The sequence below is a fragment of the Coptis chinensis genome, chromosome 1, assembly GCF_015680905.1.
Source record: "Coptis chinensis isolate HL-2020 chromosome 1, ASM1568090v1, whole genome shotgun sequence".
Lineage (NCBI taxonomy): Eukaryota > Viridiplantae > Streptophyta > Magnoliopsida > Ranunculales > Ranunculaceae > Coptis > Coptis chinensis.
This window is the reverse complement of record NC_141456.1, coordinates 75958984-76031072: the sequence shown is the minus strand read 5'-3', so window position 1 is coordinate 76031072 and position 72089 is coordinate 75958984. Positions and strand designations below refer to the sequence as shown.

The 72089-nt window shown below is 37.1% G+C and overlaps 2 protein-coding genes across 4 annotated transcripts; one reads left to right on the top strand and one right to left on the bottom strand.

Annotated features, from left to right (window-relative positions):
- The first annotated feature begins 17310 nt into the window (after positions 1-17310).
- On the top strand, positions 17311-24924 carry LOC147525214 (uncharacterized). Of its 3 annotated transcripts, XM_086564685.1 has the most exons (10): positions 17311-17441; positions 17577-17798; positions 19884-20054; positions 22400-22529; positions 22903-23018; positions 23456-23533; positions 23605-23655; positions 24122-24185; positions 24262-24360; positions 24455-24924. In XM_086564685.1, exons 6-10 carry the CDS (start codon positions 23487-23489, stop codon positions 24578-24580), a joined length of 387 nt encoding a protein of 128 aa, XP_086420811.1. In that variant the 5' UTR covers positions 17311-17441; positions 17577-17798; positions 19884-20054; positions 22400-22529; positions 22903-23018; positions 23456-23486; the 3' UTR covers positions 24581-24924. The 3 variants fall into 3 exon arrangements, with proteins under 3 accessions (XP_086420811.1, XP_086420825.1, XP_086420820.1); XM_086564694.1 differs by lacking the exons at positions 17311-17441; positions 17577-17798 and adding an exon at positions 19173-19236; XM_086564699.1 differs by lacking the exons at positions 17311-17441; positions 17577-17798; positions 19884-20054 and adding an exon at positions 19114-19236.
- Positions 24925-31190: 6266 nt separating this feature from the next.
- On the bottom strand, positions 31191-32969 carry LOC147525213 (uncharacterized). Its single transcript, XM_086578659.1, has 2 exons — positions 32291-32969; positions 31191-31759 (listed from the first exon to the last, which is right to left on the bottom strand). Exons 1-2 carry the CDS (start codon positions 32967-32969, stop codon positions 31191-31193), a joined length of 1248 nt encoding a protein of 415 aa, XP_086434785.1.
- Between the last annotated feature and the right edge of the window lie 39120 nt (positions 32970-72089).

Sequence of the window (72089 nt, the reverse complement as noted above, 5' to 3'; positions counted from 1 at the left end):
TACCTTCGTAGTTGGTGATGTTTCAGTGGTACAAGGTTCTTTTCTTTTCTTTTGATGAAGTACAGTATCGACATGTTTTTCTTTAGAAGAGGTGGGAGCTTGGGAGGAAATACCACCTGTTGATTTTTTCATGTTTAGAAACTTGTTCATGGATTTGGTTGATTTGTCTTGACCACGAGGAATGCGAGATGCCATATCTGTGTACAATAAGCAGTGGTGATCAAACACATCTTGCAAAAGTGGATAATTATAGAAGTCTGGAACTTCTTGTTTGATTTTGGGAAAGAGATCTTCAGTCATTTTAAAACCATTTACCATATAATCAAAATAACATCGAGGAGTGTTAACAGGCAATTCTGAAGAATCAAAAGTTTTTCTAAATCCTTGTTCATACGAACAAGGTCGTAATGAACATGGAGCAATTTTGGAAGGTATAACCAGTTGGGGAGGTGAAGGATCTTGACCTCTAAGCACATTACTCTTTAAGGTATATAAAGGAGCAACATAGTTGTCAACATCTTGTAAATCAACATTCAAGGCTGGATTGCCATATTGATCAGCACCATTTCTAACAGATATTTCTTCATCAGTGCCTTTTAGAAGCTCCATTACTATAGTAGATTCTCCAAGACTTCTCGATGTTGCAGGTTTTAGTACTAAAACAAGGTCACAATTGTAGACCAATCAGATAAAAGGTCTGAAATGGATGGTCGAAAGATTGGTTCAAGAGATGGTCATATATAACATACCTCTAAGATTAAAAGCAGGGTATACCAAGGAGAGAACAGTGATCGAAGCAGCTGACTCCCATTGACCAGATACAATGATAGGATAGAGTGGCCATCTAAAGTCACTATCTCGGTTTATGATAAATGTAAAAACTATAGTTTACTCCTACTTAACTAATTAAACTTAAACAGAAGTAAAGCAATAATAATTTACTCTAAACTATCAAAGTTATCTACTCTCTTGAATCATGCAATAAATGGAGTAGAGAATTCGTTCCACTCCTAGCCTTTAAACGTAAGTTTCCGCTAGTTTAATCGATACTAACAAAATAGTTGAGAGTAATTAATTGAATTATAATAATTTGGCAATTGAACTTAAATAAGATGTTTGACTTATATTATGATAATAAAATATTGAAATGTGAATATGGAGAAGGGATTAGGGAGATTTGAATCAACTTGATGTACTCCTAATATGCTAGTATAGGTTATTGTTATCCTAATCAACTAAGATTAAGTGTTGATCCCTAATTATTCATGGCAATCTCTACCAACTAATAATCAACATGTGAGGAAGTCTAACCCATTCTCATGGTGAATCAACTATCCTACTAGAGTGAAACTCTTAAATGCAATAATCCTAACTAACACATCAAGTCTTCATCAAGCTTCATCAAACCCCTCTAAAAGAGGTTTAGCTAGAAGTCATTAGATTATCATAAACATATAAATAAGAATGAAACATAATGAAGAATAAACTTTCTTTAATTAATCAAATGAATACTGAAGAACAATAACTTAACTTAAATTTAATCTAATAACTAAGTCTAAATCTTACTATCTATATCTAATTAATTATATCTATCTAAGTCTAACTATATCAAGAGTTATGCCTTAGAGCATCTCTAGGAGAGCTACAAAAAAAACACCAAAATTTTGAACAAAAAAAACACCAAACCAAAAAACACCAAGCAACTTTAGGAGCAACATCAAAATTTCACCAAGCAACTACGCGATTTTGCCAAAACCGCGCCATATAGCCCACGCGGTTTTGTCCAAAACCGCGCCACTAAAGCCCAACTGACAGGCCCAAGCCTACGCGGTTTTCAGAAAACCGCGCAGTGTTCAGAACATCGCGTGCTACTTCTATATAAACAGCTCCAAAGCCATGTGGTTCAGTCACTTTCACCTCTTCTCACAATTATAAAACCCTCTCCTTTGGTAAAAAAAAAACAAAAACCTACCTAAACTCTTGAAATTTTATATGGATCCTTTTGAACCTTTCGACGGTGATGATTGGCAGTACACACATGACATTGGCGATGGGGGAGAAACACCCGAGGAAGTACAATACGGTGGGGGAGAAGATAGTGGGGGAGAAGAACCCGAGGATGTCGCGCCGACTGATAGACATCCGTATGTACTGGAGTATCAGATGAACGACTTCGATTGGCAATTTGCACCTGGAGAAGCACTTGATATGGAAGTTGTGTCTTCTACACGTGATACAAAACATGTGTCGAGTGCAGTGGCTAATACTCAGGTAATTAATTTGTTTTGATTAAATATTTTGAATATTAATTAGTTGAGTTAGACCAATTAATTATTTATCTTATACACATTTTTTTTTTATAATATCAACATGTTATTGACTACCGAGTTAGATCGGCTTTACATGGTGTTAGAGAGTGGTGGAAGGTTATTAAGAGTTTGGATGAGTTTGTACATATTAGAGATAGTATTTTGTATACACCTTTGGGTCTTTTGGTTAATGTAGATTATGAGAAGGCTGATTGGGCAATGGTCATAGCTTTAGTAGAAAGATGGTGGAGTAGAACTCATACATTTCATTTCCTTTGTGCGGAGTTAGGGTTCACACCACTAGACTTCACTATGATTTTTGGGTTGAGTATCGGTATAGGCCAACCGATACATTTTCATACAAATTATGAGAATATGGATAGTATGCTTATGATTTTTCCTCGTTTGGGTGCGGATGCTTATGATTCTTTTGGTATTAAGCTATCTCATATTAAGACTGCATATATGGACCCCCTCTTAGATCCTGATACATGAGCGGAGTTAGCTTTGACTGTTCTACCTGGTAATGAGGGTGTTGATGTATATGTTAGGGCTTTTTTTATGTTTTTTATTGGGCATGTTCTGTTTTCCAATGGTCATTCTACAGTATGACTGGGATATTATGCTTATGTATCTGATTTGCATGCTAAGAGAGATTATGACCTGGGTAGCTCAGTATATGCCACATTGATAGCGGCGTTAAATAAAGCTTCACAGACATTCAGAAGTAGAAGTCCTCATATTGCAGGATTCACAGGACTTTTAGAGATTTGGTTTTATGAGTACTTTCGAACTCTTTGGCCTAACATAGACATGATTGCTAATACTCGCCCTCGATTTGGTAGTTGGTTAGGGCCTCACTTGACTCGTAATAGGGGGCAAATTAGAAATAATGTCTGTATGGCTCGTGCTCATATTGATATTAGATCAATGTCATCTATTGAGTGGAGACCTTGGCGTTTGACTACTGCCTTTAACGATCTAGTTGTGCAGCATGCTTGTGTGTTGTCACGTCACAGAGTTGTGTTTGCCGCACGTGACTGTATGGTTTGGTACTGTGGTGATAGATGATTGGACATTATGGAGTTCCATGTGCTCCCATGCCAGATGTTAGTGATGTGAAGTCGTGGGGTAGAATTCAAGTTCATGAAGTTCATGCCAGTGGTGGTCCTGGGCCAGATGCGTCTTCTTTTGTTGCTGAGTAGACTGCTGACCGTATTATAGATGGTGGAACCGTGTCTCTATGGGTCCGTTGTTGCCCCATTTTGGTCGGGCTAGTAACTTCGAGTTTGTGGGCCTGGAAGGGATGAGACGTGAGCTACGTATTCCTCATCCACCACAGCCTGTTTACAACCCATAACCTCTGAATGCATATCACCCAGCTCCTGTGTCTGCCAGTAATCCTCAGATGTTTACCGTGTGTGGACATGATGGGGAGGCTACTTACATTTCCATTCCTGAGGTGCCTCGTGCTCGTTGCCATGAGTTAGAGCCGCAGATTGATCAGTATACCACGGTGAGTTTAGTTATTTTATTTTTCTTATTAATTATATATATAATATGTACTCATAATGTATTTTCTTGGATTTTCAGGCTAAGATTCGGGAAAGATATGAGAACCAGATTTGTATGTTTGATGGGATGAGGACTGTCGTGTATCATTATAGCCAAGAAAGGGAGGAGGCATATTCTCAGACATATCAGCAATCAACGTGCGTATGACAAGACTCAAAAAGCGTACGAGGATATTCAACAGGTATACACACAACAACATCAAGGATAAGAGGAACTTCAGGCTGAGGTAGTTAACGCTTCATGCAGATAGAGAAGATCTTGATTCTCAGGTTAGGAACTTAGAGGAGCAGCTTAGGAATATCCAAATAGAGAGAGGAGAGGGATCGAGTGGTAAGGGGCTTAAGAAGAGAGCTAAATAAATTTGATGTAATATGATAGGTTTTGGATCAATTTGGATATTATATGATTATATCATAATCGTAGATTTTGGATTGCATAATCATAATCATAATCATAGGTTTTTAATTTCTTTAATTTTTTCAATTTTGAATCACAATTCTTAATTTCTTCAATTACACAATTATTAATTTATTAACATCTATGCAAAACTCATAATTTTTCAAGTTCTATGCACCACAATTCTAATTTTCATAAAAAGCGCGCGGTTTTGCCAACACCGCGCCCAAAGAAGCCCAAGCCCAGGCGGTGTTGGGAAAACCGCGCTGTTTTGGGAAAACTGCGTGAGTGATTTGATACAGCATCAAACCTGGAACCAAATATTGGCCGATTTGGTGTTTGGTTTGGTGTTTTCATCAACATGTAGCTCTCTTGAAGTTGAAAAAACACCAAATTGTTGGAAATTTGGTGTTTGGTGCTAGGTTGATATCACTCCTAAAGATGCTCTTAGTCCTCTTTATATAAGAGAGGCTAGGTCTACATTTTTGTGCATGGGCTTTGGAGCCATGTTTTGGGCCCTTAAATCAAGCCCAAAACCTAATTACATAAGCCCAAAAAAAGTTTCTCTACTGAAAATTACTGCAACAGACTTCTTGTCTATTTATACTCCTCTGATTCGGTCAAGTTCTAGACTGTAAGAAATCGCTTTCGAGCCGGTTGTTTTGACATATAATAGGCCCAATTCTGAGGTCTGAGTCTAAAGATACGGCTTGCGGAAGTTCTGCTGACTTTTCTACTCTATTTCAGCCCGTTAACTTTGACTTTCCAGCTTTGACCGGGCTTTAAAAAGGCTTTTTCTCCTTGAATCTTGGCCTTTAATCATAGAACTTCTTAGCAACAAACCTTTGCTCCTTTATCTCACAAAAGTGATATGTTTCTTTATATATTTGACTCTAATGCCTGAAATACATAAATGCACGTAAATAGTACTAACTCATATTTATTATACACATAATTGGTCTAAATGTAATGATATTAAGGGGTTAAAACTACAGTTTTGGGCTCTTATCAAGCCACCCCCAAACATCATTTTGCTTGTCCTCAAGCAAATATGAGAAATTAATATAAGTGACCAAAAATAAAGTTCTAACTAATCTCTTTTCGCCGAGTGCATTGCATTGACCATATGCAACAAGGCCTTAAACCACTAGGAATTCCCTAGTGGACGAGTTATAGCCTCATAAGAGTTTTCCAGATAAGGTACTCACAAACTTCATCTATACTACAACGACTAAGAAATAAAATTATTGTTTCCTACTTTATTCTCAGATATATATACATTTCACTAGCAATGAATATAGAATAATCAAGTCGAAATCTAAGCTAATACGTGCATAATAATCAATCATCTATGAATAAACATATATATAATGAACTATGCTATGAAATGCAATAACAGGTCCGTTTCTAAAACTTTGGAATAGCGTCCTTAAGTAGGTCCTCACATATATGTCAAGACAAAAACCACTTTGATTTTTCTACTCAAGTTTCGCTCACTCCAGTGCATAGTGGGCACATTTTACCTTACAATCTCAATGACACACAAGGAAGCTGAAGTCGATCAAACACATCTGCCACTTACTATCACACTAACCTATTCCTAATGGAGCTAGAGGTCTTTATTAGGTGTTGCAGAGATTAGGTGATGGTTTAAGAATAAAGAAAATGGATATTCAAAAAGAACCAGTCTGAGATAATAGAGTCTTCATATTATGTAACTAGAGAAAAACTTGTTTTTACTTTGCTTCTACACTTTGTTTCCATCGTTAGCCATTTTTTTCTTTTTCTTTTATTTTCTTTTGTTTTCTTTTCTTTGGATGAAACTTTCTTTTCTTATTTGAAGCAACTAACAATTCTTGGTTTCACAGGTCTTTCTCTTTCCTCTTCTTCCTTTCATCTCTATTTTCATACTCATTCAAAGATGGGTAGGCTGATTTTTATTTTTATTTTGTTTTATAAAAGGGTAAAAGATTTGTAGTTTATGAAAGGCTAAAGAAAGGCTCAGAGGGGTGACTAGTGGAAAATAATTTCATAAGATTTGAATTTCTAGCTATATCGATCCAAAAGGGCTTAAATTCTCGCTTAGGATATGGTATAGTGATCAAGCAAGTGGACATGTGATTTCTCTATTCGGAATTTACTTCTCCTTTGTGTCATTTCTCAACTATTTCACTCATATAAGGCTTCAAGGCTAAATTCTCATAGGATTTGTATAATAAGTACTCTAGCCTAGATTTCATAAACTTACTGCCAATACAAACGTAGATACTCATGCAATATATTTATGAAAAGATGTAATAACTATTACTTACATATTAACCTAAATTTCTAAAGATTATTCTAATTTAAGAGCTAACGTGAAATATCTAGACTATTATCATCATAGAGAAATAAACAATACCAATATTCCTAAGTGTATATCATAAACTTTTATTTATATTTTTGAATTTTTGAATTTTTTACTATAAACAAGTGCATATTATACATGTATTATCCTAATATGTGCCTTAATTTACACGTGTTTCTATGCCACCCCCAAACAAGAACATGCTTTGTCCTCAAAGTATTAAAATAAGAAGGCTAGAAAATACCATGGAAACTCGTGAAAATTGAAGAACACCTGCAAAACAAATTTAAAACATACTAATATAGATAAATAAAAACAGATGCAACTCTATATGAGTTCCACCCGTTATTTGGTTAACAAAAATTAAATTGCTTGGGACATAAGCAGACACAAACAAAAATAAAAACTTACCTCATATCCCGCATTTACTCGTCATCCTCCTCCTCAATAAAGAATTGAGGTTCCTTGGCATCCTGCCATGCCATGATAATTTGTCAGGCCTCACGCCATTTATCATCTACAATCGCTAACCGGTCAAGCACCACTTGGTCGGATGGGGTGTAAGGGGCAACCCAATTAGGTTGTAGCCTCCACCCCGGCTAAATCATTGCATGGAAGGAGCGTATAATATAGTTGGTGGGTCGCAAAATGTCAACCCCAACCCAATCCGCGAAATGAGCACAAAAATCTGGAAAAAAACATAGCATCATTCGACAAACTAAGACAGGCATAAGAAGATACTTATGCCTCATACTGTGAGCTCGGACTAAACTAGAAACTAAGGTCCGGGGAAGGTCATAGAGCATACGTCCCGTGGCTAAAGCAAGGAAGACGTTGCAAGTGGCGTCATTCACAGAAGAAAAACGTCATTCCCTTAATATGTTTAGCATGATAAAAAACATCACCGTGCCCATGTTCAGGGACAAGCTACCAAGGGATACATTATATTGCCCTTGGTCCTCTATACGGAAAATTCCTGTCCTATAAGCCTCATGCAAAAACTCATATGTGTAGACATACATATTATCTACCCAATAGCCCCATAGGTCTTGAATTTCAGTAGGCATAGACAGTCCAAGGGCAAACGCCAATAAAAACTTGGTTATATCCATTGTCTCATCCTCAATGGTGATGGAGAACACATGTTCTCCATCCGGTCTTTCAAAGAACGTACAATGTTCATAAAAATAAGTTGTAAGTGCAAGAGAATATAGTTCATCAGGGCTTACCATTAGAGGCTGCCATCCTGCCTGTATAATCGCATTACGGAACCAAGATCTATACGTGTTACTAGCAAATAAATCTTCGAATGACATCTCGATATGATCTAAGGAGACTTCATATCACACAACCCACTCTAGAACTACTGGAAGCAACCTAGGAAGAACCTACAAAAAATCAGAACAGGAAGTGGCTGCGGAGGTGAAGGGCACGGGCACGCTCAACTTTGTCTGTGGGAGGGCGCGGGCGCGCTCTTGCCTTGCTCGAAGTCCAGTGAATTTGGGGAACGCACGGTCTAAGTATAGGCAAAACAGAGGGTGTGCACGCGCTGTGAGTATGAAGGGTGCTATGAAGTGAAAATTCAAAGGCAAAGTGAGAGATACAAAGTGAGAGGTGTCATGTGAAGTTGAGAGTGCACCAAGGATTTATAGAGAACTAGTTTATAAGTTCCACAAGCTTCCCAACTAGTTAAGGCAACATGATGGAAAAAGATATTTCTAAAACCAAAATAGAACTAAACAAGAGGCATGCTCCTAAACCAAACCAATAGCTTTTTGGTTGCAATTAAAATAACAATCATCTAGTTATGACTCCTTGAGTTTGCAATAAACAACACTTGCTAATTCTAGCGACACCAATTTAGCAACATTCTCACATAATTTAATCATTATCAAGTAGATGATAATAATTCGACAAAAAATACGTGGATATGATTATAGGCATTTCTAAATAAATAATTCCACCCCCAAACAAGTTGAAAGGGTGGGATTCACGATACAACACATAGCATATGCCGGAAACTAAATAACTTCAAATTAAATTAAAATAAACTAACAATTACAGAATTCAAATATTAACTACTTAACTAACAATTTGGAAACAAAATCTACAAAATTCAAGAAAACAAATCTTAAGACAACAAGAATACAAAATAAACTAGCCATGCGACGATAATGGGCCAGAGTCATCCGTCCTGCGCCAACGACGCTCATGCCTCACAGAGGTATCCGAAGAAGAACCCCCATCAGAGGTTTATGATAAATGTAAAAACTATAGTTTACTCCTAACTAACTAATTAAACTTAAACAGAAGTAAAGCTATAATAATTTACTCTAAACTATCAAAGTTATCTACTCTCTTTAATCATGCAATAAATAGAGTAGAGAATTCGTTCCACTCCTAGTCCTTTAAACATAAGTTTTCGCTAGTTTAATCGATACTAACAAAATAGTTGAGAGTAATTAATTGAATTATACTAATCTAGCAATTGAACTTAAATAAGATGTTTGACTTATACTATGATAATATAATATTGAAATGTGAATATGGAGAAGGGATTAGGGAGATTTGAATCCACTTGATGTACTCCTAATATGCTAGTATAGGTTATTGCTATCCTAATAAACTAAGATTAAGTGTTGATCCCTAATTATTCATGGCAATCTCTGCCAACTAATAATCAGCATGTGAGGAAGTCCAACCCATTCTCATGGCGAATCAACTATCCTACTAAAGTGAAACTCTTAAATGCAATAATCTTAACTAACACATCAAGTCTTCATCAAGCTTCATCACCCCTCTAATAGAGGTTTAGCTAGAAGTCATTAGACTATCATAAACATATAAATAAGAATGAAACATAATGAAGAATAAACTTTCTTTTATTAATCAAATGAATACTGAAGAACAATAACTTAACTTAAATTTAATCTAATAACTAAGTCTAAATCCTAACTATCTATCTCTAATTAATTATATCTATCTAAGTCTAAGTATATCAAGAGTTATACCTTAGTCCTCTTTATATAAGAGAGGCTAGGTCTACATTTTCATGCATGGTCTTTGGAGCCATGTTTTGGGCCCTTAAATCAAGCCCAAAACCTAATTACATAAGTCCAAAAAGGGTTTCTCTGCTGAAAATTATTGTAATAGCGTTTTCGTCCATTTTTGCTCCTCTGATTAGGTTAAGACCTAAACCAATAAAAAGCTCTTTCTGATCCGGTCATTTTGACTTATAATAGGCCCAATTCTAAGGTCTGAGTCCAAAGATACGGCCTGTGGAAGTTCTATTGACTTTTCTGCTCTATTTCTGCCCGCATTGATTTTGACTTTCCAGCTTTGCCCGGGATTTAAAAAGGTTTTTTCTTCTTGAATATTGGTCTTTAATCATAGAACTTCTTAGAAACCAACCTTTTCTCCTTTATCTCGCAAAAGTGACATGTTTATTCATATATTTGACTCCAATACCTGAAATACATAAACGCACGTAAACAGTACTAACTCATATTTATTATACACATAATAAGTCTAAATGTAATGATATTAAGGGGTTAAAACTACAGTTTTGGGCTCTTATCAGTTTACTCTTATGATACCCCATCGGTTGCTTCATTTTTTAGGATAAAAATAGCTACTGGGCTCAGGTATACCATTTTTGTTTTTTTTGGTGTGTTCGACAAAGGTATAGTGGTTTTGAATATCGATAAGCCGGATTTTTTGATATCTCCGCACATTAGGTTCAAGATGAGAATTATAATAGTTGCAAATATGCAGCAGTCTCCAAAAATTGCTAGTACCTTGGCTTGGAGAGATGGCGGTGGTTCACTACCTCTCGATCGAGGTCAGTTAAGGGGAGTCACAAACCAGCAGCTAGTTGCCCAACAGTGATGATGATTGTCTGGGCATCACCACTTTGGCATCTGATCCCTTTCCTACATCCAGCATAGTGTCGAAGAGTGATAGTATCTAGTATCTAGTATGCAGTTCTAATTATGTCTAAGTTGGGTCTATTTGGAAAGTGAAGATTCAAACCACCACTCCATATGCTGTTGTCTTCCATAATTTCGCGCTCTGACTCCGAGGTCACAGTCTCAACAGGATGGCATGCTAAGCCATCAACAAGATATGATGGGTGCCAGGCTGGTTCATCAGTCTCAGTCTTTTGTGATGTCGAGGCTGAGGAAGAAAAGCTGGTTCAAGTTGCATACTCGATACCTTCATTTGACATATCGGTATCACTAGAAACAATAAGTTTTTTATTATAATTATATTCTCCATCGATACTACTATTGCTATACTCAGTATAATTATATAGTATATTATTTTTTATATGCATATCGAGTTTTCGTGGTGACAATGACTGGTTTTGAGGTGAGGATGTTTGTCAAAAGCATACGTTATCGACGTCGAAGCCAGGATTGTTTTGAGATTGTTCGCCTAAAATTAAAACAAGTTTTTCTCCTAGCCATACTAAAATAGATCAAAAATTATGATTCAAAAATCTAGTTTGTATAGGAGTTGTACAGATAAAATATTTAAGTTCAAACCCAAACCCTAACCCTAACTCTCTTAATTTAAGAAGAGGAACAAATGCGATATTAAAGATAAATAGATGAAAAGAGAAGTGTTTATGATAGTGAAAAGCATATTGAAGTTTTATTTTAACTAACCAGACAAGTGTGTAGGAAAATCTGATGAAGAAGACAGCGAGTAATGACAAGATGAAGCTTTTCAGGTGTTGTTAATGGTGGTGGGGTTTGAATGTCTCAAGCTTTTTCGCGAATAAGTGAAGAAAGAGAAAGTGAAAGAAAGTTTTTATAGATTGATATTTTGATAGGAGTTTTCAGTTCCAACAGTAACTGCTTGAAATTTGAAATTTGAATTATTTCAGTTTGAGTTTTGGGTTGTTTCCCAGTTGTTTCTCGAAACATTCAAATTTTTTAGATAGAAATTTGAAAGTTTTGAGAGGGAGCGATGTCGTGGGCAAATATCGTTAACCCAATATTCCAGTCTCGAGATGGAAGGAAGTTTTGATGCCGTGGGATGCTTGGGGCTTCTTCAGTGTGAACTGACATAACTTCCACAGTATGTACTGGACTAGAGCCTCTATTTTCTAGACTAGAGGTGGCTTGTGTGATGTTTTCTGCTTCATTGGCTCTTCTCTTTAGTCGCCTTCTCTGACTCTTAGAAAGAGTAGGTTATGCGGCCTTTTCTTTACCTTTATCATTATTGGCAGGAGCATTGACTTTCCTACATTCATTGATCATATGACCAATGATTTTGCAATGGTTGCAAAATTTTGGTAACTTCCCCAGTCGCACTTCTTAGCAGAATTTGAAGCCAGTTTGAGTCACTTCAATAGAGTTCTTATTCACATGAATAGGACCTCTTGAAAAAGCACGCAACATGTAATTATTTGTGTCGTTGTTTGTGTTACGTATCTTTTGCAAATCTTACTTAGCCTATTAAATATTGATTAGTATAGTGACTAGCAAGGTATCAATCCTACTCTAAATAACTAAGTGATGATAATAGAAATTTCTAATCTAAATTACTCTAATGGATGCAAGTAAAAGACGTGGCTAAGTAATAATTAATATATGGTTGATTTGATTTGAGATTTAAACTATGCATAAACTAAACTAAATTAAATATATGAATATGAATCAAGAGAAAGAATATCTTGGGAGAGATGAATCCACCAAAATCATAGAATTAGTCTAATAGATCTATCTATCATGCTTAATATAAATCACTAATAGAAATTCACCATACCTACAAACCTTATGCTCATAACAATGATGATAATATGTGGCTTTCAACGTGCTTTCTATCTTTCCATCAAATACTTCTTCAATCTCCAATGATATCTTCTATCTAACCAAATTGTGCTTTAAGTGGCATTCAATATACAACTCTAGGTGCCATGGAAAATCCACTTGTGGAATTTACCATACAACTAATTGAGGTGCCATAAAGAATCCAATCATCACACTAGAACATTAAAAACTAGAAGAAAAGAATCTAGGGTTTGTGGTATTTGGCTCTACACAATCTTGAATTACTCTAAGACCTCCTAACCTCCATAGGAGCGTTAGATCAATGGACAAATAAGAAGAAACTCAATGAGGGATTTAAACTAAAACATGATAGAAGAAGAATTAAACTAAAACATACGAAAAAGGCTTCATCTCCCTTCCCAAGAGAAGGGAGATTAGCCCCTCATACTATGCTATGAACACAATATGAAAAGGAATAATCTTTATAGCTATTAATGGTGAAAATGTCTGAACTTTCTTCTCTCTTAATTCTAGATCTAAGATGCAAACACTAAATTTCCTAGATGATATAAACTGAGGTTTTTGTGCCTTATATATTGGCTTACATGCTTTCGTCTGGATAGAGATCCGAATCCTATGTTTATTTGGTGTCAAACTCTCTATAATATTTCTAGAAGCAATCCTGGAGAAGTTAAATTCGGTTGGACCAAAGTTGGACATGTCCCATTTTGCCCTGCAGGCTATTTCCCAAGTTGTAGCTTCTGACAGCTTTCAGTTTCCTAATTCTTGTGAAACTCTGACTTCTTTTCCATGTTGATCTCATCTTCCTATGAAGTCAAAATTAAGGCTTTGAGATCAGATTGAAGACTCTTCTAACTCAATTATTATCCTCTTTTAGAGTCCCATTAGGCTTGGCACTTATGGAGACAAATATGACGTTTTTGCCCTAGGCCTTTAGCTGTAATTCCCAGTGACTCCTTTTTGACTTGTTTGACTTCTTTTCCCTCCATATTTCACATTTAGGTTCTTTGACCTGCAAAAACTCAAATTGCATCATATTAGAATATTTAAATATAAAATGGAGACTAACATACACATAATTGGGGTTATAAATCATTACTTTTGAGCACTTACTAGCATTTTGCTAGTCTCTTAGCAAAATTGTGTTATACTAGAGAAGTGTTCAAAGCTAACAATACTAATTAAATAATAACTAACTCACTTTCATAGGCATCACGGTTGCATTTACCATATGCAACAAGGCCTTAAACCTTTAAGTTATCCTTAAAGGACGAGTTATAGCCTCGTGAGGGTTTTCAGTTGGTATACCCACAAAATCAACTTTACATATGAATTATGGTGAAATCTAGATAAAGCAACTTTTTCAGTTAAAATGCCTAAATCAAAAGTTATTACTTATCACACCCATAATCATAAAACATTAGGCTAAGGTTCTATTCATAAAGATAGAAAATACTGACTAATCATCCTAACTAGAGCTTATTCATTTTTAACCATTTTGATTCCTTTCTCTTTTCCAAGCAACGGAATTTTTACCTCATCTTTGGATTAGTATTTTGATTTAAAATCTCACCATTTCATACACTCACAAGAAAATCTCTCTCAGATAAGTTTTCTATTTTACCTACATATGCAGGGAAATGAGTAAAAAGTAGAACATCCCACATATATAGTCAGAAAGACAGAAATTTGCAAATATATAAATAAAGTCTCATGGAAAGAATGTCAATCACATTTGAAGTGTCGGGTCCTTCACTTTAGCATTCTCTCACCTATTCTACACTTCATATCATACTTTAGTGATAAGTCTGAGTATTAAAACAGGGCTTAGGACAGGTTAACAAGAAAAGGGTAAAAATGATTCAAAAATTTCTGAGAATATACTCAAGACTTTGTGCTTTTGACCTTCTTGGAAATTTTCTTCACTTGTAGACTACAACACTTGAACTCTATCACTACTTTTGCTCAATTATATATATATATATATATATATATATATATATATATATATATATATATTTTTTTTTTTTTTTACATTTTTTTTTTTTATTAATAATGATAACGAGTTTTACAAATAATTAGGACAAGCGTGCAACAAGCTGCGCCGCAAGTCCTTTCTGAATGGCAAAACCTATCCTCCTAAAAACAAACTCGTTAGAACCAACTGTCATTACGTTGCAGTCCATAACTTTCTGCAATCTCTTAAGGAGCTCAACAGACTGTTGTGCCAAGAAACCAAAGGTGTCAAAACTGAAAGGAATGAAACAATCGTTGGTTAGCTCTACAAGCCTCCTCGTGTTTCTCAATTTTCCCTAGCCGCTGCTCTATTAGCTGCTTCTCCCACCTCAAAGACTCCATTCCCAAGCCCTACTAATGGAGAGCCTCGGTTACATCAACACACGATGCCTCCCCTCGGACCAATCAGATCAATACATCCGCGGGCGAAGTGTCGATCTCCCCTCATTCGGATCAGTGAGAAAATTCACGGGAGCCTCCTTCTTCACCTGTACCCCAGCCCTCCAAAATGCATCACATAAAATATCTCGACATGATCATGTGCGTATTTGAAGCCCGGAAAATATCTACAATGTTTGCATGGTCCCCAAAAGTATCTAGTCCGCTCTTTTTTGCACAGGGCATAGACCACCATCAGAGTACAAAGGAATCATGAGACGGTACTGGAGAATAGAACGATACTCTACCGGTGACATACGCTATCCAAGTCCCTCCATCGGAATAGCAAGTAGGAAATCCTTTGCATGTTCTGACTGTAAGCATCCAATGACTGCTTTCTGACGAGCAAATAACACAAACTCCCTCTCAAGACCAGCAACAATCTTACCATAGAATGCTTCCGCCAAAACTTTTTGTGGTTTTGAGGGGACGGTAGCACTCACAGCCATAGAGGCCGAGGTCAAAATCGGTAGACAGAGACTCAATGCATCGCTAGCAACATCAAGAATCTCGCCCAAAGGTCTTGGGCCACAACTCCTAAGAATGTGGTTCAAGCTCGGAAGTCGACAAATGGGGAGGCCACAAAAGCAAATGTAGATACATCAGTGGCACAATAAATACCTAAACCGCCTAGACGTAATGGGAGTGTCGATAAACGCCACTGTAAATCACCGAAGCCAGGACCATCAGAAACCACAATACCCTGAAGAAGATTTTTTTTTTTTTTTTTTCTTTTTTCTTTTTTTTTTTTTTTTTCTTTGAGAAAAAGGAATGATTTTCTTCATTTGGCTTTGGTAAAATTTCCTTCAAAATCTTCTTCGTTCTAGTTTTCTCTTTAGTTCTTTAGAAATCCTCAAAAATATGGATAAGGGTAATAATATGGGATATACTCCTTATCTGGAGTTGGGTTTGAGATGATTGGTTTAAGAATAAAAGGTTTAATATATAAGGCTCAAAAGTGGTTAACATGATAATCCTACTAGGTGGGATAAAGGCTGATTGGTTCACAACTTGACTTATCAGTATGATATTCACTACTACAGAATGACACATATACCACAGTCAATAAGAACGTTTATACCACGGTTCTTCCAAAAACCGTGGGAAATACTTATATACCACAGCAAAAATTTCTTTGGTCATTGGTTTACTAGTATATGCCATAGTTACATGAAAACCGTGGGATAAGTTGGGCCATATACCATGGTTAGTTTTTTTTTTAGCATGAGAGTACTCCACATCCCCACTACCTTAAACATAAACAGTGGTATATAAATTTTCCACTTTCTACCGTGGTTTATGACTTTATGCCAAATAGTCAAATATGCGGAAAAAAAAATACACAGTACGAAACTCATTCAAATTGGATTCCCGTTATTCTCTCGGTCTCTCCCCACAACTTCTACAATTCTATAACTCTTAGGATTCCTGCAACAGTGAGAAAACCCACCGTCACTACACCATAACAGCTTTTTTGTGATAGGGGCTTTTTATGTTTTGTGACGCCAAATAGACGTCAGAAAATTTGTGACGCCATAATAGCGTCACTATTTGGGTTTTGCCGTCACACACTACACCATTTGGGCTAATTTGCAACCAATGAGGTTTTTCATTAGTAACACATATACATCCGTTAGGTAATTTAAAACATTTATAATCCGTTAGCAATACAAATATCCGTTGGTAATATTATATAACATTTTTTTGTATATTTTGTCATGTTTCAGTATACGTTAGAGTTGGGGAAGAATTACGTTGAAAAAGAAAAAGAAAAATCACACTACAAAGAAATAACGAAAGCTTTAGCGGGAGTCTTTTCTGCTCATCTAAACCCGATGCCCTAAAAAGGAAGAAAAACTAGTGGAGCGGTGTTGTCGGCTAAGATTTCGATTCCTCACTTCGTAAGTCGTCCTCCCTCTTGTTCTTTCCCCTTCTTGTTCTTCTTCTCTTCCTCCTCCCCCTTTAAATTATTGTTCAAAATTGATTCCGAGTTTCTAAAGTTAAAATTGATCTATGTTCTAGGGTATCAATTCATTGCTTCTTCCACCAAGTGTTCACTCTACTCAAGGTAACGAATTTACGCATCAATTTTAATTTTTTAAAATTGGTTGTTGCTCTTTGGTTTGGTCCAACTTTGGATTATCAGATAAAAGATGTATCTTTTATACAAAAGAAGCTTGCTTGATAGTTATTAGTTATTTGATTCGAAAAAAATTAGGTTTTTTGTTAGATCTATTTACTCCATGTGTTGTGATTTGATTTTCTAAGTGTTGTTATTACTGTTAGTATTGAATGTGCTTGCTTGTATAATGAGCTGCTATATTATAGAAAAAAATTAAGACAAATGCTAATAGCAGCTCATGAGTGTTTTTAGAGCTTGTATGTGGCTTATTTATTAAGATGGTTTTGTTTTGTTTTGTTGTAGAATGTGAACAAGTCGAAACTGGTCTACTTGGATAATGCATCAACTTCTCAGAAACCTATTGCTGTTTTGGACTCTTTACATAACTATTACTCAACCTATAATTCCAATGTGCATCGTGGTATTCATTTCTTGAGGTACTTATGTAATCTAGTGTGTTTATTTTCTGCTACCTCCCAGTTTTGTGACCCCTTTTAACACTGTCATTACAAGAGGTTTTACTGAAAATAATCTTCATCAAAAGTTCTTACTAATTTTTCCCTGCAATTTAGTGCAAGAGCCACTGATGAATATGAATCAGCGAGGATACTAGTAGTTTAATCCATGGATACTGTGACTAAGATTGAAAGAAGAAGAAGCAGATGAAACCATTTGCGTGAAACTGTTATGAGTTTTAGACCATAACAATGGTTCTCCTCTCTGCCCATTGCTTTCTTTGCCACCTTCAACTTCGAACTACAAGTAGGAGTTCAAAGGAAAGAAATGGAAGGAAGGTATAGTAGTACACTGGGGTTCTTTGTCTTTATTTCTTCTCTTTAAAATGTTTCTCTAATGCATGTGCTTCTCACATGAAATTGATATCTTTCATCTTTCTCTTAATGCCTCTGGTCTAGCATTTAGTAGTACTTTTATAACGGAATCAAGTTACATGCCAAATCTGGAATGACTGGGGGTTTTGACTAGGGTGAGTCAAAATTTCATGCGGGGGTACGGTTTAGTTCTCTTGTTTTCACCTCCACATGGACGGTGAGATAATTTAGATTTTTTTCTTTATTTTCTTTATAACTTTTGTTTGGTCTCTAATTTAGTAACTAAAGCACTAATTGGGAAGGAAAAGCTGGCTCAATAATTGATTTGTCAGGTCAAAAGTCCAAATAATGAAATGTGTATCTTTGGAAAATGCAATAAGTGAGTTGGTTTCTATGGAAAATTGGAAATCAAATAACAGCCAAAAAAAAAAAAATTGTGAAAAACACTCCATCAACACTTGGTGCATTGTTAATGGTAATACCTAAATTGTGTTTACTTGATTGAATACCTATTTTGTGAACAATTAATTTTAAATTTCAAAATCAAGACCAAATTTGAAAGGCTACGGCTACTAATTTACCGTTGAATAACCTCATATTACATAAGTTGTGACACGACTAACGTTTAACCATCCTGCTAAAGTTTTGCAGCAACCGGCATGATGTGACTTAAAAGTTTTTAAAGTGTAGTTTCAACAAGTTGGGGCTTTATTACTCCCCATATCTATTTTAAAGACCAATAAATGTATAGTTTTCTTCAAACATCAATATTTGAGATTTTCAGTAAGAAAAGTCTTAATTTAACGTTCGGTTACTGAATTTAGGATTTCATTTGGTCTGTTGAATTGGGAAAATTAACTTTGTGTGGAATTATAACATTGAAAGCTATAGTTTGTTGTTGTTGGTTGTTAAAAATCAGAATTGCAAAGGTATTAACTAGATTGGTGATAAGGTTCGAATTTTGGGCCGGGTTTTGTGAATAATTCATGTAGTTGAGTATTGTAATATACTAATATGTATGGTGCAGAGTATCTAGTTAAACCAATTGAGTGGCATTCAAAATAGGGCTGAAACCGACGCGTTCATTCCAAACTAACCATCTAAGTTCTTGCCAAAGAAAACAAGATAAGAAAAGTACTCTCTTAATGAGTGAGTGGAGGTCCTGAACTCCTGAAGGAAAAGTGTTTCTTTTATTTAAATGATAGTGAATATTGCTTTCACAGTTACCACTTGAACAAGTAAAGGATGGTTCAATGAAAACCTTGTGGCTAGTCAATGATGCACTACGTATCTTGACCTTTCTTTTTGACTGACACATCTCTAGCTTTAAAGTTATCTACTTTTTTGCTGCTGCTGAATACGCTGTACACCTCATTATCGACATATAATGTAAACAGACTTGGTAAGCCTCATGCTATGGTATTGTTGTTTTCTTTTTCTTTTTTTTTTGTGGAGATGAAATCTGAAATATATATTTTGCTCTGCAATTCATCTTTAGTTAACTACATTGTGATTGTTTGTGATTGCATGTTTAGTTATGCCTTTGGCCTTTAAGGTTAGATCATTTAGGATTACCTTACGTAATTGAATTATTGAACTACTTCTAAGAATGACCAAATGACCTTCTCTGGAATAGATCTAAGAATGATAAAATGTCCTTTCTATAGGGAACTAGAATGTCACTTACGAGACGTGAAAGACCATTGATTTCTCAACTAACAAAACCAGTTTTGTATGGGCAATGTTGGTATGGTGTATCACCTGCCTGCTTGGTTCCGGGAGAGGATGATATTGATAATGGCAGTTGAAATATCTCATGTAGCTTACTTTGTAGTGTATCGATCAAATAATGAGATCAATAGGTTGGTGTTCTTACAATTTTTACTCGTTCAGTTTTCTAATACGTATATTATAGGCAGTCATATGCTATGATATGCTATGCTATGATTGGTACTGTGTCTTACTCCTCATCACAGCAAATACATGTTTTGGGTGTGATTGTGTCAATGTGTTGATTAATTTTTCTGTCCACTGTTTTTATCTCCTCAGGTTATCGAGTTGCCAGTTAGAGTCTTGGGGTTTCTCCTCCAAAGATAATTTCACCTGGACTTGATGTTCTAGTTATCCTTACAAGACCCTTCTGTATTTTGTAGTAGCCGCGAATCTGACCATATTTATTACCATGACTGTGAGAAAGAGTCATTATTTATGTACCACCAGGTGCAGGGAAAGCACTTTTGTGTTACATCTTTCTGCTTTTAGTTATTTTATGATAGTCATTCTTTCTAAATATTAGGCATGCTTTGTGTCCTTAGCTACTTTAGTCCATGTATGTGTTGCTCGTGCTTGATGTGTTGTCAGGCTTGCTTTGTGTCCATGGTAGAAAGGTAGTCACTACTCTCTAGGTCTAGACTTGTGTGTGTGCGTGTCTATGATGGATTGTTGAGTCATTTTTCCATGGCATGATCCTTTGTACATGTAAGAAGGTTCATATTGCACTTGAACTTTTCTTGTGTGTGCAGTGGGATAATTGTGAGCAGTGTTAACTGGTGCAAGAGTGTGTGATGCCAATCATCCCACTGCACACACTCAATGCACTCAAACAGACCATATATATACTAACTTCTCACGACAACACTCTACGAATCAGCATACTCACTTCACAACAAAATAAGGCACACACTCACTCACACTAACAACACACACTTGGCAGTACACATGCACACACTCACTAGTCTCTCACTTTACACACAATCATAACCAATACACACTACAATTTTAGCAGACACTTATCAATCAAAATAAGCAACAGTAGGTCATTGGCAGTAACAACAAAGTGTAATGAACAAGTAGTAGTAGGTCATAGCTAGAGTTGTAGGCAATACATATAGTTGAGCTGATGGGGCATTCTTGCAATTGACATATTTATCTACTTATTCCTTCATTGGGACCAATCAATTTTGCTATAAATCAATTACACACATCTGCGTGGGATGAGCATTAATCCAAAGGTCAATGATGAGCAATGAGGCACGGAAAGCCGACATAAAAGGAAAATTTGAATACGACCGACATGGGCAGAGTTTCATTCTACTCCTCCTGCTTTTCTTATATTATATGTCCCTCAAAGCATATGTGATCATTATTTTTTTGTCACTCTCGGTTGTTAGTATAACCCTTTTTTTTTAGAGTGGATGTGTTTTAGATCTGGTTTGGTTTGTTAGGTTCACTTTATTCGTTTTTTTTCCTACATACTAAGCTCTATCACTTCATGAAAGTTTTGACATGAGCAATGAATTCGTTGAACCCATGCTGCAGCCAATTTCCAAGGACTTAGATTCAGCCTTCTAGACTTCGTGTTGCAGGCTGTGTAACTTGCAGACTTGGTGTTAATGGGGTTTTTTATTCATCTTGTTGAGGTCTAGGATGGAGAAGATGGTCGATTGACGACAAGGTGTTTTGTAGTCTTTGCATCTAGATGTCGTTTGTGAGGGCGCTTGATGTTAAAATAGCGCAAGCCTTCTTTAGTAACATAAGTACATCGAGATGCCTTCTTGGTGCCTTACTAATTATTAAGGTTACAAGCTATAGTTTAATGGGTGTTTCTTACTTTAGGCAATCGTTGTTTGATGATTGTGGTGTATAATGGGTGATGATTGTGGTCTAGTATGTATAAAATAATTAAATTTGTCTATGGTTTCTTGAATTTATTGTTGCTGTCCTTGCTAAACTGCATTCTTAGTGTCTATGGTGGTGCTGCTTTTTGGTTTATGAAGGAAGTAATATGCATACTTAGTGAACAACATGTCAGAGAAGTAAAAAAGGAATGGCCTGCAGTGGCTGGAAATGACCTGCAGTGACCTGTTAGAGCCTAGAACTAGCCTGGGGTGGCCTGCAGCAGCCCAACAGATGGCCTATAGCAGCCTAGGACTTGAATTTGTATGAAGTATGAAGCTTGGGTATTTTGTACCATTCTAGAATTATTGTTTGGAACCATAGGAACTTTAAAATCTAGTTTCTTAGTTAGTAATCATCACACAAGTTTATTAGCGGGATATGAGTTGGATTTGGATGAGTAAGTCCTCGAGATACATCTCCATGTCCTCGAGATATGAGTTGGATTTGGAGGCGTTACACTTTTCCTGCTTATTTTATTTTTGTTTGGCATGGCAATCACTGTCGTTATTTTATTTTCTTATTGTAGTCTTGGAGTTTGTGTTCTTTTAACTGTTGTTTCCACCAATGCAAGTGATAGTCATCAAGTGTGATGATGGAACAAGAGATCTTGATCTTTGCAACACATACACTTCACTATGTATTTACTGAATCAAACTCAAATAGATTGGTATTAATTTCCATAGTACTTGCTTTGTGATTAAACTCTTTCTGGTCTCTTGTTAGTTTAGTTTGATGTATATTTTTGTTTCTTGGTCATTGATTGTAAATTTATGACTTGGGATAGAAAAGTTTGATCAAATTTTGAGACTTGGTCTTGATTATATTAATTTTAGTTGTGAAGCCTAATTAAGAACATGGATTTTTTATATTTTGTATGATCTATGAAGGAAGTTTGCGAATGCGAGGAAAGACCGGGCTAGAAACGGGAATCGAAGAGCATCGAGTGAGATTAATTGGCCGGAATATAGTTGGAGTTGCAGTTTATCCTTGTGCCGTCAACAAAAGAGGATTAATAGAGTAAGTCTTCAAACTTGATCTTAATCTTCCAATATCAAGGCCTTTAATTTTTGTTTTTTTTTGTAGTGTAATATTTTGTTTTTTTATAGGAAATAGATGTGGAACTACAACATGAGTGGTGATTCTTATGTTCCAATGTATGGTTCATCTGTAATTGGTGGCTAATTAGTATGTAACCATTAAAGTTATATGTAGTTATGTTCTCATCTTGTATTTTATGAACTTCTTAAATGGAAATTGCAAATTCTTAGTTCAAATGTGTAAATTAAGATAGACAACGAAAAGTTTATTTTGTTAAATCTAGTGAGTATCAATCATCTTCATTATTTATATAATTATGTGTGTCATTGATCCTATTTGTGTCATGCTACAGGTGGAGATGGTCCACAGTAAGACTTAATATGCTGAAATTCCATCTTGGAGGCACCCCCCCTCCGCAAGGTTCTGTATCACAATGAAAGCAGGTTGTTGCTTGTGATGAGGACTGAGGTGGGTTCTTATTTTAGTTCATCTGACATTTGCTGTGTTGATCCTATAAGTGGTTCATTGCTCTCAACATATAAGTTTAATCCTGGAGAAACAGAAAAATCAAATATTTCTCATTACATTTTGTGTTTTTTATTCTTTTGAATCTATCTGCTTGTTAGAGACTATGGAATTTATTTATCTCTCAGATTACTTTTCTTTTGAAACATAAAAAAATAAAACAACATATATTCCAAAGTTGGCTACGTCATTTTCTTGCAAGGTTGTCTTACATAATACAAAAAAAAAAAATGTTGGACTTGGTAACCTCTCTCTCTCTCTCTCTACTTGAAAATGGAGAGGACACTACAAAGTAGCTTGTTCCATTCTCGTGACTTGTCAATTGTAGCTAAATTTTCTACACGATATTTAATTTATCTGAGGAATTGCAATTTTGATAGGGTGATAGCAAAGGATCTGTGAAGGGTGGTTATGGTAGAAAAGAGGCTGCTGGAGTTCAATTGGGTCAAAGTTCCCAGGTATTATTACATTTCAATGGTCTTTTGGGATTTAAAGAGTTGTTGTAAATACTGGTAATTGAATTTCACAGCTCACTCATCAGGGATTTTTTGGGCAAGGGGCAAGCTACATCAACTCTCCGGTAAGGACACCCTCTCTGATATTACTTTTTCTTATTGCAGTGCAATTTAGGAAGTAAATGATTGATATTTTTTTTCTTGGTTTTCCATTCATATTAATTTGGTTTTGAAGATACTACGAACCACCTTATTCCTTTTTGTTTCATAATGTGTCAAGTTGATGATTATCATTGATCATCCTTACCATAAAAAAATGTTAATTTATGGATGGAGTAAATCGTCTGATGAGGGACCTACTTGTTTACCCCTATTATCTGGTGGTGTTTTTCTTTAATCTTTCTAGTTTCTTCGATTCTCTTTCAATGCATCTATTCTCAAACCTCTTGGCAGCCATGTGTGAGGTGAAAACCTGTATGTACAAACTATGTGGGAGTGAATCATGTTTCGCTTAATAGAACGTAGCTTAGTTTCTATTGGTTGTCTCTAAACCTTGTGAATTAAATGTTTTACATTTATCTTATTGGGAAGTGTGGTCCTCACATTGCAAAGGGTTGATGGGAAACGAGTTCCGCTGAAATGGGACAAGATCAAGGTAAACAAATCCTACACATTATTGTCTTTTTCTTTGAAAAGTATATGTTTACATATGTTGTGAGTCTATATGTTAGGGCCCATATCAACCAGGTGGCACAGAGTGTGGGTATCATACAATGAAGTTTATGAGGGAAATAGTAGAAGCTTGTTCAACTGGATCATTTGAAAATAAGGTATTCGAAAGTTTTAACAAACACTTTATTTGGCTCAACGACTTCGCCTTATTCTTATATAGTAACTCCACATGTTGTGCTTTGACTCATCTAGATAACAAATTTAGAACTGAAGGAGACATACACGCAAGATGAACTTGACGGTGTTCGACTCGATATTATTCAGTTCATCCAGGAAAATGGGGTGTTTGTTTTCGAGGCGAATGAGGATGAATTTTAGCTATGTTCGGACCCCTCCAGTTTAATTTATGAGTCTTACATTTTTAATTTATGAAAAGGAATTTGAAGTTTGTTTTCTTAGTGCACTCAAAAAATTAATGGAAGTCTTTTTTTATTATTATTATCTTTTTTTGCAATGTTTGATAGTTTATTGTACATTTTGGAATTTGTTGGGAAGATGAAAATGTTGTATGTAGGCAGGCTGTGTAAATTAAAAATTAATGGATTTTTTTTTTTTATTATTATTATCTTTTTTTGCAATGTTTGATAGTTTATTGTACATTTTGGAATTTGTTGGGAAAATGGAAATGTTGTATGTAGGCAGGTTGTGTAAATTTTGTTATGTAGGTTCGGTTTTTAAGTGGAAGAATGTTACTAGCATTATTATTAAAATATATATACCACGGTTTGGCATAAACCGTAGTGTTTAGTATAACTATATACCACGGTATTATAACACATACACTAATATAAACCACGGTTTCAATAGCTTATATGCCATGGTTCTGTTGACAACCGTGGTATATAATGGGCATACAAACCACGGTTCTTTGAAAAACCGTGGTATCCGTTAAACATATATACCACAGTTTTGCTATTATTATATACCACACCACCTATTGTCACGGTTGTATAACAGTGGTAAATATATTTATACCACACTTAAAAACAGTGGTATAAGTGTCATTCTGTAGTAGTGATTCCACTTTGAATAGACTACAAGACCTAATGGCTATCTCCCCAGTTGATGCCACCTCGTGATTGACCAAATCAAGAATAAATGAGACTAACACAACGAATTTAAGCACAAAAAAATGGTTGAGTCAACTTGGACTCAGATTTACGTAAATACTCTCCAAGAAATTTAAAATTGAAAGGCTCAAGTCTCACAGGTCAAGTCTCTGTACTAATCCTCTAGTTTGATAGAAGTTTAAGTTGCTCTTTCATTTGAAATTCCTCTAGTTATGTATTATATGAACTTATTCTAGACTAAGACTTTTATCAGTTAGATCTATTTCTAGTAATAGAAACTTAGTCTAAAAGTCTTACTAATCCTGGTCATGACTTACAATTTCCAATTTTATTAGCCAGTTTAAACGATAAAAATATACTTTTCACCTAGAATCACCATAATTCACATATAAACTTTCCAAATATTGTAATTAAAATATTGCCAAATTTTAATTCTCACCCCTCTAACTAAATTAGGCATTGTCTTCAATGACTAAATAAAATAACTGAAAGCTTACCATAATTGAAATAATCAGAGAAGGAGGGATATTACCTTAAATGCGTGCAAAATTACATCAGCTAAAATCTGTAGAATTTATATCCATAACAAAACAAATAAGAGTGATGATTTATAAGGATTAATAATTATTACAACGACTAAATATTTGTCATGTGCTCAATCCATAGAGTTATACGTCTATAAAAAGACAGGGAAAATGTGCTAGAGTGGAATGTAAGAGTCACATGTACAAATGCCATGACTGAAAAATAAAAATAAAAATTTAAACAATGAATAATAATAATAATTTCATTGTTGCACGGAATACAAGATTTGTCTCTGCCTGCAAATAAAAGTGATAAAACCATAATAGACAATCAAGTACATGAGTGATCATATGAAGAAGTACTGGAATACATAATCCTAGATAAAGGACTCTATTTCGATTTTGGACGACCTCTCTTTTGAATTGATGTTTCAGCTTTGTTATTCTGGAGCATAAGAATATGTTCCATCAACTCCTTATGTTACAGAATACTCATCTCCTCCTTGTTTTTCTGATAATTATACAATTTGTGCATACCCCTAAATAATGTTAAACCCATGTCTCGCACATTCGGATCCATCTGAGCATCAAAGACACTATTGTTTTCAAAATAAGGAGGTAGGGAATCAGGGTCGTGATGAGCTGGTGTCATACCAAAAACTGGTTCACCCTCGTCTGTCAATAAACTAGGCTCCCAAAATCCAGGTGGACAGTGTAAATTCTTCCTGGGAATTAAATCTGTCCTTCTTTAAGTTCTATTCCTTCCGCCTCAACTATTTCGCCACTAAACAATTCTAACTCGCACAAAAGCCTAGTGATAAAAGCTGGAAGGATGAGATACCCATGATTTGCATTCTTCCTTTCCATAATATTCTTCATTAAAGTCTTTCCCAAACAAATTTTGCTATCCCTCTTCATTAACATAAATAGGATATGACCACCAGGTTCATAGATTGTAGAACAATTACTCGACCCAATCACATTATCACAAATCCAACGATATGGAAAATTTTGATTCACCTGAAGGGAGCAAAATCGGACACGGTTTGCATAATCGACTTCTACTCTTTCTCCCAGCACAGCTCGATAATCACATGATTGTTTTGCCTTTGTTTGTGGTCCATAGTGTGCTGAAATTCCCATTTTTCTACTAGAAAATCAGGGGTGATGATGGTGGGTTAAGAGTCATTATCCCAATACAGTTCCATTTTCCCATTCACCTCTTCATAATCGATTCTGCAGTCGTAGAAATGTCGAATAATACCTTCATGATATTTGTCTCCATTAGAATAAAAGAGACAGTCCCAACCCCGATTTTCGCATTCTTGTGTATAAAATTCGTTCATGGCATTGTTATCAAACAACTCTCCATAACAGAGTTCAGCGCGAATCTTTCGTTCGGTCGTCATGTTCAAATGTTTACAAACTTGCCCTCGAACTGGCGTAATGTGTATGGCCAAACAAAGGGTAAGATATCACAACAAAACCACAAGAACGATACTGGAAATACATGCTCAGTAATAAATCGTCCTATACAGAACCTTTTTTTTTTTTCTCCAAAATCTTTCAAGCCTAACAATTATTAATAAGGCACCTTTCCTTCCTCACAGCCAATACCCCCTGACAACCTTCACATTCTCCTATTCTCCTTCGACAACAGCAAGCAAACAAAAAAAAAGACAGAAACCAATCTCTATTGAATTTAACTCAACTCTCTTTTCTAATTTCTGGTTTGTTTTCCTTATCAAAAGCGAAAACGGATTCACCACGCCATCAAGAGAGTTTACACAATCGGATTTACTACTGTTTGGGAAAGTAGATTCACCACGAAATCGGAATTTGATCGATTGTGAACTAACCGGCAGGAGCTCTTGCCGATTAGCAAGTGCTGATAACGATGATTTGAGGTATAAATGGAGGTTGCAACGCCTATTAATGGGTGTGGTGAAGTTGGGGGTTGTGATGGTGCGGCTGGAAGAAGAAGAAGATCATTTTTTTTTCTTTTGTTTCTAAGACCCTAGTTGTTTGGGCCTTTTATGGTATTCAGGCCCATTTAACTAGATGGATGCTTAGAGTAGGATTTGGTTTCGAAACACAAAGGTATTCTACCTCACTTGACCGAAACAGAGAGGAATTTCACCTCACTAGTTCACGCAGTGATACATATGCATCACATAACACTCCAGGTTCATATAAATTGAATTCTTATTCATAAAAATTAATAATAATCACATTCATAAACTATTGCTAAAATAAGAAAAGAATAAAAACACAGCAGGAAATAAACTTACTACTAGTACTACTTCCTAATACTATACTATACTATAATGACTAAAGATAAATTAATTCTGCATACTCTTGATATTTCATGTTCACTCCTTAACCTTGTCATTGCTATCAATGTGCTCAAAAATTATCTTCCAAACTTCCTTGTCGCTACAATTTTTGTAAATATCTTCATCACTCCAATAACACCTCGACAACAACTTTCTTCCGTATTTGATGTCCAATTTAACCTTATAATCCCAAGCCAAGAGTCTAGAGCGCATAAGAGTGATGTGTAGTGCATTGACTGTTTGAATTGGGATCCAATCTTTGTAGTGATTCTCTAATCCTGCACACAAGTGACGTACCATCTTGCAAATAAAAATGGGGAGCACTAGCTTGTTGGTGTTCCTAATAAAGACGTATACGATTTGTGTTAGCATTCTATAGAATACGTTGTAGAATTCACCGTTCTCCAAAGCCTTTAGGAAGTGTAGGCTATATTTATCAGAGGAAAATAGATTAGGATCACCGATGATATTGGTAGAGATCCACATCAAAGCTAAGGCACAGTTTCGAGCAAAGGTGTTTATAGGGATGCGCTTGCGATCTATTACTGTCAAACCTGGTCCTAGTTGCTTCTCATAGGTGAGCGCCCCATTCTTTGGTTCTTGGTTTAGAAAGTTCCTATTGACTCCTCGACTCATATCCTCTACCAATTCTGTTAGTTCACGCCTAATCTCTTCATCTTCCACTCCAAACATCCTTGCGATCACTTCGGGGCTTATGCATAAGTGCATGGTTTTAAGAGATCCTACTAAGTATCCCATAGTACTGAAGGTTTGAAGACAAGAATAGAATTCACGAACCATCTGAGGAGAGTAAGTGTCTTCTAGTGTATAAAGCAAACCAGTCCAGTTTCTAACTTCTAGTTGATTTCCGAAGTAATGTCCTAAAGGGCTGTTAAACAAATCTTGGTAGCACTTCTCTAGTATGATCTTGGCATCTGGAGAGAGATTGATTTGGGTGAATTCAATAGTATGGAATGTACCTAAGTTCATGTAATTCATTGTAGCACATGGTCGGTTTATAATTTGAGAGGTATTTGCGGTGAAAGCGGTGAAATATGGAGAGTATGGGTCGATTTCTTCTTACATGTTTTGGCGATGAGATACAGAACGAAAAAGATGTAGAAAGTATTGAAGTAGTGAACTAAGGAGACGCTACAAAGTATAGCTTTATAGGAGAAGTTTCAGAAGTGCTCCACTTCTCTCCTAGTCAGAAATGCAAAGCTCTGACTTCGATCTTTGGGTAGATTACTCAGCAACGAATCTTTTTTTTTTTTTTTTTTTTTTTTTTTTGTTAAAGTGAACTACTATCTATTTAAACTACTTGGGTTGCCTCCCATAAAGCTTACGTTTAATGTCGCCCGGCCGACCTGAGAGGGGTACATTTACCCCCCTAACTAAATTAGGCTCATCTTCTAATGTGGTCTGATTTGCTCTATCCTTCGTTTTCTAGCTGCCGAAAATAAGAAATGAATGGAGCTTATTGCAACTGGTTCTGCTAGTACAAGGATATAATCTTGCAACACCGTGGGTAGTTTATCCCATAGATTGTTTTCCGGATCAGGTATGTCTTTGTATATTGGTTCTATAAGTAAAGTTTCCTCTATATATCTCGTGTAGGTAGCTCTAAAAATGGTTTTAAGCGGTGTGCATTTACTTTAAAACTAGTACCTCATTTTGGATCCTCTAACTCTATTGCACCATGGTGCGTAGCGTTTCTTACAAAGTAAGGACGACCATCTAGACCGCAATTTTCCCGGAAATAATTCTAATCTAGAGTCATAAAGTAAAACTTTCTGACCGACGAAAGTAGAAATCTTTCCTTAAAATTTGTTTATCATGGGCTAGCTTTGTTCTTTTCTTATAGTTCTTTGAATTTTCATAGGCGTCACTCCGTATTTCTTCTAACTTTCGTTTAGGCTGTAGCTTTCTTTGTTCTCGGCCTTATCTAATTCGAAGTTCACGGCTCTAACAACCCAATAGGCTCGGTGTTGTAGTTCGACAGGTAGGTGACAAGTCTTGCCATAGACAATACGATAAGGGGACATAGCTATAGGAATTTTGAACGCAGTACGATAAGCCCATAAAGCATCATTAAGTCTAAAGTACCAATCTTTCTTCGAAGGGTTAATTGTTTTCTCTATAATATTTTTAATCTCCCTATTCGAAACTTCGGCTTGCCCATTTGTTTGTGGATGGTATGGAAGAGCAACTTTATGTGTTATGCCGTACTTAGACATTAGATTTCCAAATACCCGATTGCAAAAATGCGAGCCATTATCACTAATTATAGCTCTAGGAGTTCCGAACCTAGGTAAAATATATGCTTTAAGAAAATCTATGACCACTTTATGATCAGCGGTCCTTGTTGCTACGGCTTCTACCCATTTGGATACATAATCAACTACCACTAGGATGTAGAGAAAACCATTAGATTGAGGAAAAGGGCCCATGAAGTCTATACCCCATACGTCAAAAATTTCACATATGAGAATGGATTGTTAGGGCCATTCATTTCGTTTGGTTATTTTTCCTAAATGTTGGCATCTAGAACAGGTTTTACAATAGATTATAGCATCTCTAAACATGGTAGGCCAATAAAATCCACACTGCAAAATCTTAGCAATGGTATCTCTTGAACCGAAATGCCAACCACAAGCTTGGTCATGGCAAAAAGATAGAATAGATTGTTGCTCAAATTCCGGGATGCATCTACGGATTATCTGATCTGGGCAATACTTAAATAGGTAGGCGTCATCCCAAAAATAATCTTTTACTTTGACGAAGAAAATATCCTCTTTTGGTTTGGTCCAATGAGATGGGATTTGATTGGTCACTAAATAATTCACGATATCAGCATACCATGGTACTTGTGAAATATTATAGAGGTGTTCGTCGGGAAAGTTTTCTCGAATAGGTGGTGATTCTACGAGAGACTCACACACTAGCCTAGATAAATGGTCAGCAACTACATTTTCCTTTCCTTGTTTATCGTGGATTTCTAAGTCAAATTCTTGTAAAGAAGGATCCAACGAATTAAACATCTCTTAGCATCTTGTTTAACTAATAAGTGGCGAAGTGCCGCATGATCAGTATAAACTATAAATTTAGATCCAATAAGGTACGAACGAAATTTGTCAAGGGAAAAGACAATGGCTAACAACTCTTTTTCAGTTGTGGAATAGTTTCTTTGAGCATCATTAAGTGTTTTACTAGCGTAGGATATTACATAAGGTACTTTGTCCACTTTTTGGCCTAGAACAGCTCCTACGGCATAATCGGATGCATCACACATAATTTCAAAAGGTAATCTCCAATCAGGAGGTTTGATAATTGGTGCGGTTGTGAGTGCATGTTTAAGTTGTTCAAATGCGGTAAGGCAGTCTTCCCCAAATTCAAAATCAGTATCCTTGACCAAAAGATTTGTTAAAGGCCGTGCAATTTTGCTAAAATCCTTAACGAACCTACGGTAGAAACCGGCGTGTCCTAAGAATGCTCGAATATCTTTTACACATTTTGGGACAGGGAGTTTAGCTATTAACTCAACTTTTGCTCTATCCACCTCAATACCTGCATCAGACACGGAATGACCTAAAACAATCCCTTGTTTTACCATAAAATGACATTTCTCCCAGTTAAGTACTAGGTTAGTGTCACAACATCTTTTTAAGACTAAAGATAGATGGTGTAGACAATCACCAAATGTAGGTCCAAAAACAGAGAAGTCATCCATAAAGATTTCTATGAATTTTTCTACCATGTCACTAAAAATACTCATCATACACCGCTGGAAGGTAGCAGGTGCATTACATAAGCCAAAAGGCATATGCCTATAAACAAATGTTCCAAAGGGACATGTAAATGTAGTATTCTCTTGATCGTTAGGATGAATAGGGATTTGGTTATATCCAGAGTATCCATCTAAGAAACAGTAAAATGCTTGGCCGGCTAATCTTTCTAGCATTTGGTCTATGAATGGTAAAGGAAAGTGATCCTTTCTAGTAACACTATTTAGCTTTCTATAGTCAATACATACTCTCCATCTGGTTTGCACTCTAGTAGGCACTAACTCATTGTGATCGTTGGCTACCACCGTTATACCTGATTTCTTTAGTACTACTTGTACTGGACTAACCCACTTACTATCTGATATTGGGTATATAATATCGGCATCTAGAAGTTTGATTATTTCTACAAGTACCACTTCTTTCATGTTAGGATTTAGACGTCGTTGTGGTTGGCGAGAAGTTTTGGCATTTTCTTCTAGGTGAATTCTATGTTGGACAACTGAAGGACTTATCCCTTTAATGTCACCAATAGACCATCCTATAGCTTCTTTGTTTTCTCTTAGAATTTCTAATAGTTTAGTTTCTTGTTCACTAGTTAAGTTTGAAGCTATCACAAAGGGTAATTCCTTTACCTCATCTAAAAACACATATTTTAAGTTTGCAGGTAAAGGTTTTAACTCACACCTAGGTGGTTTCGTTAATATAGGTGGTTCCATTATATCCTGTGTCTTTTCTTTAAATTTATTAGATGCACCTGGCATGTTCTCATCTAGCAACGCATTAACCTGACATCTAACACTATCCTTTTCATAATCAGTAACTAATCGTGATAGGCACATTAAGAGTGGATCTTCTGGATAGGTTTGTTCAAATGTTTCGGACACTAATTCCTCAATCATACGCATATCATCTACCCCTTCGGCATCATCAGGATGTTTCATAAGCTTGAAAACATTTACTTCCACTTTTAGATTCCCAAATGTTATTGTCATGCTCCCATTCTTACAATTTATTAGAGCTTCTCTTGTTGCTAAGAATGGTCTACCCAAAATGATAGGAATTTGGTTTCCATTTGTAGGTAAAGTGTCAAGAACTATAAAATCAACGGGGTAATAAAAATCAGAGACCTTGATAATCACATCCTCTATTACCCCTCGTGGAATCTTAATAGATCTATCAGCTAGTTGTAGTCTAACATTTGTTGGTTTCAAGTCTTTTAACCCTAGCTGTTTATAAACTTAGTAAGGTAACAAATTCACACTAGCACCTAAATCCAATAATGTTTGATCAGTGTAGTCCTCTCCTATTCTACACATAATTGTAAGACTACCGGGGTCCTTATGTTTTACTACGGCTTGGTTCTGTAGAAAGGATGAACAGCCTTGTGCAAGGAAAACTTCTTTTGGGATATTTGTTTTCTTTTTTACTAGGTCTTTTATGAATTTGGCATAGGAAGGCATTTGTTTAATTGCACTTAGAAAAGGAATATTGATATGTAGATTTTTAAAAATATTCATGATCTCATTATATTGTGCTTCCTTTTTGTTATCTTTTAACTTAGAGGGGAATGGTGCAGGTGGAATTTTTTCGGTTACTTGCTCTTTGGTTTTTTTAGTTTCAACTGGCTTTTCTTTATCTTTTGTTATAACAACTTCATCAAAATCAGGTATGTCGACTTTGTAATCTACTTTCTTTCCTGACCTAAGGGTAGATATCGAGTTAACTCCCTCTGTGGATGTGGATGAAGGGGTGGTTTCAACTTGATAAACATTTCTACCTTTTGGATTTTGTTCAGGTTGGCTTGGTAAGGTTCCTTTGGGTCTCTCGACTAGACTAGCTAGTATCTGATTGAATTGTTGGCTCATCTGTTGAGTCATAACATCGAATTTTTGGTCAATTCTTTTGAATTCATTCTCGGTTTTGGTGGCTAAAGCTTTCATGGTTTCATCTATGGTGTTGGGTTGGGTTTAGTGATTAGCCATAGGATCAATAGTTAATTCTCTGTTCATGTTTGTTTGTTGTTGTTGATTTTGATATTGAGGAGAAGGTACTACTGCGCCTCTATTTATGTATTGTTGCATATTATTCCCTTGATTACCTTGAAAACCATATTGGTTTTGCTGTGGAGACATATTTTGTCTCCATGAATTGTTTGAGTCATTTTTAAGATCTGGGTTATAATTGTTGTTAGTTATTATAATTATTTTGATAACCCTGTCTTTTGAATGTATTAAAAGCACAAACATCATCAATACCTTGAGCAACATACATAGAGCAAACTGAGGTGTCATGATATGTAGTAAGGCAATTTTCACAAAATTGATTGACACTCATTGCTTGTTGAGGTTGATTATTCCTTGGAGGGTTTAAAGTGAATGAATCAAATTTCTTGTTTAAGTTTTCGATTCCTATGGTTAAACTAACTAGTGTAGCTTTTAATTTTTGATCACTATCGTTTCTAACCTCATACATACCTGGTTTATTAAAACTCATCCCCCCATCTACCCGTGTCATGTCCTCATGGTCACTACTATTGGCCCAATCCTTAGAACTCTTAGAAAAGTTTTGCAAAAAAGTGTAGGCTTCATCAGGAGTAAGACTAGTAAATCTTCCTCCATTCATTGATTCAATTAACTGACGGTTCATAGGTGAAAGACCTTTTATAAAGTAATGTACGATATTAAGTATGTCAAAACCATGATGTGGACAACAGACAAGTAAATCATTAAATCTATCCCATGTTGTATGAAACTCTTCATTAGGTTTTCCTTTGAAGGTTAAAATAGCCAATTGCATGGCTTCAGTCTTACGTAAAGGGTAATATTGTTTTATAAACTTTTGTGATAGTTGCTCCCAAGTAGTTATAGAATTAAAGGGTAGGGATCTATACCAACGTAGTGCGGCATCCTCAAAAGTCAATGGGAACAACCTTAATCTAGTCTCTTCAGGGGAAAGATAAGGTGCTTTAAAAGTACTTAATATGCTCAAGAACTTACTCAGATGATTATACGGTTCTTCATTTGTTTTGCCATAATATCTTGGCAACATATTAAGAATGGTGGGCTTAATCTCATAGTTATTGTTATTGTCGGGCATCACTATGCAGTTCGGTGGTTGAACCGCGATAGGTTGAAACAAGGTGCTAAGAGTTCTTTGATCAGCCATGGCGGCTAATGGTACTCTCTCTGGTGTATCTTTTAAGTCTACTAGTGGTGTGTGTGTTTCAGATTCAGAATCAGATCCTGAGTTCGATGGTGTGGTCTCCTCCAAAACCAGAATTGGAAGATTGTTACAAGAATTAACTCTTCTGATTAAACGTTTACAAGGTGAATCATGAAACCAAGTTTTCATGCACTATATAATAAAGCTATATAAAATAATCTAATATGCACTTAATTAACTAAATTATATTATCAAACTATATGATGCTAACTATTAATGTTAATTATGAAACCGCTAACAGGGGATTCACGGTGGAAGAGAAGCACTTACTGTTACAGCAAGCAAAACAAGTCCAAAATTTTTGAAATTTTTATAGCAGCTACCTGATATGTCCAGAAAGTAGCCTGTAAAATTTCAGAGCAATCGGAGCTTGGTAAGTCCCTCTTCTGTACTGTTCAATCCTGTAGAGTCCAGTGAGAAGTTTTCTGCACACACTGTAAACAATCGATTGAATAAATTAGTAAAAGAGTACTAAAAATCACGAAAGTTTTACTGGAGTCTTCTGACGTGTCAGGGATGATTCTGTAAAAAGTTTGGATTATTTGGAGTTTTACAAATCCTTCTTCTCGACTGTTCTTCCAGAGGCCTTGGTCCTGAAAAGCTGAAGAAACACACTGAAAACAAGTAACTAGTTAAGTGGTCAAAACAGGTCAAACAATACTCAAATTTTTACTGGAAGTTCTTGACGAATCGAGGTTCCTCATGTAAAAATTTAGAATTTTTGATAATGTGCAAATAACTCTGCTCGACTGTTTTATAGATGCTTGCGTCCTAAAAACTGAAAATGGGGTACTGCAAAGATGATGTTAGTTACCCAGGTAAGACAAGTACTAAAAATTCGAAAAAATTTCAATAAATTACCGATACTATATAGATCAACTCTGTAAAATTTCAGAATTTTTTGAAATTAATAACTATGTTTTCTGTACTGTTCTTTTCTATTAAACAAACACTAAACTTTATGAAAATACTTTTTACTATGCAAATCTAATTGAATTATGCAAAATTAATCTAATTATGCTAAATATGAAATTTATACTATATGAATTCCTAAATTAAAGTAATCTAAATTAAATATTCTATCACCTAATCAATTTAGAGCAGGCAGCAACGCCATTGAAAAAGCACGCAACACGTAATTATTTGTGTCGTTGTTTGTGTTACGTATCTTTTGCAAATCTTACTTAGCCTATTAAATATTGATTAGTATAGTGGCTAGCAAGGTTTCAATCCTACTATAAATAACTAAGTGATGATAATAGATATTTCTAATCTAAATTACTCTAATGGATGCAAGTAAAAGATGTGGCTAAGTAATAATTAATATATGGTTGATTTGATTTGAGATTTAAACTATGCATAAACTAAACTAAATTAAATATATGAATATGAATCAAGAGAAAGAATATCTTGGGAGAGATGAATCCACCAAAATCATAGAATTAGTCTAATAGATCGATCTATCATGCTTAATATAAATCACCAATAGAAACTCACCATACCTATAAACCTTATGCTCATAACCGGCCATGATGATAATATGTGATTTTCAACGTGCTTTCTATCTTTCCATCAAATACTTTTTCAATCTCCAATGATATCTTCTATCTAAACAAATTGTATTTTAAGTGGCATTCAATATACAACTCTAAGTGCGATGGAAAATCCACTTGTGGCATTAACCATACAACTAATTGAGGTGTCATAAAGAATCCAATCATCACACTAGAACACTAAAAACTAGACGAAAAGAATCTAGGGTTTGTGGTATTTGGCTCTACACAATCTTAAATTACCCTAAGACCTCCTAACCACAGGAGAGTTAGATCAATGGACGAATAAGAAGAAACTCAATGAGGGATTTAAACTAAAACATGATATAAGAAGAACTAAACTAAAATATACGAAAAAGGCTTCATCTTCCCTCCCAAGAGAAGGGAGATTAGCCCATCATACTATGCTATGAACACAGTATGAAAAGGAATAATCTTTATAGCTATTAATGGTGAAAAGGTTTGAACTTTCTTCTCTTTTAATTCTAGATCTAAGATGCAAACACTAAATTTCCTAGATGATGTAAACTGAGGTTTTTGTGCCTTATATATTGGCTCACATGCTCGTCTGGATAGAGATCCGAATCCTATGTTTATTTGGTGTCAAAATCTCTATAATCTTTCTAGAAGCAATCCTGGAAAAGCTAAATTCGGTTGGACCAAAGTTGGACGTGGCCCACTTTGCTCTGCAGGCTATTTACCAAGTTGCAGCTTTTGACAGCTTTCAGTTTCCTAATTCTTGTGAAACTCTGACTTCTTTTCCATGTTGATCTCATCTTCTTATGAAGTCGAAATTAAGGCTTTGAGATCAGATTGAAGACTCTTCTAACTTAATTATTATCCTCTTTTAGAGTCCCTTTAGGCTTGGCACTTATGGAGACAAATATTACGTTTTTGCCCTAGGCCTTTAGCTGTAATTCCCAGTGACTCCTTTTTGACTTGTTTGACTTCTTTTCCCTCCATATTTCACATTTAGGTTCTTTGACCTGCAAAAACTCAAATTGCATCATATTAGAATATTTAAATATAAAATGGAGACTAACATACACATAATTGGGGTTATAAATCATTACTTTTGAGCATTTATCACCTCCCAACCCTCTGCCCATGGCCATAAGAGTTTCAACTTCCCAATACTCAAGAGGAAGTCCTGGGAATCTAACCCAGACAAGAGCAGAAGAGTGCTTGTGTGACTCAGTCCAAAAGTTCGGAGTCCATATTGTAAATTGAATAAGTTTGCCTACAATAATCCATGGACCTCCAAAGTGTACATGGTTAAAGTCATTTTCATTATCAAACTTAAACAAGATATAACATTTGCCTAAAGGTGTGAGCTTTACCTTACCTATCAGGCCCCAGTTTGAGTTTACCTCAGTTTTAATAGGTTCCAAATTGATAAGCTGCATATCCACGCGTCCTACCAACGCATACTTACAAGCTTCAATACCTTTTTCCACAAACTTCAAATGGATTTTTATGGCTGGTTTATCCCCTTTTGTTGAAGGTATGGGTATCGTAGATAAGTCCACAGTATGTCTCATCCTTTCTGAAGTGACTACTAAGAAGGAGGTAGCTTCAACTTTAGGAGTCGATGGGTCATCTGCATTTGTTCTAGCACCTTGTCTCGATGATTCACCAGTGAAGAACACTTGATTTCTTCCACATCACATTCCCAAAGGGATAGAAGACATTGATAAATGTGAATATTGAATAGCTTACCTACGAAATGAACGATGAAACTTAAAACGTAAGTAAACTAAAACTAATTAGGATCCTATATGCTTATCAAAGATTTCTACTCTCAATCCTATGAGATATAGTGGAGTAGAGTGATTCGTTCCACTCCTAGTCCTTCCGCATGTTGTGTTATCACGTGTAATTACTCTACTTAAGGTCTGATGAGAGGTTTACGAAAAGGCAACTAGACTACGATGCAACTACCCACAAGATGCCACTAGTCGGTTATCAAAATAAGTAAGGGAATGCTACGTTGATTCAATGATAAGGAGTTAGAGGGGATTGATTCCACCGCCTTCGACTTAATCCTATTAACGGCGAATCGTCGTAATCTGAATGAAGCGCTGCGAGGAACAATTTGGTTCTTCCTAATCCCCTAATTACACATGGCATTCCTACCAATTCATAACTAGCATGTGAGCGATTAAACCCATTCTCATGGTGAACTAATCATTTCTAGAGTGGAAAGGAAATTACGGCGATTCTCTAATGATAGTCGGAATCAAGCTTTCATCAAGGCTTCTCAACCCCTCTAATGGAGGTTTAGTAGAGAATCATTACTGTAATCATTTTCGATTAAAGTTAAACTAAACATGATATAAAGAATTGAAATTTACTAATCTAAATTAAACAATAATTAAAATCTAATTAATAACTAACAATTGAATAACAAGTAGTAAATGAATAAGATCTAACACAAATGTAAATGACAAGAATCGAAATTTAACAACTAGCTATTTTATTAATCAAACTAATTAAGAGTAATGATTCTAATAGTTTAATCTAAAACAAGAATTGGATTTGAAATTAAACTTAATTAAAACAATTAAATCTAGATCTAGAAGCTATTCTAATGACTACTTTTTATTCTAAGCTCCTTTATTTTCTAACCTAAAAATCTACTATTCTCTACTAAAAAATCTACCATTAACAAAGAGCTAAGCTTTTGTTTTTATACTTTCAGATCCAAAAATCGTGCATGGGCTTGGAGCCATGTTTTGGGCCAGAGAATCAGGCCCAAAACCCAATTCTTTCAGTCCAAAAAGGCCTCTTCAGCTGTAGTTGGCTTCAATAGACTTTTCGTCTACTTCTGCTCCTCTGATTGGATCACGGCTTAGACCATTAGAAAGCTCTTTCCGAGCCGGTCGTTTTAAGATAAGGTAGGCCCCATTCAGGTGTGCGAGTCCAAAGATATGGCCTTGAAGTTCTGGCGACTTTGTGTCTTTGTTTTACGCCGGCGTCGACTTTTCAGCTTTTGGACCGGGGCTTTAGAAAGGCTTTGTCTTCTTGAAGCTTGGCCTTTAATCATGGAACTCCTTAGTAACCGACCTTTGCTCCTTTATCTCGCTAAAGTGGCACATTTCTGCACATAATGGACTTTGAAGCCTGAAATGCATAAAAACACGTAATCAGTGTTAACTCTTAATTATTACTCACATAATTGGTCTAAAAGTATGTTTGTTACAGGGTTAAAACTACAGTTTTGGGCTCTTATCAAACCACCCCCAAACAGCATTTTGCTTGTCCTCAAGCAAAGATGAGAAATTAGAATAAGTGACCAAAAATGGAGTTCTAACTACTCTCGTTTCACTGAGTGCGATTGCATTGACCATATGCAACAAGGCCTTAAACTACTAGGAATTCCCTAGTGAACGAGTTATAGCCTCGTGAGAGTTTTCTAGTGAAGGTACTCACAAACTTCATCTATACTACAACGACTAAGAAATAAAACTATTGTTTCCTTATTCATGCTCTAAATTATCTATACCTCTCATTAGCAATGCATAAAGAGTAATCAAGTCGAAACCTAAGCTAATATATGCATAATAATCAATCATCTACAATAAACATATATACAATGAGTAATACTATGAAATGCCTAGCGGGTTCATTTTGAAACTTCGGAATAAGCGTCCTTAAGTAGGTTCTCACAATAATAGTCAAGATACAACACTCTGATTTTTCCACTCAAGTTTATTTACTCTCCTAGTGATGATGGGCACACTTTACCTTACAATCTCAATGACAACAAAGGAAGCCGGAGTCGATCAAACACATCTGCCACTTACTATCACACTAACATATTCCTAATTGAGCTAGAGGTCTTTATTAGGTGTTGTGGGGATTAGGAGAAGGTTTAAGAAGGAAGAAAATGGATATTCAAAAGGACAAGTCTGAGATAATAGAGTCTTCATATTATGTGTAACTTAGAAAACCTTGTTATTTTTTTTTTGCTTCTATACTTTGTTTCCATCCTTAGCAATTTTTTTTTTTTTTTTCTTTACTTTGGCTTTTGACTCCCTTTTATTCTATTTTTTTTTGGAGTTTTTATTTTATTTCTATTTTTATTTTTCTTTTCTTTGGATGGAAACTTATTTTCTTTATTTTTGAAGCAATTAACTAACTTTTGTTTACGAGGTTTTTTCTTCTTCTTTCTTCCTCATTTTATTCTCGGACTTATCTTAATTGGGTAGGTTGAATATTATATATATATATATATATATATATATATATATATATATATATATATATATATATATTATATATATATATATATATATTTTTTTATTTGTAAAGGGGTAAAGGATTTGTGGTTTATGAAAGGCTAAAGAAAGGCTCGAGAGGGGACTAAGCGGAAAATAATTCATAGGTTTGAATTTCTGGCTATATCGATCCCCAAGTGGGCCTAAATTCTTGCTTAGGATATGGTTTAGTGATCAAGCAAGTGGACGTGTGATATCTCTATCCGGATTTTACTTCTCCCTTGTGTCATTTCTCAAATGTTTCGCTCATATAAGGCTTTAGGCTATATTCTCACAGGATTTGTAGAATAAGTACTCTAGCCTAGATTTCAGAAACTTACTGCTAACAATCATCGATACTCATGTAATATATTTATAAATAGATGCAAAGATTATTACCTACATATTAACCTATATTTCTAAAAATTATTCTGATGCAAAAGCTACGTGAGAATTCTAGATTGTTAAGAGCATAGAGAAGGAAAACAATACCACTATTCCTAAGTGTATAGCATGAACTTATTTATTTATATTTTTGAATTTTTAAAATTTTAACTAGAAAACAAATGCATATTAACTCTATCTATATCCTAACAGATGCCTTAATTACACATGTTTCTATGCCCCCCCCCCAAACAAGAAGCATGTGTTGTCCTCAAAGCATTTAAATAAAGAGGGTAGGAAAAATACCATTGAACGCGCGTGAAATTCAGGGGATATCTGCAAAACAAAGTTAGAGCGTGCTAATATAGGAAATAAAAGCGGCCTTAACTCTATATAATGAGTTCTACCCATTATGGGGTTAACAAGAATGAAATTGCTTAGGACATAAGCGGACACTAACTAGAATGAAAACTTACCTTATCTCCGCATTACTCATCATCTTACTCATCCTCTTCTTCCATAAAGAAGTGAGGTTCCTTTAGATCTGCCATGCCATGATAATTTGCGGGCTTCCGCCATTTATCATCTATTATTGCTAACCTATTAAGAGCCACTTGGTCGATGGGGTGTAGGGTGCAACCTGATGAGGTTGTATCCTCCACCCTTGCCAAATCATTGCCGCGGAAGGATCGAATAATACTATTGGTGGGTTATGCGATTAATGAGCCGTAATCCAATCCGTGAAACGTGTACAAAAAACAGGAAAGAAACATAGCATAATACGGGAAACTAGAATAGGCATAAGAAGGAACTTATGCCTCATGCTATGGGATCGACCTAAACTAGACATCAAGGTTCGGGAAAGGTCATGACACATACGTCCCATGGCTAAAGCAAGGAAAATGCTGCAAGTGGCATCATTCATAGAAGAAAAATGCCATTCCCCTAAAATGTTTGGCATGATCCAAAACATAACAGTTCCTATGTTCATGGACAGGCTACCAAAAGCGACGTTATAGTCCCCTTGGTCCTCGATACGGAAAATGCCTGCGCCGTACGACTCATGCAAGAACTCATAAGTGTAGACATACATATTATCTACCCAATAGCACCATGGGTCTTGTATTTCAGCGGGCATAGCAAGTCCAAGAACAAATGCTAGCAAGAACCTGGTAATTTCCATTGGTTCATTATCAATATTGACTTGTTCTCCATCTGGTCTTTCAAAGAAAATGCAATTATCATAAAAATAAGATGCTAGTGTTGGAGAATAAAGTGCATCAGGTCTTACCATAAGCGGCTCCCAGCCAACGTATGTGATCGCCTCATGAAACCAAGCACCATAAGTAGTGCTTTGGAACAAATCTTGAAAGGCGTTTCGGTATCGGTGTTGGAGATGTCATCTCAAAATTATGCTCTGGAATAGCTGTGAATGATCGGATACTTCCGAGAAAACTAGAAATTTTTACGTCCACGGAAGTCGGCGAAGTCGAAAGCTCTAAATATTTGGAATTTCCAGTGTTTGAAGCGCTGGTTGGCGGCTTCGGGCGCTGAAAAAGCCTCGACAAAAATTCAGAAAAAAATATCAGAAAAAATATCTGTAGAAGCAGCGAAAGTGCACTTTCGGAGTTCTTTGAAACTTCGGAAAATGAGCAAAGCGTGGGAATCGTGGGAGTGAAAGGTGAGTGATGGAGTTTAGGTGTAGTGTGAGTTGTGAGTGTAGAATGTATGAAGTTTATATAGGTTTTAAGTTGCTAAAGCGGATCGGAAGTTGCCAAAACTAATTACGGCGGTTTAGGAAATCCTAAAATTTCAAACCCGAAAGCGGAAACAACTCATTATCTTGATTCTAATTCAAACCTAGTATCTTTTTAGGTTGAATTTATGATAGAATCTACCTATTTAATCTAGATTTCATCCTACCCTTATAATTATTCACGGATATGCCTAAGCGGCCATATTTTCACCTTGACTCATAATAAATTCTAACACGAGGGTTATATAAAAATCATGCTCGAATAGATAAAACCACCCCAAACAATTTGGGAAGGTGGGATAAATATGAGACAACCACGCGATAATAAAATAACGCATTATATTAAAATTTTCATTCGATTACATTTCACTAAAAAAATTCAAATTGGAAATAAAACTTACATTAAAATAAATAACAATAATGAAACTACAAATAAACATAAAAACATCAACCGATGCTATCCCTAACTACTCGAATCTGGCAAAGGAGGGCACATGGTCCGGAGACTGCTCCTGAGCTCCTGATGGACCCGGCACCATTCATCTTTTCGGCGGCGGCGCTCATGCCTCGATGGTGTGTCCTCGGAAGGAGAGTCCCGTGAGGTGGGAATCGTGTAAGCATCTCCCCGGAACTGGCCGAAGCTTCAAGCTCGCCCTCATCCATTCCCACCTCGTCCTCTCTGCGGTAATGCGGATCTCGAAGTTATGATGCATCGTTGTTGTCGAGTCGGAGGTCTTCGCAGATGGTGTTGATCGAGCGCATGCCACGATGAATCACAGCCATGCGTTCTGCGTCTGACCAACACCTCTCAAGGCATCCGCATCAAAACAAGTCAACTCCTCCTCATCCTCCTGCGAGGCATTACGATTTCCCCGGCCTCCGGCATTCGATCTCCACCATCCTCTTCTTTTTTCTTCTCTATCCTCAGCCAACCTCCAAACTCGTTGGGCCTCCTTATAGATCGCGAGGGTTGCGGTGTAGGGTGATGTACGCCCTATCGATCGCTGAGCTGCTCTCAACTTCGGCATGATCTTTGTTATCAACCGCGGGGAGAGGTGCAGCGGACTTTCCTACTCCCCTAATCATGCTAAGTAAAACTCCAAGATGCAGAACTCATACTTCCGCTCACGGAGTATCCATAAGATGTGGAGGTAGTTCGGGCCGATGTCGTTTGACCTTCTCCTTCCCCAGGGCGTTCCGACCAATCCAGCGGCTGCGCCGGTTGGTTGGTCCTAAGGAAGCTGTCGAACACAATCGCGATCTCGCATTGTAGTCCCCTCAATAACTGTCGTTCATTAATGGCTCTACCCCATTATGTTGGGACTCTTGCGGGGTGACATCGGATGGATTCTAGGCGGGATGCCTAGAATCTCAATAACAACCAGTCGTCACTTCCTTCCTCCTCTTCGCCACCACAACAAAAATCCTAGTCCCTTCCAACTCCCTCATTATTGTAGAACCGTCGACTAAGTCCTCATGGTAATAGGCTTCGGTCGAAGTACCACAAGCTATTCGATCTCGGTGATCATTTTCATCATCGTAAAAGCGGCACAAAGTGGTGCCGGTAAAAGCTTGCTCTCGTAAAATTCGGTTGTTGAGCCATTGGAAGTTTGGAATGTAGTGGGGGTTTAAATGGGATGTGGTGGTGGGATTTAAATCGACCGACTTGAAAATGGTGGTGGTGGTGGTGGGTGGTGGCGGCAGCACCAAAATTTGGAATTTTCGGTGGTTTTGCTTATTTAATTTGGTGGAGGTGGTGGTGGAAAGCTTTTTAGATTAGATTTGAAATCGATTTGAACTTCGGCGTGGGTTAATTTGGTTTTGTTTTTTTTTTTTTTATTTTTTAGGTTTTGTTTGAAGCTTTGGCGTTAATGGCGGTTTGTGGAAGATGATCGCGACTGTGTTGGGCTAAAAGGTAAGGGCCAGTGCGCTGCCTATGGAATATATTTGGTTGGGCGTGGGTTGGGCCCAAGCCCAAATCGAAATTTGTGAATTTTTGTGGTTTTTTTTTTTCGCGAAACTTCAAATCAAAATTGCCGCTTCGTTACCGGTCTGATTTTTGCGAATGAGATATGGAAATGATCAAGAGAGAATTTCCAATCCAATGATGACATATAAGATAGTGTAAAGTGCCTCGAAGTGCGTGCATGACGTACATTATGCGAACAACTGAACTCTAAATTCATAGATTGTGTCACCCTGAATCGGAATACAATTAAATGGCCTAAGCAATTCTAAAGGGACATAAAACTTTTTAGGACGGAAACACGAACACCCCACCCCCAAACAAATTTTTTACAACGAAACTTAGAAAATTTGTTTTTAGCAGTGGGTCTTTTAAAGTCAGATTCCCGAGACTTTCTAGTTTACTATGTTTATTATTTAATGTTTTTTTTTACTTTTCTAATAAAAAACAATGAGCAAGAAAGACATGATTCACCCCGTAGAGAAACATGACTCAAAAATCCGAGAAAATATGCAAGAGTGGAAAACGTGAATTATGTTAAACGTGGACTTAGAATCCGGTACTTACAGCCACACACTCCGTAGGGAGGGTCCGGTTATCTTAATGGTGCACTCACCAATATATGAAAATGAAAGGAAATGCACCAAACACAAAAGTTGAGTCGTTTATAGTCAGATACTCAAGACTTTATCTAAACATATGTATGAACATGCAGTTTATCATATATCAACAACCGAAATAATTGTGGATCATTCCATAAATAAATATCACAGAAAATATATCCAAACACAATCAAGCACCAAAATTTCCTATGACGCAACCTAGTGAAATGAAAGCGAAGTCGGATAACCCTAGTACATAACGTAGCATGCACCTTCTTTTCATTTTTGAGCGAGAGGGTGTCTAGTGAATAAGTGTGGAAGAGTGAATGGTTGTGGAGAATATGGTGGGTATGGGTAAGTTGTAGAAGGAAAACATGGAAAAAATGAGGATGTGGGTTTAGCACAAAACTCATTCATGGTGTAGTTAGGGACTGTCTCAAGTCTGAAAATGAAGGTGTCAAACGCTTTTGTCTTCTGAAGTATTTGTTTACTAGGTGAATTTAAAAAATTATGAAGCACAGAAGAAACAACAAGATCGAGTGCAAACTCGAGATTCCTTTGAAAGGGTGGAAGGAGGGGAGTCGAGGTGGATGTTATGCAAAGTAGTTCTTGATAGGGTGAATCATCACCTGCTCTAAGAAACTCATCGAATTGCTCATCTAGATTGGTCATATCCTCGTTACTATGATAGTCCTCTACATCTTTGAGAAAGTCATCTATCTCATCCTCATCCGTAATATGTGTATCGACTAGTGTAGGGATGGAAATGTTAGAGTATGAACTTCCAAAGGAAAGAAATTTGGGCATATGATTATCCGGGAACGTGTTGTTGAAATAATCTCGAGCAAAGCTCTCGATCATGCTAACCTCTCCATCCATAGACGAATCGGGTAACTGTGTCTTTGTTTTAAAAACATTGACTTCAATGACAAGATGGCCAAAAGACATGGACATTGAACCATCGCGGCAATTAATGAGCGCATTGGCAGTTGCCAGAAAAGGACGCCCTAAGATGATCGGGACAGAGTCGTTAACGACTTCTGTATCGAGGATGACAAAATCAGCCGGATAGTAAAAATCCTGAATTTTTGCCAAAACATTTTCGGCGACACCCCTTAGGATACTTAATAGACCGATCAGCTAATTGCAAGCGTCATTTTAGTGGGTTGCATCTCGTCTAGACCTATTTGTCTATACAAATAAAAGCGGAGTAAGTTGACACTAGCCCCCAAGTCTAATAATAACGCGGTCGTCGGTATAAGAATCTCTAAGGTGCATTTATGCAATGGGGCGACCCGGGGTCCTTGTATTTAACAATTCCATTATGTTCAGATAAAGTTGGGAATTGTTTAAAAAAAGCGTCTTTTGGTATATTGGTCTTTTACGCCTAGTAGTACACAATTTCTTAAGAAACTTAGCATGGTGTGGTAGCTTTTTATAGCCGAGGAAGGGAAGGTTTATAGTTAGATTCTTGAAAACATCCCTAATCTCCTCATAATTTGTATCCCTAGTTAACACGGCTAATTTTTGTGGAAACGGCGGTTTTTCTATTTATATTTAGCAATTGTATTACGGATGTTTAACCGTGGCTTCTGTTTCTTAGGTTGTGTTATGGCGGTACCTCTACGATTGGTAGGCTCTTGGTTTCTATTTGGTATCTAGTAATATAGCAGGTGTAGGGACTCTTGGTGGGGTAACTATAGGCATAGTTACTTTGTTATCAACCACTCTGCGAGAAGCGGAGAGTGGTGATGGCCTTTAGCTCACCTACATTTTCATGTTCCTTACTAGTATTATCGGTTACCTCAAAGGCTGTATTTGTTGTTTTAGGATTAGGTATTTCGTGACTTGGAAACACACCTTTGGGTTGGGCTTTATTTTGAGCCAAACTGTTGGGTTAAATTATTAACGGATTGTAGAAAGCTGTTGGTTAGATTGAGCCATGGTTTGGAAAAGTTTTGGCTCACTTGTATGAAGGTGTCAAGGCGATTCGGTTGTGTGGGTGTAGTAGTCCGCGGGTGGTGTATTTGGAACTATTTCCGTGAATTATTTATGGGTGGATTTTGATAGTTATTATTTACGGAACGATACCTCTATTAGCATTATAATTATTATAATTACCTTGACTTTGTGCTTGACCTTGTCGGGATTTAGCGCTTGGTTGTTATAATTATTAAAATTACCCGACCCAATCCTTGTCGTAGTGGGGCTTGGTTAAAGGCGTGCGTGGGCCTAACATATTGATTATTGTACCCTTGAGGTGTGCGTTTTGGTTATTTCTCCAACCGAAGTTGGGATTTTGTCTCAAAGGGGCATTAGGTTCACTATTAATGGAACAAGCTTTGTTCATAGGCAATAGAGACGATTGTGAGTGGGATGCTTTCGGGGCTCAACAGAAACTACATGGATTTGAATTTACATTCATGACGGGGATTGGCTTTTGTTGTCTGAAATGGCATCTACCTTTTGTGAGGGATTCAATTAGAGTTTTAAGCTCGGGATCGATTTAACCTCAAACATCTTGGTAGCCTTATTTTAATTAAAGAAGAACTAGCGGGCGGGAGTAATCGTCACTACCCCCAATTATTATTACACTTTAGTCCGATCTTCCAAAAATTTATATGCCTCTCGGGGCTCCTTTACTTAAGAAACTACCCCATTCATTATGTCTAGGACTTCTTTATGGTGGTGTAGAAGTCCTTTGAAAAGGCACGAACTAACGTGTCTTTCGCTAAATTATGATGTGGACACTCTATAAGGAGATCGGTGAAAGCGATTCCAAGCCTCACGAAAATGATTCATGAGGATTTTGTCGAAAGAAATGAATCTTGGAAAGCATCTCATCCGTCTTTAGGGGTGGGTAAAAATGTTCCATAAACAATTTGAACAAGTTTAGCCCACGAGTCCTGAAATTAGGGTTTTGGGCGTTAACCAAGGCGCGCCTTTATCGGCTAAGGTGAAAGGGAATACCACGAGTTTAATTTGTTCCTTTCAACCGTAGGATGGTGGAATGTTGTTAGGACTTGTTCAATCCTACTGGCGATGTCTGCCGATAAGGTTTTTCATGGTCTAATCCATGAAAAGCGGGTAACAAATTAAAATATTTGGGGGATTAGGAAATCCCCCCACTCAGGTCCGCTAGAACGATGCAAGATTTGGGGCTATCGCTCAGGCTTTGTAGAAGTCAGAGAGAGGAGTCTCTTCTTCGTCGGGCATTGTGTCAGGTGATGTGTGTGAAATAGTAGCTAGAGGTGTAGTGGGTGGTATACTAGATAGACTTGTTTGTTGACGTTGTTGTGTAATTACATTATGTGTTTTTGTTCGGCCAGACCTTAATCTCATACAAGGCTAAGACCAAACTTAGCTAATTACGTCAACATTCCAAACAATCCTGATATACTAGTATAAACCTCTAACAGGAGATGCGAGGTGTGGAAGAAAGGAATACCTTATTGCGTCCTTGCTTCGCTTATGAATAGCGTCTTGTTTACGCGTGTTCAGTGTATATAACTAGTTAGAACACTGAAAAACTTGAAAAATCAAAGTTCGAGTCAAAACTGTAGAATTCCGGAAAAATTAACAAAGGTGCGCTGGCTCGATAGAAGCGCGGTAAGCTCGGGTAATTTTCAAATTTGAGTGTTTTTAGGGTGAGGTTCGCTCCACATGGGGGGTGGTCATTTCGATTGTTCAGGAGCTATAGAGCGCGTATGTGCTCTCTTACGGCGCCGAGCGGCGCTTCCGATTATGTAATTTCGCTGAAATTTTTCAACGATGAAGCGGAAAGCCCGCGGTATGAATCAAACACAGGTGGGTGGGTGAAATGGGACTTTTAAGAAAAGTACTTACACTACGAAAACAATGCGAAAAGTGCAACTAAGATGGAAAGTGGCCATTTGATAAGCGATAAAATTGAAATAGTTTACCTCTGAAATGAGCGATGAACTCAAAGCGTAAGTAAACTAAAACTATATTTTACGTGCCTATATGCTTATCAAAGATTTCTACTCAATCCTATGAGATATAGTGGAGTAGAGTGATTCGTTCCACTCTAGTCCTTCTTCCATCTTTGTGGTTATCGCGTGGAATTACTCTACTTAAGGTCTAATGAGAGGTTTACGAAAAGGCAACTAGACTACGATGCAACTACCCACAAGATGCCACTAGTGGGTTATCAAAATAACTAAAGGAATGCTACGTTGATTCAATGATAAGGAGTTAGAGGGGATTGATTCCACCTTAACTTCGACTTAATCCTATTAACGACGAAATCGTAAGTAATCGAATTGAATTTTGCTTAGAACAATTGGTTCTTCCTAATCCCCTAATTACACATGGCATTCCTACCAATTCATAAATAGCATGTGAGCGATTAAACCCATTCTCATGGTGAACTAATCGTTTCTAGAGTGGAAAGGAAATTACGGCGATTCTCGATAGTGGAATCAAGCTTTCATCAAAGGCTTCTCAACCCCTCTAATGGAGGTTTAGCCGAGAATCATTACTAATCATTTCGATTAAAGTTAAACTAAACATGATATAAAGAATTGAAATTTACTAATCTAAATTAAACAATAATTAAAATCTAATTAATAACTAAGAATTGAATAACAAGTAGTAAATGAATAAGATCTAACACAAATGTAAATGACAAGAATCGAAATTTAACAACTAGCTATTTTATTAATCAAACTAATTAAGTAATGATTCTAATAGTTTAATCTAAAACAAGAATTGGATTTGAAATTAAACTTAATTAAAATAATTAAATCTAGATCTAGAAGCTATTCTAATGGCTACTTTCTATTCTAAGCTCCTTTATTTTCTAACCTAAAATCTACTATTCTCTACTAAAAATCTACCATTAACAAAGAGCTAAGCTTTTTTTTTTATACTTTCAGATCCAAAAATCGTGCATGGGCTTGGAGCCATGTTTTGGGCGAGAGAATCGGGCCCAAAACCCAGTCTTTCGATCAAAAAGGCCTCTTCAGCTGCAGTTGGCTTCAACAGACTTTTCGTCAACTTTTGCTCCTCTGATTGGATCACAGCTTAGACCATTGGAAAGCTCTTTCCGAGCCGATCGTTTTGACATAAGGTAGTAGGCCCCATTCCGAGTCCGAGTCCAAAGATATGGCCTTCGGAAGTTCTGGCGACTTTGTGAATTTCGTTTTACAAGGCGTCGACTTTTTCAGCTTTTAGGGGCTTTAGAAAGCTTTGTCTTCTTGAAGCTTGGCCTTTAATCACGGAACTCCTTAGTAACCAACCTTTGCTCCTTTATCTCGCTAAAGTGGCACATTTCTACACATAATGGACTTTGAAGCCTGAAATGCATAAAAACACGTAATCAGTGTTAACTCTTAATTATTACTCACATAATTGGTCTGAAAGTATGTCTGTTACAGGGTTAAAACTACAGTTTTGGGCTCTTATCAGACATGATGCATGACAAGTATACAAAGAAGGGAGAAAAAAGGAGTGGGATAGAAACAGAGAGCGAAAGACAGAGAGAGGAGAAGGACAGTGAGCTAACGAAGGAGAGAGAGGAAGTTTCCCTCTTTTTTTTACTAAATAAGGAAATAAAATAGGGAACTTTGATGAGAGAGGTAAGGTTATCCAAAAGAGTAACTAAAAAGGGGAATTATGCGCTCATGGAGGATGGTCTAACTGAAGTTGTTGGAGCTTTGAATTATGTGCTCATGGAGGATAGTCCAACTTTTAACCAAATTCAGAATCATGTAATTTCTTATAGGACATGCAGATGGCATCGTTTTGGGTACTGTAGCACATAGATAGATGGTCTCATTTTGGCATGTACTCATGTTTCTTTTCCCTGGTATGTAAACTAGGTTATAAATCATGGCTAAGTACATTCACTATTAGTGGACAACTCGGCATTCTTTTAATGTGTTTCAATTTGGATGGTTTGTAATCTTTTTAGTATGTTTCATTTAGTTTTTTAACAGGGAAAGCTAGTAATTTGTTTATATATATATATTAAAAAAGAAAAGAAAAAGTAAAAAGAGCACGCTTTTAAGAATGGAGATATAAGGTGAAGAAGAAGATCACAATTCTCAACTAAAACTGTGAACTATTTGTCTAGGAGAAAGACCGCGTTTCTTATTTCTAGTTGGAATAGAGCACAATTTTTCTACAAAATTGTGGTTTATGAGCTTAATAGATCACGATTGATAGATACTAAAAACATGGTCTTGTGCCTAAAGAAAAATACCATGCCATGGTAGAACACAGTCCAAATTTGAGATCAAAAGCGTGTTCTGTTACATTTCACCACAGTTTAAAAATGTGTTTTATCGACTTTTATATAGTAGTGTATAGGTAGTCTTTTCTTCTTTGAATGCATGAATAGAGAGTTCATTATATCAAATCATTATAATGGTTTGTTATAATTATGCAAAAAGTATGATTAGCATAATTGATGTAAAAGAAAGGAGTGAGGGGAGGAGTACTAACGCAATATTGTTAGCCTTTGATGATTATCAATGATAACTAACTATGTCCTCTTCGTGACTAGTTCGTTTACTTTTTTGTTTGTGGATGTTTTATTGCCTGGTGTTTTCAGCGAGTTCTTTATTATGTTGTGATGTTTTACAATCTAAGTTTGTAGGAGGAGAAGTTCTCTATTGAATTGCAAAAAATATATAGCAAATTGAGAAACTTCTTGTAAAGCAGTAAACCGAAAACAAATCTAAAACACTAAAACTCTTTCAGAAACAGGTATAGCCCAAATCAATTCGTAATACGTCTCAATTCAACGTGTATCTAGTTTCCTGATTGCATAAATCTTTTCTTATTGTTATGGTTTTGATTCCTTATTGAGTGCTTATTATTGGTATTGGATTAGGAGACTTTCTTATTGAATTGAAAGGAGTGTTATACTTTCTTCTTCTTTTTTGAAGATTAAACTAGGGTTGTCAGGACTCTCACTTGTTTTATTAAGATAATCTTGTGTACAACCTATTAGATGCCTCCTCTTTAACAATGGTATCACTTTCTAGATCGAGAGGAGGCACAAAATACACAATATTCTCTTCCATGCATCCACCTAAAGATGTTAGGTGATCAACTAAACGATTAGTTTCCTTAAATACATGATTAAAAGAGATACTCTCAAATTTAGTACATAGCTTTTGGATACTGATAACCAAATTTAAGCAGTACCAAGGAGGGGCTGCAATCTTGTTGATACTCTGCACAGCATGCTTAGAGTCAGACGACACTATGACCTTCTTGATCGAAGTTGTTTTGTATACAGCCTTCCAACTCCATTTTGATTGCCAAAAGTTCTAGTGTAAGGATACATTTAGCTTAACTGTTCCTATTAAATGCCAACAGAACATTACCCTAATGGTCACGGAATGCCCCACAAAATCTGTCTGAGGAATCAGTCAAGGAACCATCTGTGTTCAATTTAACAGTATCATGAATCCGGTTTAATCCATGCATAGTTAACATCCACCTTGCTTATTGTTGAAAGTGTTATACTTAAACTAGAATTCTATGGAGTCTCCACCTAAAACAGATAATTACACGTGGCGATTATCTTTGTTAGGAGGGTGCCACGTAGGAGAGACAAATTCCACTATAGTAGCTAGATAGTAGATAGTAGATATATATAGAGAGAAAGAGAGATGATAGTAGATAGTAGATTTTATACAATATTTTCTACTATAAAAAATGAATAAATGAATAATTCATAATTAATATTAGTTTTTCGGATCAGATCGGATATATCGTATATCTGATGCGGATATAGCCATATCATAATCTAATATTCGAAAATTTCGAATAATATCCAATTTTTCAAAATCTTGGTTTCAAATTTTCGAATATCCACATAGCCGCCTAATGTGAACCAACCAAATACGTGCAACCTATATGACTTGGGATGTACAATGATAGATGGTAGCCAAAAGGTGCCAACGAAGTGGTTGGTTGTTAGGGCATTGATCTTAGCACTTTTCATTGTTTTTAGAAATTTACTTACTACGTGCTAAAACTCAATAATTCCTTACTCACTATTTTTCTTTTAGAATGTCAATCTAGTTCGAGTGGGGATTTCGTTCCAACTTCTAAGACAAGAATCTAAATGATCACAACTGAAATTTACACCTTGGAGAACTAAGTGAGAAGGATTTGATAGATAGATTGTTTTTTTTAACACAAGTTATCTAAAATTTGTAAGTTTGTTTTGTAGTTAAATGAAAGAGCAAGAAAATAGAAACTATATACGCACTACAAGTTGCCTAATAATTTTTTTTTTTTTTTTTGAAATCACTCCCAAACAGAGTGATGATTAGTCTTCAAAATAGAAATAGATAAAGAAAGGAATTACCTGATAACCATGAACAAAATTAGAGCTGGATTGCTGGAACAGAAAGTTGTGGTAACATAACATATTATACAAAAAAAAAAAACAAAGGAAAACAGTAGCACACTTTATACAACTATATACAGTTAGATATATCTACAATTCCCTACTCAAGTTTACCATCCAGGATGTGGTGAAGGTCTGGCATGTTCTTCAGTGAAATGCATTTCGTTAGTATCGCGCCAAAAGATAACGTATTCCCAAATGGTGGCCCATTCTTGTTCACCAGATTCGTTCAAATGTTTCATCATCTTATCATCGTTTGGATAACAACGAACATGTCTCAAGTATCGTGCAGGACGTTTCCATTGCCTAAACCTTAATGAACAAATTATCTTGTTTGCTGGGCACATAGAATCTACTTTGACCCAGTCATGAAAAGTAGCTGAAAACTGTGGGAAATGTGTCTTCATAATTCGGCAAGCAATTACAGGTAAAAGTATATACTGATCCCGAAAAGTACGAGCTCGTTTCAAATTGGAGATAACACAGTTTAAGATATCAAAGAATGTATGACCTCGAGCAAGCGCATTGAAGACTACACATGCAGCATCATTGGCGGTAGAAAAATGCCAATCTCCCATGATGTTAAGAAGGACAAACAACATCGCATTTCCCATGTTCATGGTCATGCTGGCTAAGGGAATGGTGATGTTTGGCCATCTGCCAAGTTTAGTTCCTTCATCTTTAATTTCAAGACCGTCATCGTATGTTGCGCGAAAAGCAAGCCATGAAAAGGAACGAGTAGAGTTGTGATAAATGTATGGCCATGTTGTTGCCGGCTCGTGATATGGAAGATCTAAAGTCAGGGCAAGTGTTGCCTCTGAAAAGACATGGTTTGTGCCACCAACTTTGATTGTGAATCCATCTAAGAAAAAGCCATGAGCAGCGTTGAATGCTGGTGTATCTTCCATATTAGCATAAAAGTAGGCCGCCAAACTTGGAGAATAAGTTTGGTCAGGGTGAATAACAAGGGAAGACCACCCGATGTTAGTAATGCAATCACGGAAATGAAGTCCATAAGTATTGGAATCCATCATGGCCTGAAATGATTGCTTTCGGGGATGAGTTTTGGAGGTGTCCCCGTTTGATGAAGATGCTACGTTCGATGAAGATGCCATGTTTGATGGAGTGGAATGATGGGGAAAGATATGAGAAGAAATATGTCTAAGAAAAAATTTGACTTGGATAGAGGAATGAGATGCGTAAGAAGATAAAACCTCCTCGTAATCAAGTTTAAAAGAACACGTTAAAATTGTTATTATCACAACTTGAAATATGACAATCCTAGTAGGCATTTCTTACAAAGAAGATACAAAGATAACAAAATTTTTAATTAAAGGAGCACCGCGATGAAACACTTAATAATAATTATTTTATTTTATTTTATTTATTTTGGGGAAAGTTGAGTTTTGTAAAAAAGGAACCCCTTTTTTTTTTTTTTTTTTTTTTTCATAGTTCAGAATGATGATAAGGATGGTGATAGGAATGCGGTCGTGGACAACAATGTTCAGTTCATCAATTTGTTGGCTAAAATTTGGATTTGAAGGGTCCCCAGTTTGCTAGAGATCGTAGTTTGATTCTCTATTAGAAGAGTGTGATTTTCTAATGACCGAGAGTGAGTTTCCAATATTGCCTCTTGATCAACATCATGCATCGCTAAACGTTCTTGAAATCCATAAGACTTTTGATGATGATTTCGACATGCGTGTAGTTCCCTCATTCCTTGATGAAGAAATTGAATACCTTCCATGGGATTAAAAATGTTCCGCGATGGCATTTTCATCAAAGAAATGTCTTGAGAGTTTGAGTTTTGGCCATCCATTTCATCCGCGAGAGCATCCGGGCGTCCAAGAACCACCGCTTCTTTGTGAAGTATAGTAACAAATGCTCTTTGAAGAGGTATTTATGGAGAAACTACTTGGATAACCCCAACGCATCATAATTTTCGTGACTAAAGTAGGCGAGGTGCTAACCTTTTGTTCTTACGGTGATTGCGTTCGAGAGGTGTTGGATTATACAAAAATCATCTCTTTGATTCACATAATCCAAAGTAGGTGTAGTTGAGGCTTGGTGACTTCAGATTGGTCTGATGTACGCACCACATCATTGTGTCCAACCCGATGGAGCCACATTTCGTTGATTGTTTCAAAGAGCGTTGAAGAACAACGTGAGTTTTATTTCCGACTTCGCCATGAGATACGGTGGCCCGTAGTAACTTTTTGACTAAATTAAATGGGGACTCTGAAAGATCGAACCCCGAGTCATTCATTGGAATTTGAAGTATGTCGGAGATAATTTCCTTAGTTAATTCAAAATGTTGTCCATAGGCATGGAAACATAATTTCCCATTTTTAGGTCCGCTAAATTGGTAGAACATCAAGACCAAATCTCTGGAATAGGCTGCTTCTGCATGATATAGAAGAAGCATCCATCCTCGACGTATAATTTCTGTGTCATAAAAAGGAGAAAATCGGCCATCATCAAAAAAATTTAGGTAGTTCTTCTCGGGTACTATCTTTCTTGGTTGATCCATTTGGAATGATAATTGATGGAAGGATAGTGTAGAAACCGTGAAATGAGAATGGCTGAAAGGAAGAGATTTATAGCAAATATAGGATCTGGTACGAATCCGGATGCCAAGTGCATCTAGATCTTGACTTACAAGTGAAACATGTGATGTTGGTATCCCTAAGTATGTACAGCAACTATGGGTATCCATAGTATGTCTTTTCATGTCAGGTGTCTAAAAACAATTAATGAGGTCTTAAAATGATAGAAAATACAGAGGAAAGTTTCACAGGGCAGTTAGACCTACACGTAATTTCAAAATTTATGATCATACCTCAATAATAGAAGATGGATAGAATAATCGAGCTGCGTGCGTGACAAGTGTTAGGTGTACCGTGTAGCGTGCGCAATCTTCTCTGAAAGCAATAAGTTGAGTTTGATTTATTTTATTGCGTTATTGATTTTTCTTATTTGTTATGGTTTTGATAACTATTTTATGTTTATGATAAGGTAAAAATACAACTAATATACACAATTTATTAAATAGGATGCTCCTCCATTTAATACGTAACCCGTACAAATGGTTGAGAATTATTTAACACACCATAGTAATATACAAAGAGACAAAGGGAAAGAGATATTGAGGTTACATAGATCTAGATATTCCGGATGAAGTTATGCATGATCGGCGGTAGAATAATGACAAAAATCTGTTATCCGCGAATCTTGTGGACGACCACTCACGTTGCTCCTTTTTTAATCGCTCGATCGGATCCATTGTTTTGAATGAAAGGATAATATGTGAAGATTAAGCTTTGGATAGTGAGAGAATGAGGTGAGTGAAGGGTGATGAGGAGTTTCAGAATTTATAGGCAAAAATCTGACCGTTTTGGATATCTGACCATTTGTGCCTTGTAATAATTACGATGGAGATAATATTTGGGTTTTGTGACCAGACACGTGATTTGGGTCGGTTCTAATTTTTGGTCCAAGCCCAAATGAATTTTGGAAATTTCCCTTATGTCCCAAAATTTCAAACTTGAAATTTCAATTCGTTTCAATTCCAAATTAAACGAATCGAATGCTAAAATGATCGGCATTAAAAATGTCATCCAATGGAATATGAAGAAGGCACCTTCAACCTCTTTTTATATATATATATATATATATATATACAAATGTACAAGTGGAGATGAACGTGGCAATGTACAAGGGAAGATGTATGTGTCATTATACAAAAGAACGTGATAACAACACCGGACTACAAGAAGAAAATCATTACAGTAAAATCAGGAACTGTCATGTCGGCTCTGGGGCGAACCAATCCAGCCAGACTATGGCTTAACCTTTATGTTTTGGGGGCCTAGGGTTCATGACGGTACCATCCCTGACCAATGTGCAATGGTCTAATAATAATATTACCCTTTGTACATATGGTATATCCTCAAACCCCCCCGAACTGTCATCAAATAGAAAACTATTCGGGGTTGGCCTGGTGAAATCCATTGCCTGTGCGAACGTGGGACTATCCGATGTTGTTCATCACGACTCTCTTTGTGCACAATGCAAAGGTGAAAATAAAATACACGAGTATATACATGTGGAGTCTTTTAACGTCAGATCCTCAAGATGAATGTGAGTCTTTTAACGTCAGATCCTCAAGACGAATCCCACCCTATGGGAGCAACGGGACGACGATGAAGTTTATCCTGCTGAGCTGGTGTCAGACAATAATATACCTTATACCGGCTCATATCGGATAGTAAATCAAGACCTAGACAGAAAGGTGCTTGACAATTCATACACCACCCCATCCTTCGCGCATGTCGCTTTCGAGCAAAAGTACTACGACCATTACCTATTCGAGATGGGTGAGATTTACACCCAATGATGAGCTGGAGTTCGCGAGGAAGAGAATAGAAAAGGGAAGAGAAGGAAGGCTGGGAAATTTTTGGTACCCATTGTTTACCGAAAGTCACGCGTTTGCTCGATGAACGTAAGACATTTATACTCGGTTCAAATAGAGTTTTTGTGGACTAAGGTTCCGGCGCTTGCAACCACACACTCTAGGAGTTTTGAGAGAAGAAAATAGAAGAGGGCCCGACTACCCTAATGGTGTACTTTCCTTGTTTTAAACACCTAGAAAGAAATACACCAGCGAATCTTTAGTCTTTGTAGACTGGATCTTTGAGAAGAGTCTTTTCGACATTTGGAGAACGCAACTCATGATAATGTTTAAGGCGTTGGCCATTTACTTGAAATTAGCTGTCATCGTTTACATTTTTCAAAGAGATAGCCCCATAAGGGGTGACAGCAGAGACAGTGAAAGGACCAGACCATCGAGTTTTTAGTTTTCCTGGAAAAATGTGTAATCTCGAGTTGTACAACAAAATTTTTTGACCAATTTTGAATTCTTTTCTTAATATGTGCTTATCATGCACTCTTTTCATGTTGACTTTATAGGATTTCGAGATCATAGGCATCAATCGAATCTCTTCAAGCTCGTTTAACTACAATTTTCACTTCTGCCAGCCCGCATCGATTATTATAATTTAGGCTTTTGATAGCCCATAGAGCCGCGATGCTCGAGTTCAACCGGAAGATGACAAAGTTTACCAAAAATCGAGGCGGTAAGGGAACATGCCTATAGGTGTCTTAAAAGCTGTTCTATATGCCCACAAGGCATCAGATAATCGAAGAGACTAGTCTTTTCTAGATGGATTAACTGTCTTTTCTAAAATTGATTTAATCTCTCTATTAGAGACTTCTACTTGGTCACTGGTCTGAGGATGATACGGAGTTGCCACTTTGTGAGTAACTCCATATTTCTTTACTAATGATTCAAAAAATTTATTACAGAAATGTTTTCCCTCATCACTAATTATAGCTTTTGGAACGCCAAATCGAGATAAAATATATTTCTTTATGAAAAATATGACCGTTTTATGATCATTCACACGACATGCCAACGCTTCAATCCATTTTGACACATAGTCAACAACTACTAGTATGTATAGGAAGCCATGACTATTTGGAAAAGGACCCATAAAGTCGATGCCCATACATCAAAAAAATTTACAATTAAAATTGGATTTAAGGGCATCATATTGCGTTGAGTAATGCGTCCTAGCTGCTGATAGCGGTTGCATGCTTTGCAATTCTCGTGTGCATCTTTAAACAGTGTTGGCTAATAAAATCCACATTGTAAGACCTTGGCTGCAGTTTTCTTACCACTGAAATGACCACCACAAGATTGTTCAGGGCAAAAGGATAACACGTCATTATGTTCCCAGTCGGGAATGCAACGGTGTATCAGTTGGTCGGAACAATACTTGAAGAGGTAGGGATCATCCTAAAAATAAAATTTCACAGTAGATAAGAACTTTTTCCGGTCCGTTCAAGTCCAAGATAAAGGGACCTCCTCGGTAACTAGGTAGTTTACTATATCAGCATACCAAGGAGATGAAAAAATGGAATACAAATGTTCATCTGGAAATGAATTGCAGATTGGTTTGGCCTCATTATCGACATCATTAATGAGTCGTGATAAATGGTCTGCTACCACATTCTCGCAACCTTTTTATCTCTAATTTCTAGAGTAAACTCTTGCAAAAGGAGGATCCATCGGATCAACCTCTGTTTATCATCTTTCTTTGCTAATAGATAACACAGCGCCGCATGGTCAGTGTAGACTATTGTGGAAGAACCAACTAGGTAAGGACGAAACTTATCTAGGGCATATACAACTACTAGAAATTCTTTTTCAGTGGCGGTATAGTTACGTTGAGCGTCATTAAGAGTTTTACTAGCATAGTAAATGACAATTGGATTGTTCTCACGGCGTTGCCCTAAGACAACTCCAATAGCGTAGTCACTTGCGTCACACATTAATTCAAAAGGTTTAGACCAATCAAGTGGTTGAATTATCGGAGATGTAGTCAGGGCGGACTTTAAGGTCTCAAAAGCTTGTTTGCAATCGAAAGTGAAGTCAAATACAGCATCTTTAAGTAAGAGATTTGTTAAAGGTCGGGCAACCTTTGAGAAATCTTGAATAAATCTCCTATAGAACCTGATAAAAACACAAATTTACAAACGTTTATCGGCATTCAGTTACTTATTTCTTAAGTCCGAGGTCCACAGTCCAAGTTCAAAGTCCAAAGTCCAACGTCCGTATAGTCGTACGTTTTAGTCAAGTTACCTTACTCACGTGGGATTGGTAGGATAGGTCGAGTAAGGGATCGTCCAAACCTTAGGGCTCGGATAGGTTCACAACTGGAATTACAACTTTAAGTGAGTAGGATTTTTAGGTTTCTTTTTAGTTGGTTTTAATTAAATTAATCGGTAATGTAAATTACTCACGGTAATTAAATATAGGTAAACAAAATGTAGAGAAACAGGGAGAGAGTTAATCATGCTCATGCAAGAATCATTTTTCAACGGTTTTTATTACCAAATCACTACATCTCTAGTTAGTCTCGTTTAGACGCGGCGTCGATATTGATCCCTAGTGCATGCTCACATCTCTAGGTCGCATTTCACTAGCATAAGGAGTTTTAATAATACCTCATCTACGGTATATTATCTCCTCACGCCACAAGTTCACATCAATTTGGGCCAAATTGGAGAGTGTCGACACTGAGAAGTCGCCAGAGACATTTTGGGTCGGCGTCGCGAGACTGTTCTGAGCATCGGCACTCCAACTTTATGCGATCTCGATCATTTTGGGACCGGATGTTAATTCTATGCCTAATTCCTAAGTAGTGATTCTAGAATATTAACGAGTCAATCCGGATTTTCACACGGCGGCATAGCCCTCCCCGAGGGGAATTAGCTCATCATCATAGCGAGGAATAATAAAACTTGCTTGTATACATTAAGTAAATAAATGCAGGACAGAAAATTAAACAAGAAAAAAAAATGAAGCTTTATTAAGGGTAAAATAACTTCTTGTATTAAAAAGTTCTTTGAAATAAAAATGGCGGAAGGTAAATCTTGAAGAAAACTAAAAAACGTAGCTAAAGCATTAATATCTTTGAAGACCTCATAATGAAGGCGACCCCTTCATATATATATAGCTGATACAAAGGACGACCCGTGAATATTTAAGGTTTTGTTTTATGCTAATTGAATGGTTCGAGAACCAAACTTTGTTTTCAAACTGTTTTAAGTTTTGTCCTTTTGCCATTTTAAGGTTTTGTTTTAGCTTATGTTAATTCAAACCACCGGTTTGAATTAGTGCGTGTCTTCTCTCTTGCCGGTGGTATCAATTTGAAACCATCATTTGCCACCTGCCTATCTTGACTCATCATGCCTTACGGGCCCTTGAGTGTGTCCACTTAGTGTGTCGATGGATTAAATTGGTGTTTTTACTACTTTTGTCCTTGCTTGAAAGTTAAATTAGCCGGGTCGCTATGGCAGCTTCACTAGCCAACGTCGGCACCTAGATTTATCGATTTGAGCTTGGAAGTTTCTGCGTCTTTGTATGTGGGCCCGTCTTGTCTTGGTTACGTTCTTTTGGAAACCGGCTCTAGTCGGGGCTTTGTTGGGCTTTTCACGGGGATTGGCGGGAATTCCAATATTCCGTATTCTTGTACTTAAGCGGCTTCACTAGCTAACGCGTCGGCACCTAGATTTATCGATTTGAGCATCGGAAGTTTCACCTTCTTTATATGTGGGCCGCTTCCGCGGGGATTTACCCGTTCTTTTGGGAACCCGGCTCTTTATCGAGTCGGGCTTTGTTGGGCTTCCGCGGGGATTGAGTGTGAAACTCCAAATGTTCCCGTATTCACGTACTTTGATGCATGTTTTATCACTATCTTCATTTTAATTGCGGAAACCTGCAAAAATCACGAAAATATAATTATTACATGATTATTAAACACATAATCGACCAAAATGCTATGTCCCTCGGGTTTAATATTACAGTTTTAGGTGCTTATCACACCACCCCAAACAGCACTTTGCTTGTCCTCAAGCAAAGAAGAGACATAAAGCGATAAGTGATCAAAAATGTGTTGTCTAAGCTAAATCTCATTTCGCGAGTCGCGGTTGCATTGACCGTATGCAACAAGGCCTTGAACCACTAGGAATTCCCTAGTGGGCCGAGTTATAACCTCGTGAGAGTTTTCGGAAAGATACTCACAAACTTCATTTATACTACAACGACTTCGATAACAAAGGCTTGTTTCCTTAATTAATCTCGGGTATCTAGTCATCTCTCTAGTAGGGGAAACAAGGATTTTATTCTTTCGAAATTCAAGTTAATATACATACAATAATCGAAACATCTACGTTATGAGCATGCATGCGGTGATCTAATAATGAAATGTCTGGCGGGGGGCGTTTTGGATCCTTTGGATAAGCGTCCTTAAGTAGGTTCTCCAGGTATGTGTCGAAACACAATTTCTCTCTTATTTTTTCACTCAAGCTTTGCTATCTCCGGTGTCGCGGTGGGCACACGTTTCCTCACATACTCAATGACAGTCAGAGGAGGCGAGGTCGAGAAGTCACAACTACTACTTATTATCACACTATCCTATTCCTAATTGAGCTAGAGGTCTTTATTAGGTGTTATGGGGCTTAGGTGGTAGTGTAAAAAAAATGGAATGGAAAATTCAAAAATGATAAGTATGAGAGAATAAGGTCTTCGAGATATTTATACTAGAGAAATCCTTTTTTCTTTCCTGCTTCTAACATGGTTTCCACACTTGGATTTTTCAAGCTTTTGTATTCCCTTTTGATTTGATCTTTGGGGGGAATTCTAACCTTGATATTTCTTTTGATTTTTTGAAACATATTTCTATTTTCTTTTTCTTTTCTTCTGGCACAGGTAACTGATTTTGATTTGTGACAAGGTTTTTCTCTTCATTTTTCTGCACTTCATCCTATTTCTCATACTCATCATCTAGGTAGGCTTATTTAATTGTGGTTACTAGATGGGTTTTTTTTTTTTTTTTTGGTGAAGTAGAAAGGATTAATGAAAGGTTCAGTGGGGCGACTAGCGGTAAAAAAAAAATTTACAGGTGCGAATTTTTGGCTATATCGATCGAAAAGAAGGCCTAAATTCTCTCGCCTAGGATTTGGGTAGTGATCAAGTAAGTAGGCGTGTGAACTTCTCTATTAGGAAGAACTACTCCTCTGTGTCATTACTCATATATCATACATTTTGAAGCTTTTGGTTAGATTCTTACGGGATATGAAAACTTAGTTGTCTAACAACCGTGGGTCCCGAAACTTCTTTAACTTTGTGTACATTTAATGATAGTCGATTGCATGAATGCTCATGAAAAGATGTAAAACTATTGCATCGTATTAAATTAAGTTTCTAAGAACAAGTCCTAATTTTGATGCTAGGGTGAGATTTCTAAATATTTTTCATCATAGAAGGAGAAACGAGAATTTGTCACTAAATCGTTTATTTAGACATTAAGTAACTATGTACAACTATGCATGCCTAATTTTTGCAAAAGGTTCTCACCACCCCAAACAGTCCGGACAACGTGTCCTCAAAGTGTTAAGAGGAAGAAAGAGTATACACGAGAGGCTTTGAGCAAAATAAAAGTGACATCTTCCACGAAATTTATTGTAACACACTATATATTATACATCATAAAAGTAGAAGCCTGCTGTTAGAGTAGCACACTGTTAGGTCACTTATTTATTTCACATCAAAACATAAAACAAATATGTACAAGCATCAACTCACATTGCTGACCTTGGCGGGGGATAGTCCTTCCTTGCCTCGTCCTGTAGAAATGCCATTCCTTAGCATCCCGCCAATCTATCATAGCTTTCAGGACTTCACTCCACTTCCTTTTCTTTGCATTGTCTAGATGAGCTATCATTTTTCATCATTAGGGAAAGAACGAACTTTCTTAAGATACCTTGCGGGGGCGTGTCCATGTCGAAATCGCAAAGAACGAATTATCTTGTTTGTTGGACACATAGAGTCGACCTTTACCCGATCTTGAAGGTGGCTGCAAACTTCGGGAAGTATGTCCTCACTATCCTGCATGTTATAAGCTGGCGGGGTGATGTAATCTTGCCCGAAAAGACCGAGCCTTCTTAAGATTCTCAATTACTAGTTACGTAATGTAGTCGAAGGTGAATGCGTTCTTTGGGCCAATGCATGGAATGTCTTACACTTCCTTTGATGCGTGGAAAAATGCCAATCTCCCATGGTGTTGAGAAGAATAAATAGCATGGCGTTCCACATTCATGGTCATCTTGGCTAGTGGAATATTGTATTACGGCCATCGGCCCGGCCGGCCGTTCTTTGGCGTGGGCAAGGCCATCGCCATAGCGGGCGACAAAATCTTCCCTAGAGTAGTCATTAAGGTCATTCTCTATCATGTATTGGATGGGGAGATCTGGTGAAGAGGAGGAAGGTCTAGAGCCATAGCCACCGTTGGCTCATAAAAGGAGTGTCGGGTGTTACCAATATGTAGTGTAAACCCATTCAAAGGAAACCACGGACCGGTGGTAGATCTTCCATGTTATTATAAAAGTAAGTTGCCAAACACGGGGGTATGTCTGCTCGGGGTGTAGAATGAGAGAGTTCCATCCAACTTGAGTGATGTAGTCTCGAAAAGATGTCCATATGCGGAGAATTTAGTAAGGAATGGAAAGATTGTTGCGGAATCATCTTTGGAGCTTCCATTCTTTGAAAAAATGTGACTGTTTAGACAAGGATAAACAAATATTAGAGCATGATGAAAATAATTAAGTAGAAACAAATTACCATCACGAAAATTAAAAACTAAAAAAAAAATGATAAATAATATAAAATTGCAAAATTTAAATGGTTTTATTGGCCCAAATAGCTTGGCGAGGATCCTTATGTGGGAGGAATCCGTTTATAAGATTCTCTATGCGTCAATCCGTGCAACGACTGTTGCAACATTTTGCTTTTCTGCACGGTAAAATCTCGTGGTTCTCCATTATTAGAGTGTGATTTGCCAAGAATTGGTTGTGGTACGTGCAAAATTGTGCTTGTTCCTCTTAGTTTATTGTCCGCGGAGTCCTGAAATTCAAGAAGGCTGGTGATAATAATGTTACGGCGTTTGAATAATGTCATCAATCCTTGTTGAATTAAGCGAAGCCCTTCCATGGGATTAAATCGTTTGCATAAGGCATTTTCATGAAGATGTTGTCGGTGGAACAATCTTACGTTGGTTCCTACACCCGACATGGTTTTTTCTGCGTCGGGGTTCGAAATCCGTTCCTACATCTTGAGTGAATGGTAAGAATGTTATTTGTTGAAGAGGTGTATGAGGAGAAGTACTAGAAAAACCCCAATGTATCATGATAAGTGTCACAATGGTTTGGTAAAGGGGCTGCCTTTTTCACGCACGTCGCGATCGCATTCGAGAGAAATTTTATAATGCAAAAATCATTGCGGTTAGTCTGCAACACCCGAGTAAATGGAGGAGTGGTTTGGTTATTTGGAGTCTTAGATGTGCCTAGGACATTATGAGCTACCCATTGGATCCGCAGATAATTGGTTCTTTTGTAAAGATCTCGATAAACAATCACGGTTTTCGGTTGTATTAGCCGTGAAGGATAGTTGCAAACATCGGATGCGGATATTATCGAAGGTGAATCCCGAGAAGGTGAACTCCTTGGTTTGTAATAGGAATTTGAAGTACCTCGAGAGATGATTTCCATAGTCAATTCATGCTTTCGCATCCGTTAGCACGGACAAAAGAATTGTCCGTTTGGAAAATAACGCTTTTATAGAATAACAAGACCAATTCTCTGGAATAAAATGTTTGCTTATGGTGTAAAAGAGAGGGTACCATCCTCGGCGTAATATTTCGATTGTCAAAAAAGGATGAAAAAACCATTTTGAAAATTTTCCATAAAATTTTGCTCGAGCCTGAAAAACCGGTGAGGGCCATTAAAGATGGAGTGGTGAAAAATTATTTTGGAAAAAAAAAAGAAGTTAAATATTTTGAGGTGTCTATCCTTGGTATAAATAGCCACCCATCCGAAAATGTAAAAGATCGTTTTGAGGTGTCACGCGGTAGTTATACCACGTGTATCTTCTAAGATATCGCAAAAGTGGATGAAGTGTGGATGAGAAGAATGGGGCATGTGACAAGGAGTGCCCCTTTGTTTTGTTTTTTTTTTTTTTTTTTTTTTTTTTTTAAGTAGAAGGACAAAGGAAAATGTAGATATACTATCACAATAGGATGTAGAACGCGTACAATGGTATGGAAACACAACATAATGATCACGATGACTTAACTACAAACCTAAATATTAGATAGAATAATATGCCACATTAACAACATGACTATAACAAAACAACCTAGCATGAAAACTTGAGTAGCATATTCAAGTTCTGCTTTCTCAAACTTTTCTAGTGCATCCATGAATCTTGAACTTGGAGTGATCTAAAAGCGTTTTTAGAATAAGAAGTGTAGAGGGAAGAATAAGAAATGAGTGAATATGGAGGAAGAGGTGAACTTATTTATAGAAAGAAAATTGCCGTTTTTCGACCGTTTTCTAGATGTGGTCATGACCGTTTTAGACCGTTTTTTAGTTGTTTTTCATTTTTAGTTGTTTTTGACCGTTTTTTTATGCGTTTTCATTATCGGTTTTTTCGAGCGTGTTAGTAGCGTTAAAATTTGTTGTTTAAGTATGACATATGAAATACATATATATATATATATATATATATATATATGTATATAATTTATTATTAGCAATATATGTTCCTACCTATATACTATAATATTAGGTATAAGCTAATATAAAACTATCATCTACTATTAAGCTAGAAAGTGAAAACAAGTAAATAAAATGTCCGATATAATATTATACAAGACCGGAAAAAATAAATCTAGCTCTTGATGATCCTCAGTCTTTGTAGCGAGAATCCTCGGGGGAGGCTGCGAGAAGAAGAACCGGGGAGTCTGCTGACGTCGTCGCGATCTGAGCTCCGTGGAGGCTAACTGCTCTGGATATCACCAAGAGTATCCATCACGAGCACTGGCCCGATCTTTGGCTTCGCCATGAACATTCATTTGGCCCGGTTACGGCGAGTAAGCATCTTGTCTGAAATGCGATCATGGAGGCTCTCATTTCCTGCTGGAATTCACCCATCTTTGTCTGTCATCGACTTCGTGGCGAGTGGTCATATCGGTCCTTAACTTCGCCCAAAGTGCGTCTCATCGATACCGGCGAGTGTACATGTCTCTCCGGACCACTATTCACTTGCATCGTAGGGCCTCTACATGGGTTGGGTGATCTTACTCATGGCAGTCTCATCAAAGTATGGTGGGTGAGAGGATCCTACGCTAAGCGTGCTTTCGGCAGCCCTAGGTGCTTGTGGGTTCCCAAGGATCTTGTATGCATTTCTTAAAGACTAGCATATTCTCATATTGTGGTATAGGGAGTAGTGGGGTGGCGACGAAATCCCAGTTAATCATGACTTGCGTTACTAGAGCGGCAAGGGGGCTGACCTAAGAGTGGCATGTGTGATAATATCAAAAAGAAAGGTAACGATGCAGAAGTTACCCTTTCGCCTGAAGGATCGAGAGAAGGTGGAGGAAGGTCTTGTTGATGTCGGAAGGCTTGAGGTGCCAATGGCGTTCAGATCCCCAGCCATTGAGTCACTGCTAAATGGTTCACGTCGCGCACCGCGCGTGGTAATCTGGCGCATTTCCGTCGATGTTGTACTCTCCCTCGATAAAGCGTGTCGAGCATTAGGTCGTAAGTCCGTGGGTACACGGACTGCTGCTGAAGTCGATCCGTGGTTGACCCGATTGGAATGCCCGTGATCCCGAGAGAACAACACCGGTGTGACTTAAGTAAGCGCACACCCTCGGCGGTGATCCAAAATGGTCGCCATTAAAGCTTCCATTGTCATTAGAATTTCATCACCAAATCCTTAGAATAAAGCCCTCCATTGGCATATAACAAACTCTCCCATCCTCTAGAGTGAATTTATGTGATCAAAGAATGGAGCAAACATCTCGTTTTCAAACAAATTTCCAAAAATTTTTCCACACAAATCCGTCTGTTTCCAGCCATTGTTGATCTAAGAGGGAGGATGGCTATGGATTATTGATGAGGGGAGAATTGGGATGATGATCGGCGGAAGGAAATTTTGATCCGAACTGTGTGGGGTCTCGCGAGACACGGTTTTAGTGTGGGCTGTATCGTGCGAGACTGATTCGAGAGGGGCAAGATCCGGTTTTAGGAAGGCGAAAACGTGGATTTGTGGCGCGTGTGATCGGGTTGTTTGGGTTTAAATGGACCAAGAAATCGATATTTGGGCTGGGCCAAAATTTTTCTCGAAGCCCAAATCAAGCCTAAAAGCCGATTTAAACCTAAAAATCTAAATCGCGTACCCATTCGTTTGGACTCGAATTGGCCGAATGAGATATCGAAGCGATCGGCAGGAAAAATTCTATCAATTATATGAGTCATTCTTGAAAGCCACAATTTTTTTTTTTTTTTTTTTAAGAAGGAAAGTGTAAGGGGTTTTATTTACATACAAGGGAGATATACATGAAAAACACTGGATGTCTAGGGGAGTCACTATCTTAAATCATAGACAACTACTGTCATGTTTCTGGAGCCGAACCCAATCCAGCCGGTTGTGGCTTCACCTCTATGTATTATGGGGTTAGGGGGCGGGGCGGTACCATCTGGACCGTCGCGGCGCTTCTGGTCTAATAAAATTGCCCTTTTACATACGGCTATCCTCAAACCGCCCCAAGGTACTCAAAGTAACCAATTCTAGGGTTGAGTGCGGTGGGAATCCATTGCCCGTTTGTGTTCCAAGTATGCAACATCGAGGTTTGACCACGAATCCCTTGTGCAAAACTTAATGCAAAGGGAAAAGGTAACAAAATAAACATATGTACAAGGTGAGTCTTTTAACGTCGGATCCTCAAGATTATCTGCGCGAATCCTTAAAGCTGGCTAGTCTTTTAACGTCAAATTCTCACGAGCAAAGAATCCCCATTTCCTATTAAGTGTGGGAGAACACGACGCGGAGAGAAGATTAAATTTTAGGTACCCATAAGTTTACCCAGTTTGTTTCGTGTTAAGGTTTTATACTCAGTTAACAACCAAGGTTCGGCTTGCAACCACACACTTCAAAGAACTTTGGAGATCATAAGATAGAAGATGGCCCGGCTACCAAAATGGTACCCTCTATAGAAACAAAATCGAAAGTACGCCAAACGAAACATCTAGTCGATTAAAAGCGGATTAGAAGAAAGAGTCCGTTCAACATCTGGTGGCGTAATTAAATTGTGGTAATGTTTTAGGCATTGTCCATTGACTTGAAATTCACTGTTATCTTTTGGATTAAGCAAAGAGATTGCCCCATAATGTTTCACAGGTGACACAATGAAAGGACCCGGACCATCGTGTTTTCAATTTACCGGGGAAAGATGTGTAATGTCACGGGTTATCTGATAAAACTTTTTGGCCAATTTTAAAATCCTTACGCCAAAATGTGCTTGTCGTGCACTCTTTTCATATTAGCCTTGTAGGATTTCGAGAGATCATAAGCATCACTCGAATCTCCTCCAGCTCATTTAATTGCGGTTTTAAGCTTCTCACCTCCTCGATGATATTGTAATTGGGGCTTTTGATGACCCAAAAGGCCGATGCTCAAGTTCAACCGGCGGATGACAAGATTTTCCAAAAACAATGCGGTAAGGAGACATCCCTATAGGTGTCTTAAATCTTTTGGTATGCCCACAAGGCATCCGATAAAGCGGAGAGACTAGTCCTTTCTTGATAGGTTGGCGGTTTTTCGAATAGACTTTATCTCTATTGGAGACTTCCACTTGGCCACTTTCGTTTGTGGGTGGTATGGAGTAACAACCTTGTGAGTAACTCCATATTTCTTCATTAAAACCCAAAAATTTTGTTACAAAATGTGTACCCCATCCACGGATGATAGCTTTGGGAACACCAAAATGAGAGAAAATGTTTTCTTTTATAAATCTCGGCGGCAGTCTTATGGTCATTCGGCGACATCACGAGTGCCTCAATCCATTTGGACACATAGTCTCTGGCTGACTAAAATGTATAGAAAACCTTGAGAAATAGGGAAGGGTCCCATAAAATCAATGCCCCAAACATCAAAATTTCCACAATCAATATAGGATTTAGGGGCATCATATTTCGTTTGGTAATTCGACCTAAGTGTTGACAAACGAATGCAAGCTACGCAATGTTAGGTGTGCATCGCGAAAAGGGTAGGCCGATAAAAACCACATTGTAACACCTTGGCGGCAGTTTTCTTTCCACTGAAATGACCTCCATAAGATTGTTCATGGCAAAAGGATAATACGTCGGTGTGTTCCCGGTCGGAATCACGGCGACAAATGAGATAGTCGGAACAATACTTAAAGAGGTAGGGTTCATCCAAATAATAATATTTTCTGATGGATAAGAACTTTTTATGATCGGGGCGTGACCAAAAGGAGGGACTTCCTCGGTAACTAGGTAGTTAACGATATCCAGCGTACCATGGAGATGAAAAAATAGAGTACAAGTATTAGATGCAGGGAAGGAGTCAGCGATAACTTCAATCACTATCGATGTCACCAACCAGTCTTGATAAATGGTGACTTTCGACATTTTTCGTTCCTTTCTTGTCTTTGATTTCCAGGGTGAATTCTTGTAAGAGAAGGATCCAACATAACAATCGTTGTTTTGTCCTTTTTAGCGAGTAAGTACCCGAATTGCGGCATGGTCGGTTATATACTATGGTGGTCGATGTTCCAACTAGGTAGGAAGTGAAACTTATCAAAGCATAGACAACAGCTAGGAACTCTTTCTCAGTTGTGGTATAATTCGTTGGCGTCGTTAAAGAGTTTTACTAAGCGTAATAAATGACAACGGGTTTGTGTCGTCGGCGTCGTTAGCCTATACGGCACCAATAGCAAAGTCGCTAAGCGTCACACATCGATTCGAATGGTTGAGACCAATCGGGGGTTGAATAATAGGAGCGGTAGTCGAGGCGGTTTTAGTGTATCAAAAGCTTGTTTGCAATTGAAATTGAAGTCGAATCTTTGTATCCTTAAAGCGGGGAGATTGGTTAAAGAATTCGAGCAACTTTAGAAAAATCTGAATGAATCTCTGTAAAACCAGTGGCCTAAAAGGCACGGATATCGAAACTGTATGTGTGGAAGGGTGGCGAAAGAAATTTTAACAATTTTAGCTTTATCAACCTCTATCCCGTCTTTTGAAACAATATGACCTAGAACAAGTCCTTTGGTAACCATGAAATGACATTTCTCCCAATTGAGTACCAGATTTTTCTCCTCATGGCGTTAAGACTTTGGAAAGGTTGGATAAGCGATCGTTAAAGGAATTTCCGTAAATGGAAAAGTCGTCCATGAAGACTTCCATATAGCGTTCCACCATATCACTAAAATGTGAAGCATGCAAGCGTTGGAAAGTGCACAGGGCATTACAAAGACCAAAAGGCATTAGAT

Bases quoted from the DNA above. Each gene is read 5' to 3' on its own strand.
- LOC147525214 (XM_086564685.1), top strand. From the start codon at position 23,487: ATGGTAGAAAAGAGGCTGCTGGAGTTCAATTGGGTCAAAGTTCCCAG. The intron at 23,534-23,604 runs GTATTATTACAT...TGAATTTCACAG, and splicing joins AATTGGGTCAAAGTTCCCAG to CTCACTCATCAGGGATTTTT. The intron at 24,186-24,261 runs GTAAACAAATCC...TCTATATGTTAG, and splicing joins TGAAATGGGACAAGATCAAG to GGCCCATATCAACCAGGTGG.
- LOC147525213 (XM_086578659.1), bottom strand. From the start codon at position 32,969: ATGACAATAACATTTGGGAATCTAAAAGTGGAAGTAAATGTTTTCAAG. The intron at 31,760-32,290 runs GTATAACGGTGG...TGTCTGATGCAG, and splicing joins AGTAGTACTAAAGAAATCAG to GTATTGAGGTGGATAGAGCA.